The 60948-nt window shown below is 44.7% G+C and overlaps 1 protein-coding gene across 1 annotated transcript; it reads right to left on the reverse strand.

The window, feature by feature from the left end:
- Positions 1–16853: 16853 nt before the first annotated feature.
- On the reverse strand, positions 16854–60505 carry LOC147415074 (uncharacterized). Its single transcript, XM_086468518.1, is given in 34 exon segments — positions 16854–16927; positions 17519–17688; positions 19169–19214; positions 23417–23663; positions 24414–24649; positions 24857–25138; positions 26522–26657; positions 27077–27189; positions 27979–28113; positions 29221–29298; positions 30403–30496; positions 30779–30954; positions 31938–32090; positions 33647–34600; positions 35336–35519; positions 36195–36241; positions 37127–37333; positions 38201–38533; positions 38565–38801; positions 38803–38859; positions 40508–40593; positions 44208–44252; positions 44344–44410; positions 44509–44537; positions 46161–46272; positions 47425–47486; positions 48997–49122; positions 49848–50285; positions 54041–54189; positions 54957–55094; positions 55630–55736; positions 55848–56021; positions 56265–56379; positions 60303–60505. Coding segments are annotated over 33 exon segments (5715 nt in total). The 3' UTR covers positions 16854–16927; positions 17519–17539.
- Positions 60506–60948: the final 443 nt, after the last annotated feature.

Raw genomic sequence — 60948 nt, forward strand, 5'->3', positions numbered from 1 at the left:
CTGTGAGGGATGTGCCACCGCACTGACGGCTAATTACAGTGCATACTTTGACCAGATGTATTGCAGAGGTTGCAGCGTTGCTGCAAAATCTGACAGCTGTGAAGACTTCCTGAGGACTAGTTAACTTTACCTTTTCATGTAATAACACATAGCAGGAACGACAAAAACAAATGCCTCCTACGCATAGTATATGTCCTGCACTGAAGTCTAAAGTGAGAAGTTACGTGATCCTGTTCATATCGTCCCCTTTTTGAAGCATCCCTTTGTTGGTATTAATGTAGTAAAACAAGTTCCAGCAAAGAAGCTGCTAGAGGGAGGATCAGTGAAGAAGGAAAAGGTGTCTCGAACCAAAATGTCTGATGGGATTTTGCACTCATCATAAAGTCAAGCATTTTAAAGAAGTCCTAGATACGATACATTAAATTTTAATGAAGAGATTAGCTGGGAACTTCCTATGCCACAGTATTCTTGATCACAGTTTCTCTTGTAAAAGAGCGTAATTACACAGTTCATTATTTAGATGTCAGCATTTTTTGGTCTTTGAGCACTCCTGGAAATTTGTACAACCCTGAGGACCAAAAGTCTTCACCCCTACCACATGCAGTTGTGTACTCTTTCGGCATATTAGACTGCATGGTTTGGAACTATGCATGGATTTGAACTTCAGGCTAAAAAGCATAACCCTGCTTATGGATACTCTTTAGCAGTAGTTGTGAACAGTATTTCCAAATGGTCAACCTCAGCTCCGTCTTCCTCTTCCCCACCACAGAAACATAGCTTTTCTATACTTCTGAAAATAAAACATGATGCCCTGTCTTTTATTAAAAAAAAGATAGTGGCGGAAACTAGCGTAGTAAACACTTGAAAAGAGTCTCTAACAGAAAGTAGAGTACAATTATTTGAAACTGCCTAAATGTAATGCACTTCCCTGACATTTGAAATAACTGTGTAATAGAAACACAAAAACACTACCAACTTTTGGACTGAAAATGAGCTGCCGCAAAGGCAGTCGACCCATTCTGCAATACCTTCTAAAAACAAACGTAGCTCTGAAACGTGGCTGCTTTAGCAACAAATCCGAGTAACGAGCGGAGAAGCAGATAAAAGGTTACATGCTGCTAAAACAGCCAGAGCCCCCTCAAAAGCACTTCTGGGAAGTCTGCTGCTGGGTCCCCATGACAAGGGAAAGACAGGCTGTGACAGCTACTAGTGAGCAATAAATTGCAGATTTTTTTTCTGCATCACCTCAACGCATCGTGCCCTGGGAAGCAACGACACCGTTTGGAAAAGCGAAACCTGAACTGCCTCCTGGTGAACTCGTGCCTAAGACAGGGCTCAAGGGGGGCTCTTGGGCAGAGCCAACTTCCTCCAGTTGTTCGAGTTACGGTGGCGTTATTTCCCTCTCTTCCAGAGAAGGAACTCTTATGTCAGACGTCGAAGATGCTGCCACAGCCTCCAGCTGCAGCCAGGCCTGTGGCGGGCCTCAATGCTCTCAGCCCCGGCCCTCCCCCATGGGCGTGATGTCGTGGTAGGACTGCAGGCCTGCCCGGCCCCATGGACGGGCCTGGCGATCCGCACTCTTGGCGGACCCCGCTGACTGTCACCAGACCTGTTCTGCTCTTCTTGGTGAGGGCATGTGGGACTGCTCCCTGGCCCGCCAGGTTATGGACCCTGCCAGTCTTGCTGTGATGCTTGGCTCGCCCTTCCTCTACAGAACAGCTTACCCTTGATGTGCCCTTGCAGATACGGCTTTGCTCAAAACTTTTTCATCTTTACCCACGACGGTAACTACGTCACTGTTAGGTACAGTCATCTACTACTGTAACAGTAGAAGGAACGTCAAGTTTCAGTTCAAGTTCAGTTCATTGCTGATTCAGTTCAAGTATAATGAATGCAAGATGGCTCGGCACTTTTAGTGGCATTCTGTAAAAAAAAGAAGAAAAAAAAAAAGGACGTCTACTGATCTACAGAAAGTTGTTGCCCTTACAGAGTAGATGAAATTCTGAGTCTTACAATGGAAGCCAACATGGTGTCAAGGGCAAACTGTGACAAAACTGCAAAGGTAACATGGATCTCCCAAGTCCAGTCTCCTCTCTCGGCTTTCAATCACAGATCTCCCTGCTGCCCACAACATCCATCCTCTCCACCATCTGCCGTGGTTTAACCCTAGCAGGCAGCGGAGCACCACAGAGCCAGTTGCTCACTCCCCGCAGTGGGATGGGGGAGAGAATTCTTCTGACACATCGCGCTGATGAACACGAGTATCTTTCACACCACACCACAGATAAAAAACACAGCAGCAGGGGAAGGAGGAAATTTACAGCCTTTTTCCTTAAAGGTGGCCTTGCCCTAAAACCAGAAGGGCATGTGTCAGCTGAACTGTGCCTACACAGTCCACCTGAGCTTTTCATCAATTACCTGCACATGAAAAATTCAATGTCTAGGACAGTCATTCACAGAAGCCATTTGTATACCTGCTGCTGGTGGTGGTCCTCTGCAGCTGCCTGTCTTGTCCCTAAGCCAGTTATCAAGTCTTCCAGGCGGTTGTGAACCTACAGAAGCATAAAAAGAAGCAAGAAGACACTCTCTGATATTGGAGACTGAAGTTTACAACTCATTACCAAAAATAAATATTACATACACCTCGGATGAATATCTTTAATGATACACATTGCAACAAGTGTCTGAAGCAGCACCTGATGTCACAGCCGGTCTAAAGCAGACAATAGTTACACCAGCGTATTAGTGTCAAATCCTCACCTTCTAGAGCATTAAGTAGGACTTGCTAAAGTAGCATGGGAAAACTCTCAACACCAGAAAGCTGGGGAATGGACCAGGCTGCTTTCCGAGCAGCCTCTATTCAGCAGAACGTAGGAACTGAGCTCCCCCAGGCTCTCCAGGAAAACCTCATCTTAACATTTCCCCACAGATACTGGCAACTAGGCTCAGGAGCTCACAAAAAGGCAAGTTTATGAGCAGCTTACTGAGGCAGAGGCTTGCAGGTCTCTCTGAAGGGCTTCGATCCTACTGCTTTGTTGCTGGACTGTAGCTTCCAGTCTGGCGTTTTCATTTTCAAGGCTTAAAAAGAAATACAGCTCTTATTACCACCAGAGCACCAATTCTGAAAGAACAGCGTGAAATAACATAATCTAAACCAAAAGCATCTTTCAAAATCTTATATCAACTTCCTGTGATGCTGTTGTTTCCACACAATCCCAGAAAGCGACACAGAGACTTTGCTTCACTGTGTTACTCTCTTACTGTTGCACGTGTTCATTCAGTTGTTTAATAGGAGTATTAGTCCCGGAAGATGCCAAGAGGGGGTCCTGCAGTTTCTGGGAAGAAGCCCTTTCTTCTCTTTCCTTATTAGCCAAGGCAGTCTCCAAGTTCCGAACATAATGCTCAGACTGAAGACGCTGCTCTTCCAACTCCTGCAGCTGTAAAATCACAGTAAGAATCCACATCAGTCAGGTGAGCTTTTCTATAGAGGAGTTAACTGCTGCTGAAGCATTCTAGCACCGCAAATATCTGCACATACCCACTACCCAAAGAACTAATCATTTCAAGGACATTCCAACCCCACTTCTACTAGCAAATGAACCCCAACTGTGTTACTTCATCATCTTTTATACTGGCCTCTCCCATCCCTCTGCTGATTTCCTACAGGACAGTTCTAAGCACCGACACTGCCCCTCCGAGCCTTCTGGTGACTTGTGAAACTCTTTCCACCCACTTGTTTGCTCCTCCATGAAAACAGGCATGAAAAAACTTCATCCTTGGCTATTTCAGAATTCCGAGGCCCCTGACTTCAGTTTCTGTAAGGACACTGCAGTCCCCGCCTCAGAAAAGAGCTTACAGTGCACTTGCAAGATGGCCACTTAAGGATGCCAAACAAGAGCAGGGCCAAAGAAGGGGGAAAAGAAAGGGGTGTGGGGGGGTGTGCGTGTATATATATATATATATGTATATGCATAGACAGAGTACGTTACAGAAGCGCTCAGAATGGACAACTTGGTACCAACCTGGGGGAGTGGGAGAGACGTGGAGGCAGCATAAAAAAGCTAAAATGCAGCAATCCAGTATTTCTACTGTTCTTCAGAAATCAGAGAACCTACTTGGCCAAACCAAATCCCAGAAGCTACAGAAAGATCAGTTTTATTTACAAAGCACCTTCGGAAATACAAACCTTTGTCCAAGTAAGGACATAGTGTCCTCACATCAAGGACATGGACACCAAGTTTCTAAAACAGTGAGATTCACTCACCCATCATTAAATCTATCCTGGTGAGGTTTTTTCCGACGATTTTACGAAAACATTCACTCCTACTCTCAACAGCCATGATAGATTTCTTTCTACAGTTACAAACATTATGTACCTTAGTTTTAACCTTTTCCAATTCCTTTTGCAAGCGCAGCTTTTCTTCCTCCAGATCACTGCGGTAGCGCGTGGTAACTTTAAGCGAGGCTTCTGACACAGATTGCTTTTGAAGAGCATTGGCAAGCTCCTGCTGCAGCTGTCTGACCATGCCCTAATGAAACCGTTAAATGCACATGAAAAAAAGCTGCAAGAACAAGAACGATGCCTTTACTTTAACCTACTTGGTTATACAATTAGCCTTGTCATTGGATTGAACTCAAAGGTATGAAATTTTGCCTGCCACCAGCAGGCATCTGCACAGACAATGACTTCCACTTTCTCAGCTGAGCAGCTCCAAACTATCAACAGCTCTTCATGAAGACTTCTGTTTCCTAATAAATCAAAAAGGCTCGAGTATTATTCTTTTCAGAACAATACACAAGCACACACCGCAGTCATGTATTTTCTACCCAAACCCAAAGCAATCTGTTGCGATGTAAGAGCCATAGTTTGACTGCAGCTATTGGCAAGTGAAGAATAAGGTGCTTATCTGACACATGCGGGTATTTACCTCACTCAAAGAGTCTGGATTTGCTATGAAGGAGGAAATGTAATTTTATATCACTATTCAATTCCAGTCATCAAGGGAGACAAACGTTCTACCCATGTCTAAATACTTATTTGCCAGAAAGTAAAGGAAGAGCAGAGAAAATGCATAAGGCAACTCTTAAATCATTGCTTTACCTGGAACTGGTAGAGAACTTGATCATTAGAAGAAGAGAAAGCTTAGGTCAGTGTCAGAAATGATCTTCACAAGGAACAGGCAGGCCCCTTAGACCCCCAAAACACATACATAAATTAACACCTGCACACTGCTAATACCCTTCGGTTTTGATAGCAACTTATGGAGAAGTGATGGTTTTTTTCTCCGTAGGAGCTTAGAAACCATCCCCCGTCACTTCACTTGCCTGCATCTTCATTTCTCAGCCCTTGCATATTGGATGGTTCTTCCTTTTATACCACTCTTATTTGTGTCATCAGTGCAATACATACGTAAACCCCATGAAATACAAAAACCATTCTAAAGGGCATAAAATGGACTAAGGAAAAGAGATGAAAGAAGCTCTACAGAAGAATCACCTTTTTCGATCAAAGCTTAGACTTGGATATCTTTTCTCTGTTCTTTGCTCAGGTCTGAGCAGTAGCACCCTTTTTGCCAAAACCTTCCACAAAGCCAAGAGAAACACGACAAGCCAGAACAAATCAGCATCACTTGGTCCCATGCATATAACCTATACCCAGTACGTTTTAGATACACAAAATGATTTCCAGAATTGAAAAACTTTAAATTGCTCTTTCTGAGTGGATACGTTACTTTTCTTTCTACTTTGTCCATCTCAGATTTAAAGACTTGTTCCCTCAAAGCAGTACACTTGGCATTTAATTCCTTGTTTCTCTCTTCCCCTACGCAAAATTTCTTTTCAGTATCAGTTCTGAGTTTGTTGAACATATCATTAAACCGGTCCTGCACATCGCTCACCGCTTTCTCTTTGATGATCCCCTGGTTCTGCACATCTTCCAGTTGCTGACGAAGCAAAAGGTTTTCGCTCTGGAGCTGGGCCAATCACTCCTGCGTGGATTCCTGCTTTATTACAAATTTGCTTACTTGATCTTTCTCAAGTTGTCGAGCGTGATCTCGTTGCTTTGCCTGAGCCTGGGCTTGACTGAATTCCTTTTGTGTCATTTCTAAGAGCAATGTTTTTTCCCTGAGTGTTTGTTTCAACCGGTGAAGCTCATTTTCTAGACTGTTAGCTTTGCTTTCAGCGTTACTCAGCTCTTTGTTGGTTTCTTGCACATCAGAGAGGTCGTGATGGAGCTTGTCTTGCAAGCGAAGCCGTTCATCACGTTCTCTCTAAAACGTTCGTTCAACGTCAGTTTTCGATGACTGGTGACGTTCAAGTTCTTGCACAGCAACGTTCAGGCGGGAATGAAATGATTCCATTTCTGTCTCTAGTCTGTCTTTGCTTTCTTTCATCTCCTGAAGTTTGGAAGCCAGCACTGGAGATTCCGTCATTAGTAAGTTCAGCTGTCCGTTGTACTGAAAAACTGTTTGTGTTAAGGCTTCCTCTTTCAGTTTAAGTTCCTTTTTGAGATTTCCAATTTTTTCTTTCAAGGCTTCATTTTCCTCTAAATATTCTCCTTCTTCCTCCTGGTGCCTAAGTCTTACTTGATCAAGTTCTAGCCTTAGCGCATAGCAATCTCATCTTGTAGTAACTGGGTTTTGTGCAACAGGTCCTTTTCTCTCTCAGTGTTGGATTCCTGAATGACAGGGGACAGGAATAAATAGCCAGTTGGGAAATGAATCTACAAAACCACTTCAGCATCAAACGGCGTTTTAACATTTCACATACTGAAGCGTGGCTTCAAAGAGGAGAGTGAAATTTCAGGTAATACATAAGCTACTGTATGAACCCGTGCACGTGTACAATGTACACACACAGCGCAAGTGTAACATACCCTTAGAGAGCAAACGAACATCCCACAGACACAACGCCTTTTTATTTTTTTTAAGCCAGCAACCAAATAACGAAACTATTTAAAATATCTCTGTAACGGGTCTGCATGGCAAGGTTTTGGTAGCAGGAGGCTTACGGGGTGGCTTCTGTACGAAGCTGCTAGAAGTTTCCCCTATGTCAGGTATAGCCAATGCCAGCCGGCCTTAAGACGGACCCGCTGCTGGCCAAGGCCGAGCCCATCAGCGACAGCGTTTTTCGCCTCTGTGATAACGTATTTAACAGAGTGAAAAAGTTGTTGCGCAGCAGTAATTGCAGCGAGTGAGAGGAGTGTGGATATGTGAGAGAAACATCCTGCAGATACCAAGGTCAGTGAAGAAGGAGGGGGAGGAGATGCTCCAGGCGCCGGAGCAGCGATTCCCCTGCGGCCTGTGGTGAAGACCATGGTGAAGCTGGCTGTGCCCCTGCAGCCCATGGGCAGTGGAGCAGATGACTGCCTACACCCTGTGGAGGGCCCCCACGTCGGAGTAGGTGGATACCTGAAGGAAGCTGTGACCTTGTGGGAAGCCTGCACCGGAGCAGGCTCCTGGCCGGACCTGTGGCCCATGGAGAAAGAGAAGCCCACGCTGGAGCAGGTTTGCTGCCAGAGACCCCGTGAGGGGGGCTCACGTTGGAGCAGTCGGTTCCTGAAGAGCTGCATCCATGAAGGAGACCCACGTTGGAGCAGTTCATGAAGGACTGAACCCGTGGGAAGACTCACGTTGGAGAAGTCATGGAGGACTTTCTCCCGTGAGGAGGATCCTACATTGGAGCAGAGGAAACGTGTGAGGAATCCTCCCGCTGAGGAGGAAGAAGCGGCAGAAAACAACAGTGATGAACTGACCCCAACCCCCATTTCCTGTTTTCCCCCTGTGCCGCAGGGGGGAGGAGGGAGGAGTGAGGGAGGGGGGTGGGGGGAAGGTGTTTTAAGATTTGGTTTTATTTCTCATTACTCCTCTGTGAGTTAATTGGCAATAAATTACATTTTTTCTTGAATGGAGTCTGGTTTGCTCGTGACGGTAAATGCTGAGTGATCTCCCTGTCCTTATCTCAACCCCACAAGCCTGTTGTTATTTTTTTTCCTCTCCTCTCTCCTGTCCAGTTAAGGAGGGGGAGTGATAGAATGGCTTTGGTGGGCACCTGGCATTTTGGCCAGGGTCAACCCACCACAATCTCAAGTATAAAGCTTTGAAAATAACAGTGTTTTATCATATGTGGATGCTTTAAAACATTCCCTTGGAGGTTAATTTAGCCCTGTTACAACTCTGGTAAGAAACAGGGCTAAAAAAGGGTATTTTCCTTCTTGTGCCATCTTTCATCTTCTATCAGTTGTCAAGTATCTTCTTAACACGGATCCTTTCTCTAAGCTGTACAACTTCATCACCCCTGGAATGCAGTAGCCTTGTCCTGAACTGGCAAAGAAAAAAACCCACCCGACCACCAAAAACCCCAGACCACTGGTGAACCAACTGTTCTCAACTATCCTCAAAATTTGGCAATAGTTATCCAATGCTTCTTCCATGAACAAAGTACCTCCTTCTTTAGGCATACTGGAATACGATGCCATTGAAAAGAATCAGCCAATAAGAATACAAGTCTTTAACTCACTATTTAATATACCTGGTTTTTGAGCTTTCTCAGTGTTAACAACTCCATCTCAGAAACCCTTGAGGGTAACTCAAGTTGCTGTTTCTCCTCTATCTCTTTACAATACGCATCTTCTTTCCTTCTTAGTTTTTCTCTTGCTTTCTCATACAGCATTTCCACTCTGAGACTCTTTTCCTCTTCTCGTTTCACAGTAGATCTAGGATTTAACAGAATATTTGACAAAATAAAGCACTGCTATAAAAATTAGATATTCCACATTATGAACTTGCAAGGACAAACCACAGAAATGTTCATAAATGTTTTCAGAGTTCATATTTTTACTGTAATTTTTACCCTTTATAGAATTCTAACTTCATTCCATTAACCATGGTATCAGTCGCACAAGACAGGGAAATAAGCCGCTGAGTGATTGATGATTTATTTGTAGGTACGTTTATACAGGTAAATGCACAGTAGTCTGCACATTTCTATAATTCTTAGCATTCAGCACTGTCCCGCATGACATCCTTGACTCTCAACTGGAGAGACATGGATTTGATGGATTGAGCACTCGGTGGATCAGGAATTGCCTAGAGCTCAGTTCCCTCAGTCTTCCCTCACAGGGCTGGTGATTCTGCTCCCTGACCATCTTGGTAGCTCTCTGCTGAACTCACATGTTATCCATTAAAATCTCTTTTGTACTGGGCGACCAAAAACTGGACCCAGTGCTCTAGACACAGTTCAGCAAGTGCTGAGTAGGGGTGGACAATCCCTCCCCTCGGTCTCCTGGCTCTGCCGCTCTTATTGCAGCCCAGAATGCTGTTGGTCTTCTCAGCAGGCAGCTCACGTTGAGCTTGCTCTCTGCCCAGACTGCCAGGGCCTTCTCAGCAAGCCCCCCAGCCAGGCCATCCCAGGGTACATCATCACAAGAGGACTTCCCTTCCCAAGTGCAGGGCTTTGCATTTATTCTTGCTGAATTTCATATGGTGCCTGCTGGCCACTCTTGTCTGAGGTGATGCCAACAGTGACTAAAAACCTCACATCATCCAGGTCTAGCTCAGGAGTATGGGCAAAGAGGCAATCCTGAATTTTACTTTCAGATAGACAAACTAACAAATGCTCTAAGCTCTGTTTTGAGTTGCATTCTGTGGACTTACCAGAATTCATTGTATTATACAGCAACAGAAGCTTCAAAGACAAAAATCCACAAAATACAAATCTTATAAACCCTTGTAAGTCTCATTTTCCCACACCTACTCTTTGTTCTCTTCTCTTGCTACTAAAGAGAAAAAGACAAGCTAAAACAATATCTAGAAGATTTTACATGGAGCTAATACCCAGGCATTCCCCCCCCGCCCCACCCTTTGACAGCAGTCCTTTATAGCACAGCTTGCCAATGGTATTCCAATAACCCAACCCAAAAGTCTAGAAACTTCCCGTCCTGTCACCGCTACCATCAGCATCTTCTGCAGCATGAACACTCACAGGGTAACTAACGTACATTATCAGAATGCAAGGTTACATACTTAAGGCTTTGGATATCACTTTTCCATTCCACTTCTTGGTGAGACAAGATGGATTTCAGATCTCGAGTCTCTTCCACTATTAATTGTGACTCCTCCTTTTCACTTTCCAATTTCCTTACTTCTCTCCAGAGAGCTGCATACCAATTTTTTTCACGTGCTATTATTTGTTCATATTCAAGAAGCATGTTTTGAATTTTCAACAAAATAGCAGAACCTGTTTTGAGATAGAAAAGACACAAAGCTGCAGATACGCACAAACTCTCTGCAGCGTATTAATTATTCAACACTTTGCTGTATTGAGTATAGGTGGCAAGGTTTTGGTAGAGTGTGAGAAACAGCCTTGTGAACACCGTGGTTAGTGAAGAAGGAGGGGGCAGAGGTCCTCCAGGGGCTAGAGCAGAGATTCCCCTGCAGCCCCTGGAGAGAGCCATGCCGGAACAAATATCCACAACGCAGTGCTGTGGAGGACTCCATGCCAGAGCAGGTGGCTATTTCCTGAAGCACCTGTGGCCCATGGAGAGCCCAGGCTGGAGCAGATTTTTGCTGAAGGACTGCAGTCCTCAGAAGGACTCACGCTGGAGCAGGGAAAGGTGTGAGGAAAAAGGAGCGGCAAGAGGGAAACCGGTATGTCCTGACTGCAGACCCCCTCATGCCTGCACTGCTTGGGAAGGGGTAGAGGAGTCGTGAGTGAAGCTGAGCCCCAGATGGGGGCAGCGGGGAGGTGTTCTTTTGATTTTGTCTTTGTTTCTCGCTATCTAAATCTGTATTAATCGGTAACAAATTAAGTTTCCCCCAGTGGAGTCTGGTTTGCCTGTGACAGTAACTGGTAAGCGACAGCCCTGTCTTTATATTGATCCTTGAGCTTTTTCATCCTTCCTTGTCGTGTTGAGGAGGGGAAGTGAGAGAACAGCTGGGTGGGAGTTTGGCCTTTAGCCCAGGTTAAACTACATGTGCCTAAGGCAATTTTAGCATAGTTTAATAGGGAGAGTAAGCGATGCTTATGCTTATGTAATGCTTTGTGCCTAGATGTAAGCATCTGATGACAGTTGATTATAGGTATTTTAAGCAAAGCTGTTGTTTTGCCACACTCTTTGTCATTACCTATTGGGGGGATACAAAGAAGAAAAAGAAGATCTTAACTAGCTTTTGATGACCGGCTTTGAAGGAGCGGAACTGTACTTTGCGAGAAGCTGCTTCTCCAGCTCTGACTAGACAGAGAACCAATGACAAAGCAAGGCATGTTTGCTGACAATACAGACAGACATCTAAGGTTAGGCGAGATGAATTTCACATCCTGAGGGGGCTCTCTGATCAGAAAGGAACGCTAGATCAAAATAGAAACCTACAATACCTAGGAGTGCATACAAAGAAATCGTGTTCTAAAAGAGGTACTCGTAACAGCTGAAGACAAAGTGACTTGGTAACTTACCTGTATGATCCCCACTAAGCTGTTCTAATAGCAACATAGCCTCTTTGTAGGTCGAAGTTGGTAATTCAGCATCCTCTGAAGTTGTGTCAGATGACTGAGTTGAGTCAAGGTCATCAGTGACATCCATCTGTATACTGACCTACAAACAATACAGTACTTTCTGTATATGACCATATAGTATTACAGATCGTTACAAAGGCATGAATGAATCATTCTGTCATTCACAGCCCACAGACTGGGCTCAAATATGATAAAGCTGCATACTAGCAGCAATTTGTGCAGCTGGTTGATCACTACATAAACGCTGTTCCCATCTAAGTGATTAAAAGCTGATACAAACTATTTATCAAGAAACTAATTTTACAGTATCTTGTTCTTTTCACTCCATGTTTTTGCTGCAGGTCTGGAAAACAGAAATACATTTCAGTACCGGAATGCAAGTACTGCATTACGAAGAATATCTAAAGTTGCTCTGAAAACTTAATTTCAGAATTGATTTCCACTAAAATTTGTTATAAGAATTTTGTTAGATGTATACTAACGTCTCTACTGAAAAAAAGTATCCTATTATGTCTGTTGCCGAACAGTGCTTGTACAGTGTCAATTCCTTCTGTTTCTCACTTGCCCTTTTGGACGTCCTTCCTCTCCTTTTTCAAAAATATAAAATACATATATATCTATGTGTGCACACACACAATCAGGCAATTCAGAATTTGTGCACATCTGACCTTACAATTAAGTTTGCCAGTATGTTCGAAACACTCCAAGCAAAAAGGAAGTGTGGTTGAACACAAAGGGCATCAGGTAGTACTGTCACATGAAAGAAGAAGAATCGTTGTACACAACTGGTTTACAAAACTTATCTTTAGCTTTCAGGTCCATCTTTGTCATGAGACAAGTTTTATTTATAACATTCCTTCTAGCCAGTACCTTCCTTCATCTTGAGATGTTTCACTGAAAGTGCTGTCATCCAGTACTTGAAAATTATTCCCACTGGAAGAGCTCATCTGCTGATTAGCCTTCTGCTCTGAAGTCTGTCTTTTAGTTTTCTTTGCAACTTTGGCATTCAGGGCAAATTTACTACATTGAACAGAAAGAAAAGAAAAAACACCACAAAAAACCCCACCAATTGAGTAGCTTTACATAAATATTTCTGTGAAACAGACATGCTTTATATATGTGACGTCCAAAACCGACTGAGATTAAAAATATGTATTACAAAACACAGACTTGACTCGAAAGATCCTGGAAGATGGCCAAGTATTTAAAAAAGCTTTCCCCTAGGAATCAGGGGGGAATGTGGAATCGGAGCTGGATTCTGGTAAGCTGGAACACATCTAATACCCCCATTAGAGGAATTCTTTAGAGCAGAGACTCTCCTGAAGGACAGACAGGAAAAAATCTCCTGCTTCGAGGGACAGGAAAATATCTGTGGCTTCCTCAAGCTTTTGAGATTGGTTTTGAGATTTCCCCTTTTCCTGACAAAGAGGATCTGAACTTAATGGAAACACCAACTGCATGGTGATCACTAAAATCACCTAGAAAAGGGAGGAAGCAAAGTGAACTGCAAGTTCTTTTCTGGATGGCCATTTCCTACAAAAATACCTGGTTTTCTCCGGTCTTCAAGTCTGTTTTTGAAGAAGTGTATTTTCTGGGTATGGACAAGGAAATCCACAGGGATTTGGTTTCCCTCTTCTTTCCCCCCCCCCTCCCCCCCTTCTTTTTTAAAGCAGGCAATAAATTTGAACCTCCATTATAAGCTTAGTTTTTTCTAAAAAAACCTATTTCTCTTAAATGTTTGAGAAGCAGTGGACTACTCAGGATGGTTTTCAGCACTGGGGAAACTACTCCAACTACTACAATATTAGAAAACCTAAAAGAGATTTACATAGTACTACAAACAAGAATTTGAGATTATTTCCTTAGCTTACCCTTTCATCGGCAATTGAATCAATTTTGATCTCTCCTCAGACGAAAAGCTCTTTTTGTCTTTTTCTGCTAGAGAGTTTTCGGTCTCCATTTTCAAGCAGTCATCCTCCCTCCCAGTAGGCTTTTGTTTCACTTGCTGATTAGTAACGTTGCCTGACGGTCTATTTAGTTTATCAAGATCTTCCTGTTTTGCTACCGCCTGCGTTTTGAAACATCTTTGTTCACTTTTTTCCTTCTCGACCTACAAAAAGAAAGTTAAGCGCCACACATTTCTCAGTATTCCTAGAAAAGAGAAACATCATATCGAAGATCAAATCATTCAGAGTTGACCTCTGAAATCACGTCATGAAAAAAATGAGGGAATTCATATAGAGAAGCATTTCCACCAAATCGCACTACCACATGTGAAGTCATTGGAAGAACTTTGAAACCCCTCGTGATTAAAAAAGATAACAAAAACATAGCCTTTAGAAAGAAAACAACAGTGCATCTTAAAACATCAACAACAAAAAACCCAAAGAGTTCCAGATTGTCCGGACAGAGTTAGAAGGACTGTCCAATGTCAGCTGTAAAAGCACAGGAAGAAGCAAGTGGAACTGTGCTGCGCTACTGCTTCCTTAAGGGGAGGGGAGGGGAGGGGAGGGGAGGGGGGCGGGGGGAAGATCCCAAACCCACAAGCAGGGATGGTTTCACAGCAAGCGGGAATTCTAGTGAAGGGCAATGAAGACACACCATGCAGAAATCACAGCAAATGAACAGATTAGTCAAGACCCTGTGCAGAAGCCATTCTCATTCTTTGATTCAGAATCAGAATTGAAACCCCACTTTGTTAATTTGGTCGTCTCTCCTTTCGCATCACCCCATGCCCTTTGCTTAGTGATCCTGTCCATCAGTGCCCCACAGCACTGCTGTTTACTCTCTTCCTCTGTATGCAGTCTTCATTTAAAGCCTTGCTTGAGGTCTGCCCTCCTGTTGGCAAAAATAGCTTTGCCCTGCTTAGTGGCTGGTACCTCATCTCTCTCGAGGAGACGCTGGTCTGCAAACAGGGTGCTATGGCCACAGGACCCAAAACCCTGTTGCCAGCAGCAGTTCTGCAGCCAGTTCTTGACTTGTCCTCAACAGCAGAATTGAGGAGAACACCACGTGGGTCCTCGTGCCCTTGACTACTGCTCCCAGAGCCGGAGCAGCTCTTGCCTCACCTGCTCCTGGTGTTTCCCTCAGCGCATGGTGACTACAGGGTAACGGCCCGCTCTGCCGCCGCATGGGGAGCGGGGGAGGGCCCTGTTACAGTCCAGAAGAGGTAAACTCTTACCGGGGCTGCTGATTTGAATACCCGCCGAGAGATTAAGGCACAAACGAGGCGATATATTGTCAACAAAACTACAAAGGTTTATTTAGAGAGACAGAGAGAGAGAGAGAGAGAGAGAGAGAGAGAGAGAGAGAGAGAGAGAAAGAGAAAGGAAGAGCATGCCGCAATAGTCCAGTCCAGTCCAGGCAGGCAGGCAGGTAGGTAGTAAGACAGTAAGCCAGTCAGTAAGCAAGTAAGCTAGTAAGTTCCTGAGAGGCTACCAAGGGTCCCTTTGGTACCATAGTCCCAGGCCAATCCGATGGTGATGTGCTGCAGTCAAGCGGCGAGATGTGATCCACCAGCGGCATGGCATGCTGCTTTCATGCGCCGATCACGAGCTGGCAGTCTGTGCAACCCTCATTACACAGCTTGCAAGCTGTAGTGCATAAGCCGAAGAAATTCATGCCTTTAGCTGTTAGCGCATAGTGACAAACAAATATTTCCAAGAAGCCGTGTTGTCTAGCCCAAAGTCCTAACAACGTCCGTCCCAGAGGCAGCGGACAAAACAGGTCTTCTTCTACGAGGCTGCTTCTGGCCTTCAGAGAGTGCGCTGTCGCTATGGCGACTTGAGTCTCTACTTCCTCTCCAAAACCACCAAGGTACAGAGTTTGAGACAAACATAAAGTTCAGTGGTCCCAATTCTTACAGGCCCGCGGAGGCAAGGGGCATTAGCGGGGTGGTGGGTACCAAGGGGTGGCGGCGGACGCGCCCTTAAGGCCAGTTCCCGGCCTGCCCCCGCAGCGCTTGTCAGTGGCGTCGAAGGGTGAGCGATGTCGCCTTCCCGCCTCAGGCGCCAGGCTGCGGCGACGGGTCCGGGCAGGAGGCGCCCGGATGCGCGGCGGGGCGGCGACAGGCCTGGCGTGCCCCGGGGGGGGGTCAGCGGGGCCGTGCGGCCGCCGAGCGCCCACTCCTGGTTTTTCCCTCGGCGCATGGCCAGGGTGCCAGGACGAGGCGCAGGTGGGGTCAGAGCCCAGCTGGGGCAGGCAGGGCCCGCGGGAGCTCTCAGTCGATGCCCACGGAGCGCTCCAAGCCTGCTGTGCTGGCACTCCATGAGGCTTCCCCAGCTCCTCTGTCTTGCCCTTCTTGGAGACGGGATGGATGTTTCCTGTTTTCCAGGCCGCAGGAGCCCCCTCCGACTGCCATGGCCTCTCTGAGATCATCAAGAGTGTCCCCACAGTGACACTGCAGATGGACTTTCAAGTGAAGGAATGGAATGGACTTCACTTTGCCCCTCACCCCATTGTAACTGCTGTCAACTCCTGATATGCCAGAGGCCAACGCTGAAGTTCCGTTCTGCTGCTCCACCAGCCAGGAACTGTTCCCTCTCACTGACAACTGGCAGCACAGAGCAGGTTAGGAACCAACTGGAAAACAGGTCACGTCCGAGTCTGCCAGCACAAAGTAAGGGCCAAGACGTTCTGCGCCTGCTTTCTCTGTGGAGAGACGCTACAAAGTACCAGAAGCTGAACTTCTTCTTGACCGCGCTCTGGTGCAGGCCAGAGAAATTTCTTGCCCCCTTTTGCCTTTGCTGGCTAGAGATTGGTCAGCTTCCCATGGGATCAAAACCTGTGGGATCTGCCAGCATTTCAGGGCTACCAGAAGCTCACCCACTACCTTCCGCCTAGACCACAGGAAGGGTCTGGGACGTGATGAGTAGCAATACCTCAACTCTAGTCCTCAGTCTTAACATCATTGTGCTTCACGCCTCCCCAGAGGACAAGGCCACAGAGGCTTGCTGGCCATTTGCCCAGCCTCCAGGGCAGACTGAAGCTGCAGCCGGGAAGAGAGCTGAAGTGAGCAGAGAAGAGCTCTGGAGAGTTATATGGGCAGGGAAGGGGGTGGAAAGCAAAGTCAAGAAGGGGAACAATACAACGAAGAGATGTACTAGATTACGAAGTTTATTAAAAATCAAGTCGAAACGGAGTATCTGGAATTCAATGGTGTATTAGCTTCACAAAAATATATTCATAGAAAAAGGAACAGTGTCACAGCCGCATTCATTGCTTTCCTCACCGCCTGTTAACTCAAGTGCCTGAGCGAGGGGGTAAAACCCCTACATTCTGTCCAGTCTTCCTTCATCTCAGTACAACCATTCTTACTTTTCCAGAATTGGGACTTTGTTCTGTATCTTCTGATCGCTAGTGACTTTTGCAGACAGGGGACGACAAGTGTGGATCTTCAATAACAACAGGTAACTCTCTGAAATAAGTAAAACCACTTGTTTTATTGACGCAATGTCCCACAACACTGGCTACCATCTGGGCTACAGCCACCATATCATCAGCTGCTAGCTGCAACAAAAAGATTGGCTATCCGATCACACCAGTTTTGGAAAGTACTGAGGAGACTGAGACGTGATCTGTTGACATTCCTTTTTTCCCCATAGGAAGTGCTTGATGTGCACCACACGTGTTGATGTAGGAAGTGCGAATGTCTAAAGCTGCAGCAACTTTTAATGCAGAAATCAACACGAATACCATGAGAGGCAATGGGCACAAACTGAAACACAGGAGTTCCACCTGAACATCAGGAAACACTTTTTTGTTGTGAGGGTGACGGAGCACGAGCACAGGTTGCCCATGGAGGCTGTGGAGTCTCCAACCTTGGAGATACTCAAAAGCCAACATGATCCGGGGCAACTGGCTCTAGCTGGTCCTCCTTGAGCAGGGGGGCTGGACGAGAGGACCTCCAGCGGTCCCTCCCAACCTCACCCATTCCGTGGTTCTGCCATACAAAACAAACATACCAACCCCCCACGTAACAACTGTCTTGGCACTACTATGCACTCACCGTAATTTTAAAGCATTTTGTTCAAATCATGTAATTTTTATTGAGAACATCACGGTACTCCTGTCTTGCCCTGAGAAGGGGATCCTGGTCAACATGGAAATTTTTTGAAGAACCATCAGCAGATACCATGGGAGAAGCTCCAGCAGATCCAGTTTCAAGTTCAGCAGTGGCTAGGGAGAAGAGAGACAAGATTCCTGATGTGACTTTTATGGTAGACAGGGTCAAATAAGTCACTGTAAAAACATGGGTAACTGGAGAGAAAGAGATTTAAAATCTTCCAAGGGAACGTATCGATGGAAGGGCCTGGCACAAAGGAAGAAACACATTTTCCCCACGTTTGCTTCTCAGTCAACAGTATTGCTAAAGCTAGTGACAGAAATTCCAGAGGCTACGCACTGAACATCTTCAGGGAAGCCACAAATGGCTCCTGCTTACACCAGAGCTAAATTTATCCCCCTGCAGACCTCGTCATCCTCAAGTATCTGTTTTCCTTAAATGTTCAAACCCGTGGTTTATTGGAACCAGTGATGACTGGAACACTACTCCTCAAAACCAGCTTCTGCATTCGCTGTGACAAACGTTACAAGAATCTGCCTGCGAAACCCCTTTGCACTGCAGTCAGGCCAGGACAAGTCTCCCAGCCTGGCCCTTTCTCCGAGGGGCGTCTTTGTAACTCGCCCTGGCAAAACCCGCTTCCCCCGCAAGAGAACACCTACCCAGCGAAAGCAAACCCACCTTCGCCACCTTTCTCCAGCCACCTTTTTCAGACAAGGTCCCCAAACCAAACATACTCTATGACTCCCAGCAGATGGGCAATTACGTTTCAGAATGCCCACGGGCACAACGCAATGGCTTTGTGTCCATTCAGACACACGGAAAGAGCTACGCAGCTGCAGCTGAACACTCCCGATACGATTAAAAGCGTACGGGAACAGAAAGGAAATGCTCTCAGGGGCTACCTGCTTTGAAATAGCAGCAGCCACGGCAAAGCGGTGACTCTGGAGGAACGGTTATCATGAAATAGGTGGAATTCCTCTTTGGACACCTGGCCTCCTATCAGAGAGCATATTTGATAGGCATATTCACCTCATGTTTGCCTAAGCACTGCTGATTGATCTTTTCCTGAAGAAAGCATATCTTTTGTCACTGATTATATTCGCCTTGCTTATTCAAAAAAGGCTGCAAGGTGTAAGCTACAAATACAAGCAACGAATAGGAGACATAGCAAAAATCAAGAACTAACAGCAGAGAGTGTGTGTATGGTATGGTTCAGTGCTGAATGCAATCGATGTACGTGGAAGGAGAAGTGATGGCTGAAGGCTACAGAAATCTTATCTCACGGCTTCTTTTATGTTTGATGTTTGTGCTTGAGGAGTAATTCTAGTGAAAGGTGACTTCACCTGAAGCCAGGTGTATTTGTGGGGGGGAAATGGGTTAATTTTCTTTGCACTTGGGTGTTTTTTCAGGCAACTGCGTAACGTTCTACACAATACTTTGGTAAGCAGGAAGTTTTCACATTCAAGTCTAAACTGGAAAGCCAGCAGAAACCCCCCTGTGCTTAGCACAGAAAGAAATTCAAGCCATTATTTTCAAGAGCTAGGAACAGTCATCTTTTTCCTTAAGCACACTCCTCACATAGTGGCACGTTACCCTGTTCAAGTTCTTTCGTGATTTTTTCATCCAGTTCCCTCCGAACCTAGAATTATACAGAAAATACACAGTTAAGATATTAAGTTACATTTTTGTAATATTAAACTTCTAAAACGGTCTTAAAACCCACACGTAACGTAATAAAAACTAAAAAAGTCATCCCAAATGAAGACATCTTGGTTTGGGGTTTGATCTTTGATGAAGAGAAACTCTTGGTCAGCCAGGCTGTAATGTTCTCATTGCTGAGCAGCATCAGCTATAGCAGAAAATGATCTGTAACTCACCAGCTGGATTATAAGTGGGCATTTAAAAAATACTCAGGAAGAAAGCCCAGGGGAGTTATTACAGTGAAGGTATGGCTAAAGTCTACCATCAAGTACACGAGCAGAACGTCAGCTCAAGGCTGAGATACGCATAAATGCCATGCACAGGGACAAATTCAGTTGAGGCTGGCTTCTGCAACTTCCTAAAAGAAGAGGTGCAACAGCAGCTGCCGCAGGACTGACACACACCATTGTAGAGAAAAAAAGCATGTGCCAATATTCTTCTTTTCTCCACCTTGAGATGGAAAATCGAAAGAGCTCCTACAGATCATGCCAAGATTTTTCTTTTTTGTTATCGCAAATACCATGACACACACACATAAAAATATAAAAATCACACACCATTTTTTCTCACAAACTTTGTACTGAGACAGGTTAGCCACAGCTACAGCTTCTACACAGCCAGTGCTGCGGGTTTTATTATGTAACCGAAATCAGCTTGGATCCCTAGAAAAGAGCACTTACTCCTTTCTTCCCTAGGGGGTGGTTATTGCCACCAATTAAGAAATTCTCACTCATGAGTCTGACTTGAAAGTCTTCGTAAGAAGACATCAGATCTTTTGAAGAGGCATAGTCCAAGCACTATATGCTGCTGTTTACATTTGACGACATTTGTGACTCCTACATTTTTTCCATCAAGTCTGTGACACAGAGAAGTGAATTTCAAAATAGATGCCACACAGCTTCCAGGCCTATGATGGCCATGAAGATGCTGAAGGCCTTGGACCACGCGAGCTAGGTGGAGAGGCTGAGAGCGCTGCAACTGTTTCTTTACTGGAGTAGAAAAAGCTCGGGGGGACCTTATCTATGTGAATAAATACTTGGTGGGGGCTGTAAAGAAGACGGAGCCAGACTCTTCTCAGTGGCGCCAAGTAAAAGCACAAGAGGAATGGGCACAAACCAAAATAAAGGAAATTTCATTTTAACATTAGGATTTTTTTAACTTTTTTTTTTTTTTTTTTTTTTTAAATTGTAGACATGGTCAAGCACTGGAACAAGTTGCCCAGAAAAGGTTGTGGAGTGTCCATCCCTGAAGATATACAAAAACTGGCTGGACATAACCCTGAGCAACCGGCTATGACTGACCCTGCTTTGAGCAGGGGTGGTGTTGGACTAGATGATCTTCACAGGCCCCTTCCACTCTCACCCATTCTGTGATTCTCTGGTTTTAGTACTGAATCCCTGGGGGAATAAGTGTTTATCCTATGAAATGAGCAGGCTCACCAAGCAACACAGCAACAAACAAGGGAACTGAAACACTGTGCAATGTACTCAACAGGCCATAGAGAGCAAGAGCCTCAGGAAGGGAAGCCCTCTGCGTGCCCTCACAAGACGAGCAGTAACAGGCAGTAACTCCAAGGGCCAAAGAAGTCGGGCCGTAAAGCAGCAAGTGGAGAGAAAGGCCCTTTCCCCAGGACTACAGGGACAGCTGCAACCAAATTCACCAGCTCCTCCAGGAGAACCACCACCCAATCGTGGCGGTATTTCGTTGGAATAGTCTGTGCCTTCTGCTTGGATGGAGGGAAAGCAGGCATGCTGAGATTGCCAGCTTTTTCTTAAGAGAACCTCGTAGAAATGGTTCAAAATGGGTAAGTTCCCTGAGGATTTAGCAACAGTTTCACTCACCCTCATTCAAGAAAGAAACCTTTGAATTTAATACTCTACTAGAATTAGAAGCTAATCCTGAGAAGACAAACTGTGTGTAGCAAGAGGGAATTATCCTCAGCTCCTCTGTTAACAACAAACTAAGAGTCTCTGTAGGTTGTAAACAAAATGAGAGAGAACTTTAGGGGACTAAGTTCTACAGATAGAACTGCACTAGGAAGGAGAAATACGGGTATATAAGAAAGCCCTCAAACTAAAAAAGAAAACCCAATATCTGACATCAATACTTGGAGACTGGGGAAGTGTCATACATAATGGTTCTTCAGTTTCCTTGAGAGTCTGTGCAAGGCTGATGGGTATTTTTTGGTTCTGTTTCTTTGAACCCTCAAAGTGAAGCCTCACAAAACAGTACCCAAACCTAAAAGCATTCCCCAGCATCACAATCCATCACGAAATGTAAGACACATGCTCTGAAAAGAAACTTTGAGTGCGGCTGAAGTCAGGACGCTGAGTGAGAACAGTATCACTGTTCTTGGATCTCATGCACACTTTTCTTGGAATCAGCGCCGATGTTTTTCACACGCAGATTTGGGAACCATTTTTCACAAAACGTGGAAGCAGCCTCTATAATGACTTGAACTAGATATACCTCTGCATATATTAGCAACTGGATAAAAACAACGGGCTATGAAATAGCCTTTTAAAATATTTCCTTTCTGTAACATACGTAAGGGAAGCCAGTAAACCAGGAAAGGTATCTTGATATTGACAAAACTTTGAGATGCCCAGAGGGTTCCAATTCTGGAAAATTAAAATGGAAAGGACTACCTGAAGAATGTTGCTGTAAATCAGCTAAGAAGCACCGAGTACTCCCGCTTTCTTTCCCTTCACTGTGGTTCTTTTTCACGTTTCTTCTTCAAAATGGCACAACTGTTAACCCTTTTGTTTTAAACTCGGGCAGCTTTTTTCCTAGAAGTGGGTTGGTTTCCTCCTTTGCCTTTTTCTTCTTTTAACACCTTACTCCCATCTCTCTGTTCTTTCTTTTCCTCTCTTGTTGCCTGCTCCCTGCCCTTTCTGTGCCCTTGTCCCGGCCCTCTCCTTATTTCACTTTTGCAGTGGGTCCCTGAATTTTGCCTCTTTTCTACTGCTTGCCTGCAGAAGAGCCCCTGCAGATGGTACAGTACTAATTGCCTCCCGAGTTCTTTCTGTAAGGTCCACCCCTCTGACCTGAAAAAGCACATTCACAGGGACACAGAAAAGTTCATCTCTGTCACTGCTGCTGCTACGCGTCACCTACACTGCTTTGTCCCTTTTGGTTTTGTTGGTTTGGTTTTCTCTTAAACCAGGTGCAGTACGTAGACACGTGGTTTACATGGGATCTTTCCAATGTGGGGGGGACCACTGAACTGAGACGGACTTGCGAGTAAGCAAATACATCTCACCTTCTCGCATTCAACAACAGAATACACGAGGGATGAGAATGCTGACTGAACAGAGAAGCGTGTCCACGCCGCAGTCCTATGCTAGGTGGGAATTTGATTACAGCTATTGACATCTGGTTTCCAAATCTTATGATATAATGTTAAAACGTTCACCATTCTGTGAGGGATGTGCCACCACACTGACGGCTAATTACAGTGCATACTTTGACCAGATGTATTGCAGAGGTTGCAGCATTGCTGCAAAATTAGACAGCTGTGAAGACTTCCTGAGGACTAGTTAACTTTACCTTTTCATGTAATAACACACAGCAGGAACGACAAAAACAAATGCCTCCTACGCATAGTATATGGCCTGCACTGAAGTCTAAAGTGAGAAGTTACGTGATCCTGTTCATATCGTCCCGTTTTTGAAGCATCCCTTTGTTGGTATTAATGTAGTAAAACAAGTTCCAGCAAAGAAGCTGCTAGAGGGAGGATCAGTGAAGAAGGAAAAGGTGTCTCGAACCAAAATGTCTGATGGCATTTTGCACTCATCATAAAGTCAAGCATTTTAAAGAAGTCCTAGATATGATACATTAAATTTTAATGAAGAGATTAGCTGGGAACTTCCTATGCCACAGTATTCTTGATCACAGTTTCTCTTGTAAAAGAGCGTAATTACACAGTTCATTATTTAGATGTCAGCATTTTTTGGTCTTTGAGCACTCCTGGAAATTTGTACAACCCTGAGGACCAAAAGTCTTCACCCCTACCACATGCAGTTGTGTACTCTTTCGGCATATTAGACTGTATGGTTTGGAACTATGCATGGATTTGAACTTCAGGCTAAAAAGCATAACCCTGCTTATGGATACTCTAGAGTATTTCCAAATGCTTACCTTAGCCACGTAGGCTTCAACGCTGTTTCTTGATGACAATGCATTCCCGGTAGAGCTTAGGAAGCTTCCTCCTAGATTGAGATTTCTGTTCAGCGCCAAATTGTTGCCCAGATGTCCCAGTTCAGCTGAATACAGAACTGGACTTGCAGCCGCACCTCCACTGACGACGCTGCTTGCAATTACGGATTTGCTTCTGTGGTGCTCCTGAAGGAGCTGAGCGTGCACTTCTGCTAGTCTCTCATTAGCTCTGAAACATTCAGAAGCAGAGAAAGAATTATCTTCAGTAGTAACGCTGTCACAACGTGAATCTCCAGGTCTTTGACTATTATTCAACTTCTGAAAGTGGAAGGGATGATGAGCATCCAAAAGAAGAACATCGCTTGACCTGAGGTTTTTTGGAGAGCCTGTTTCTAAGAAGTCACAGTACCTGCAAGGAGCAGCAAGAGTTACCCACACTTAGGACTTCTCAGCATTAGGGCTGTTGTGGATGCAATGTGTTTACATAGCTTCTTCTGAAGGCTGTGTCACCTGCGTAAGAACTCTGGGCCACCCTCCCTTTCCCACAGAAAGCTCAAACCTCAGACACACTGCTAAAATGGAAGCCAAAAGAGATTTGTTTTTTTATGTCACAGAATCAAAGACTGTTCTCTGAAGGACCTATCCTTATTCCAGCAGAACAGAACGTGAAATTTATCGTTTCTGCCACAGACAGAATAAGAGAAGGAGATTATTAGAGATGGGCAAAAAGGCTGTCTGTTAAAACACCATCAACTTAAACAACACCCTGTTAATGCCATGATCAGTGGTATTACTGCTGGAGCAGTAAAGAGAAACAAATGAAGCAGAAGGGTCTTGAGGTACTTTCCTCACAACTATGCCATTTTATGCTGACATACGTCATGCTGACCAGATGTAGAAAAGGGAGTTTAGGAGGAAAATGCATGAGTAAAAAGTAATATATTATTACAGCTGCAAAAAAGAAAAAGCATGGACTTACCTTTCCAGTTTATTTGCTAGGCAGCTCCTCGTTTTTACTTCCTCCAGGTACAGCTCTTTGTACTTTTCCACTTCTGCCTGTGCCGATTCTCTTTTAAAAATACCGTCTTGTTGCGTATTTTTTATCCTGTCCAGTTCACATTCGAGGTCTCTAATTCTCTCTTTCAGCTGGTTTCCCAGCGATTCGTGATGACTGGCTCTGATTTGTTCTAACCTGTCCTGGGAGGCTGCCTGCACCTGCAGCAGATAATGCACTTCCAGTCACCGCAAAGTAAAAGAGAACTCCTCCAGCCAGTCAACTGCACGTACCTAATTTCAAGGACCTGCCTTTACTTAGCGAGGCAACTGTGCCTCCTCACCATCATCAGCAATGAAAAATAAAATACTAAAAAAATAACCAAGTGTGTAATGGAGACTACAAACACAAGTGAGAAATCCACTTACCTGCAAAAATAGATTGACTTCTTGTAGTTTTTGTCTTATTTCTTGGCCAGCTCGTTCTTCCATCTCTCTTTTATATTGTTCTATCTGGCTGCGATCCACCATGTTAGTCTCCAGATGATGTTTGAGGTTAGCCACCTCTTCTTTCAGCTGGCATTTGCTCTTCTCCAGTTTTTCCTGTTTCCCATGCATGGTGGACAACTGTTCTCGCAAATCCTGATTTTGTGCTTCTACCTGCTTGCGCTTTTTACACTCTGTCTCCAGTTGCTGGGAAAGTTCACCAACCTGTAGACAGCAAAAAAAAAGAAAAAGGAACTCAGAGGGATTTAATATTAGTAAATTCTGTGAAAATCCGTAAAGGGGTTGGCCATTGAGACTGTATTTGTTGTCTGCTGACTCAGAATTAAAACCAATAGATCCCAATGGTCAACCTCAGCTCCATCTTCCTCTTCCTCACTCCAGAAACATAGCTTTTCTATACTTACTGAACATAAAACATGATGTCCTGTCTTTTATTAAAAGAAAAAAAAATAGTGGAGGAACTAGCGTAGTAAAGACTTGAAAAGAGTCTCTAACAGAAAGTAGAAACTTTGCACTTATTTGAAACTGCCTAAATGTAATGCACTTCCCTGAGATTCGAAATAACTGTTCCAACAGAAACACAAAAACACTACCAACTTTTGGACTGAAAATGAGCTGCCGCAAAGGCAGTCGACCCATTCTGCAATACCTTCTAAAAACAAACGTAGCTCTGAAACGTGGCTGCTTTAGCAACAAATCCGAGTAACGAGCGGAGAAGCAGATAAAAGGTTACATGCTGCTAAAACAGCCAGAGCCTCCTCAAAAGCACTTCTGGGAAGTCTGCTGCTGGGTCCCAATGACAAGGGAAAGACGGGCTGTGAGCAATAAATTGCAGATTTTTTTTCTGCATCACCTCAACGCATCGTGCCCTGGGAAGCAACAACACTGTTTGGAAAAGCAAAACCTGAACTGCCTCCTGGTGAACTCGTGCCTAAGACAGGGCTCAAGGGGGGCTCTTGGGCAGAGCCAACTTCCTCCAGTTGTTCGAGTTACGGTCGCGTTACTTCCCTCTCTTCCAGAGAAGGAACTCATCTGTCAGACGTCGAAGATGCTGCCACAGCCTCCAGCTGCAGCCAGGCCTGTGGCGGGCCTCAGTGCTCTCAGCCCCAGCCCTCCCCCATGGGCGTGATGTCGTGGTAGGACTGCAGGCCTGCCCGGCCCCATGGACGGGCCTGGCGATCCGCATTCTTGGCTGACCCCGCTGACTGTCACCAGACCTGTTCTGCTCTTCTTGGTGAGGGCATGTGGGACTGCTCCCTGGCCCGCCAGGTCACGGACCCTGCCAGCCTTGCTGTGATGCTTGGCTCGCCCTTCCTCTACAGAACAGCTTACCCTTGATGTGCCCTTGCAGATACGGCTTTGCTCAAAACGTTTTCATCTTTACCCATGATGGTAACTACGTCGCTATTAGGTACAGTCATCTACTACCGTAACAGTAGAAGGAGCATCAAGAAAAGTCAATGAATTCCAAAATACAGCCATGAAAAAAAAAAAAATCTACATGAAAAGCAGTATAGGGAAAGAATAACACAGGTTTCAAAAGAAGAAACACCACCACCAAAAAACCCCAAACAAACCAGTGCTCACCTTTGTTCTCAATCTATCAACTTCATTGACCGTTTCAGAATACCCGTTCTTCACTTCTCCCTGCAAATTAAGCTGGGACTCTCTCTCCTCATACACTCTTAGTTTCTTCATAGCTCTGTTCAGAAGCCTCTTCATCCTGCACAGTAAATTAGTCAAGAAAACCATGAGGCAAAGGAACAACGGGCCTTTTTCACAGACTCTCATGGAAAGAGCACAGACATGGCTGGCTTTGTCTTTAATGTGCTTGATAGACCAGGATTTACTGAGAAAAACCAGCACTCCCGTGCCACAAATCCCTCGGGGGGTGCAACTTTCACCTCAAAAGAGGAATAAGAGGCAGACTTCCCTTCCAGGAAAACCGGAGGGCAATTTGCATTTGCAGTTCTTTTGGCAGCTCTTGGAAACTACAGGCACGTGTACAGAAGCATCTTGCAAGAGCTAACAGGGGGCTTGAATTCACTCACAAACAGTTACGTACACCTATTTTTACACCAAAGTTCAGGCAAGCTTGACTTCTACTTAGGGATACCTGTGCACCATGCTAAACAGCCCTACCTCTTACAGTCGTTCTGCAGTTCGATGTTTCTTTTCATTTCTTGGTCCAGATGCAGTTCCACTGTGCATTTCAACTCTTCCAGCTTCTTCACTTTCTTTCTTTCACTCTCACACTTTCAAAATAGAAAAGACACATGACACCCCCCATAGGAACAGTTTCTACGTGCAGTATGTGCATCTGGTGTTCTCCACAGAGCAGCTGCAGCACATCTCTGTCTGTTTGCCAAGTTCCACAGAACAGCAAGGGACAGAATTCCTGGCAGATTTCCCATCAAACAGGCCAGTACCTAACAACAGATGCCCCCACTAAAGCAAAGGCCACCCTCTTCTAATGCTTCAAGGCAAAAAGGTGGAAAAGAGGCTGGACAACACTTTCAGCAGTTCCTCAGCTCATAGCAGAGGTTACGTAGGTACACACAGCATGGGAAAGCCCAAGTCCATCTAAAGCTTTCGTGGGATCTTCAACGACCAGCAGGCAGGGGCTTGTGGGGGAATTTGATCTTTTGGAATTCTTTAATGGTTTACTCCCCTCTGCCATTACCTCCATCTCTTCTTTGTGGGTACGTACTTATTCACATGTTGTTACTCCTCTGGGTGTTTTCTCGGCCAAACCAGAGCAGAGCTGGCAGCAAGGAAAGAACTGGTGAACTGCAGCATTGCTCCATGTGCTCAACTGATAGCAAACCACACTGGGAGCCCCGCCCAACAGAACCACTCCAGAACTTACACAAAGAGACCCAGCTAGCTTTTACTCGCTTCCTGGATGACCCCCAAAGGACAAGGTACTCAGCGCCTGAACGGCAGGGGTAACAGAAAAAGCCAAGGACGCAAGAACCCCACAAAAAGGTGGACACGGTTCTCCTGGGTATTGGTTCGGTGTCTGGAGAATGTTGTGGGCTCACCCGTTCCAAGAGTTCAGCCATTTCCTTGTCAAGCTGAGCAACACGCTCTTGCAGGTAAGATCTTGACTTCAACTGCTCTTCCCACGTGCTGTGCGAGTCCTTTGGTGTCAGAGCCAGCACATTCTGCTTTTGCATCTGTGAAAGCAACAGTGGCAAAAGAAAAAATTGAGGTGACCAGAAAGACAACGCTGCAAGTGACAGCAGTAACTGAAATGGAAACAGGCCTAAGCTCTCCTCACCCATGCAAGATCTAGGGTTAAGGTTAAGGCGGAGTGTAAAACACACCTTGGGAAACACAACCAAGAAGAGCAATTGAAGCTGCTGGAAAGAAAGAACACTCTACAGTGCCAAGGTGAGGTTACAGCTTTGGGGGCTAAGACGACATGCACACGCACACACAAAATCACCCTGCAACTTTCTTCCAAAGGTGCTCCGGTGTTCCTAATGATATGTACTGCATAATAAAAATCACTCCTCTAGCACCCACCGCAGAAACTCCCCTCCCCTCACTGCTTCTGTACCAGCTCTACATCTCCTGAGAGCAAGAAAATGTTTTCAAATTGGCAATGCTATTTATGTTTCTATCCAAAGGGACAAAGGTTTGCCTAATAGATGCACTTGAGTGGAACAGAACTTGCTGATTCAGTTCAAGTATAAAGAATGCAAGATGACTCGCCGCTTTTAGTGGCATTCTGTAAAAAAAAGAAGAAAAAAAAAAGGACGTCTACTGATCTACAGAAAGTTGTCGCCCTTACAGAGTAGATGAAACGCTGGGTCTTACAATGGAAGCCAACATGGTGTCAAGGACAAACTGTGACAAAACTGCAAAGGTAACATGGATCTCCCAAGTCCAGTCTCCTCTCTCAGCTTTCAATCACAGATCTCCCTGCTGCCCTCAACATCCATCCTCTCCACCATCTGCCGTGGGTTAACCCTAGTAGGCAGCGGAGCACCACAGAGCCAGTTGCTCACTCCCCGCAGTGGGATGGGTGAGAGAATTCTTCTGACACATCGCGCTGATGAACACAAGTATCTTTCACACCACACCACAGATAAAAAACACAGCAGCGGGGGAAGGAGGAAATTTACAGCCTTTTTCCTTGAAGGGGGCCTTGCCCTAAAATCAGAAGGGTATGTGTCAGCTGAACTGTGCCTACACAGTCCACCTGAGCTTTTCATCAATTACCTGCACACGAAAAATTCAATGTCTAGGACAGTCATTCACAGAAGCCATTTGTATACCTGCTGCTGGTGGTGGTCCTCTGCAGCTGCCCGTCTTGTCCCTAAGCCAGTTATCAAGTCTTCCAGGCGGTTATGAACCTACAGAAGCATAAAAAGAAGCAAGAAGACACTCTCTGACTTTCCAGACTGAAGTTTACACCTCATTACCAAAAATAAATATTACATACACCTCGTCACCTCTATTCCTATAGTATTTACACCCAGCACCAATGATCAAAACGGCCTCAGTTTGATACCACTGTGAAATTGTTAGCAATCACCACCTCTGCTGTTTACTTCAGGGAGAGAGAACACCACAGGGGATACAAAGAATCTTCAATGAAAACAGGCAGGAGTAGCTTTTCCCATCCGCAGTACATTTGAAAACCATGCCTTTTTAAGCACAGGAAAAGGACCAGCATCATGACTGCCTTCCCTCTTCTCTTGTCAAGATCAGCACATCAAAAAGTTCAACTTTCACATGTAGTTATTTTCACAATCTCTTTAGCACTAATTAAAAAACTACAGTGGTACAAGAACCCTAGTTCACCGGTTTCAATACAAAAATACTTTGCTTCATACAGGCCACAGATGAAAGCACCTTATCTGAGCTAAAATTAACCACTGGGTAGGGGCAGTGTGAAATTCCAAGGCTCGCACTGAGTTCTGCAAGTGCTATCACAGGCGCTTCTCTTCACTGGTTCATAAAAGCACACACACACCAAGTGGCCAAAGGAAAAGCAATCCTGCACAGCAGCAGCTCTGGGGACTATCACTTTTGTTCCAAGTCTGATGATGCCAGCCAGGGCTCCACCACACAGTGCTTGGCATCAATAACCCCTGTGCAATTTCCATGAGTTAACTCGGATGAATATCTTTAATGATACACATTGCAACAAGTGTCTGAAGCAGCACCTGATGTCACAACCGGTCTAAAGCAGACAATAGTTACACCAGTGTATCAGTGTCAAATCCTCACCTTCTAGAGCATTACGTAGGACTTGCTAAAGTAGCATGGGAAAACTCTCAACACCAGAAAGCTGGGGAATGGACCAGGCTGCTTTCCGAGCAGCCTCTATTCAGCAGAACGAAGGAACTGAGCTCCCCTAGGCTCTCCAGGAACACCTCCTCTTAACATTTCCCCATAGGTACAGGCAACTAGGCTCAGGAGCTCACAAAAAGGCAAGTTTATGAGCAGCTTACTGAGGCAGAGGCTTGCAGGTCTCTCTGAAGGGCTTCGATCCTACTGCTTTGTTGCTGGACTGTAGCTTCCAGTCTGGCGTTTTCAATGTCAAGGCTTAAAAAGAAATACAGCTCTTATTACCACCAGAGCATCAATTCTGAAAGAACAGCGTGAAATAACACGATCTAAATTTAGGAGGTATGGTGGTATTAGGTCAACGGTTGGACTTGATGACCTCAGAGGTCTATTCCAACCTCATGATTCTATCATTCTAAACCAAAAGCATCTTTCAAAACCGTGTATCAACCTGCTGCGATGCAACAAGGCTATCCTGTTGTTTCCACACAATCCCAGAAAATGACATAGAGACTTTGCTTCACTGTGTTACTCTCTTACCGTTGCACATGTTCTTCCAGCTGTTTAATAGTAGTATTATTCGCAGAAGACACCGACAGGAGGTCCTGCAGTTTCTGGGAAGAAGCTCTTTCTTCTCTTTCCTTATTAGCCAAGGCAGTCTCCAAGTCCCGAACATAATGCTCAGACTGAAGACGCTGCTCTTCCAACTCCTGCAGCTGTAAAATCACAGTAAGAATCCACATCAGTCAGGTGAGCTTTTCTATAGAGGAGTCAACTGCTGCTGAAGCATTCTAGCACTGCAAATATCTGCACATACCCACTACCCAAAGAACTAATCATTTCAAGGACATTCCAACCCCACTTCTACTAGCAAACGAACCCAAACTATGTACTTCATCATCTTTTATACTGGCCTCTCCCATCCCTCTGCTGATTTCCTACAGGACACTTCTAAGCAGTGACACTGCCCCTCCTAGTCTTCTGGTGACTCGTCACATGCTTTTCTACCCACTTATTTTCTCCTCCATGAAAACATGAACGAAAAAAGTTCATCCTTGTCCTAAAATCACTTCACAGCTCCCTCATAATGGGATTAAAGATGATGCTATTTCAGATCGCAGAGGCCCCTGACCTCAGTATTTGTAAGGACGCTGCAAAAGGCGGTTCCCGCCTCAGAAAAGAGCTTACAGTGCACTTGCAAGATGGCTGCTTAAGGATGCCAGACAATAGCAGGGCCAAAGAAGAGGGGGAAAAAAAGGGGTGGGGTGGGTGTGTATATATATATATATATATATGCATACACAGAGTACGTTACAGAAGCACTCAGAATGGACAACGTGGTACTTGGGGGAGTGGGAGGGACGTGGAGGCAGCATAAAAAAGCTCAAATGCAGCAGTCCAGTATTTCTACTGTTCTTCAGAAATCAGAGAACCTACTTGGCCAAACCAAATGACATAAACTACAGAAACATCCATTTAATTTGCAAAGCACCTTCGGAAATACAAACCTTTGTCCAAGTAAGGACATAGTGTCCTCACATCAAGGACATGGACACCAAGTTTCTAAAACAGTGAGATTCACTCACCCATCATTAAATCTATCCTGGTGAGGTTTTTTCCGACGATTTTACGAAAACATTCACTCCCACTTTCAACAGCCACGCTTAGATTTCTTTCTACAGTTACAAACATTATGTACCTTAGTTTTAACCTTTTCCAATTCCTTTTGCAAGCGCAGCTTTTCTTCCTCCAGGTCACTGCGGTAGCGTGTGGTAACTTCAAGCGAGGCTTCTGACACAGATTGCTTTTGAAGAGCATTGGCAAGCTCCTGCTGCAGCTGTCTGACCATGCCCTAATGAAACCGTTAAATGCACATGAAAAAAAGCTGTAAGAACAAGAACGATGCCTTTACTTTAACCTACTTGGTTATACAATTAGCCTTGTCATTGGATTGAACTCAAAGGTATGAAATTTTGCCTGCCACCAGCAGACATCTGCACAGACAATGACTTCCACTTTCTCAGCTGAGCAGCTCCAAACTATCAACAGCTCTTCATGAAGACTTTTGTTTCCTAATAAATCAAAAAGGCTCAAGTATTATTCTTTTCAGAACAATACACAAGCACACACCGCAGTCATGTATTTTTTTCTACCCAAACCCAAAGCAATCTGTTGCGATGTAAGAGCCATAGTTTGACTGCAGCTATTGGCAAGTGAAGAATAAGGTGCTTATCTGACACATGCAGGTATTTACCGCACTCAAAGAGTCTGGATTTGCTACGAAGGAGGAAATGTAATTTTATATCACTATTCAAATCCAATCATCAAGGGAGACAAACCTTCTACCCGTGTCTAAATACTTATTTGCCAGAAAGTAAAGGAAGAGCAGAGAAAACGCATAAGGCAACTTTTAAATCATTGCTCTACCTGGAACTGGTAGAGAACTTCATCATTAGAGAAGACCCTACCTAATCCTAGGAACTTACATAATAATGCATTCTCCCATTACCTATAGCTTTTTCAATTGCTACCTATTCCTCACTACCCCCGCCTTTATTCTCTTCCTCCCTTTTTCTTGACAGAAGCCATCTACCTACAGAAATGGGAGCAACATTGGTTCATGCATGTTTGAGCAACAAAAAATTTTGCCAGTGTTCTGCATAAGAGCATGGTTCATACTGATGTGTGGTGTGAATCTGCAGAAAGAGAGTTTAACTGATTTCCTCATTAGCCTTCAGTCCTGCTAATTAGTCTTCCACAGAGCTACAAAGAAAGAACACATTTAAATATGGCTACACATGATAAAATAGAGAACAGAAAGCTTAGGTCAGTGTCTGAAATGATCTTCACGAGGAACAGGCAGGCCCCGTAGACCCCCAAAACACATACATAAATTAACACCTGCACACTACTAATACCCTTCGGTTTTGATAGTAACTTATGGAGAAGCGATGTTTTTTTCTCCGTAGGAGCTTAAAAAGCATCCCCCAACACTTCACTTGCCTGCATCTTCGTTTCTCAGCCCTTGCATATTGGATGGTTCTTCCTTTTATACCACTCTTATTTGTGTCATCAGTGCAATACATACGTAAAACCCATGAAATACAAAAACTATTCTAAAGGGCATAAAATGGACTAAGGAAAAGAGATGAAAGAAGCTCTGCAGAAGAATCACCTTTCTTGATCAAAGCTTAGACTTGGATATCTTTTCTCTGTTCTTTGCTCAGGTCTGAGCAGTAGCACCCTTTTTGTCAAAACCTTCCACAAAGCCAAGAGAAACACAACAAACCAGAACAAATCAGCATTCCTTGGTTCCACGCATATAACCTATACCTACTATGTTTCGAACACAAAATAATTTCCAGAACAGAAAGAACAATTTAAAGGCTTTCAAAGTGGATATGCTACCTCGCTTTCTACTTTGTCCATCTCAGATTTAAAGACTTGTTCTCTCAAATCAGTACACTTGGCATTTAATTCCTTGTTTCTCTCTTCCACTAGGCAAACTTGCTTTTCAGTATCAGCTCTGAGTTTGTTGAACATATCATTAAACCGGTCCTGCACATCGCGCACTGCTTTCTCTTTGATGATCCCCTGGTTCTGCACATCTTCCAGTTGCTGACGAAGCAAAAGGTTTTCGCTCTGGAGCTGGGCCAATCGCTCCTGCATGGATTCCTGCTTTAGTACAAATTTGCTCACTTGATCTTTCTCAAGTTGTCGAGCGTGATCTCGTTGCTTTGCCTGAGCCTGGGCTTGACTGAATTCCTTTTGTGTCATTTCTAAGAGCAATGTTTTTTCCCTGAGTGTTTGTTTTAACTGGAGAAGCTCGTTTTCTAGACTATTAGCTTTGCTTTCAGCTTTACTCAGCTGCTGAGACAAGCTCTTGTTGGTTTCTTGCATATCAGAGAGGTCGTGATGGAGCTTGTCTTGCAAGCGAAGCTGTTCATCACGTTCTCTCTGAAATGTTCGTTCAAAGTCAGTTTTCGATGACTGGTGACGTTCAAGTTCTTGCACAGCAATGTTCAGGCGGGAACGAAAGGATTCCATTTCTGTCTCTAGTCTGTCTTTGCTTTCTTTCGTCTCCTCAAGTTTGGAAGCCAGCACCGTAGATTCCGTCTTTAGTAAGTTCAGCTGTCCGTCGTACTGAAAAACTGTTTGTGTTAAGGCTTCCTCTTTCAGTTTAAGTTCCTTTTTGAGATCTTCATTTTTTTCCTTCAAGGCCTCATTTTCCTCTAAATATTCTCCTTCTTCCTCCTGGTGCCTAAGTCTTACTTGATCAAGTTCTAGCCTTAGCATAGCAATCTCATCTTGTAGTAACTGGTTTTTGTGCAACAGGTCCTTTTCTCTCTCAGTGTCGGATTCCTGAATGACAGGGAACAGGAATAAATAGCCAGTTGGGAAATGAATCTACAAAACCACTTCAGCATCAAACGGCGTTTTAACATTTCTCACACTGAAGCGTGGCTTCAAAGAGGAGAGTGAAATTTCAGGTAATACATAAGGTACTGTATGAACCCGTGCACGTGTACAATGTACACACACAGCGCAAGTGTAACATACCCTTACAGAGCAAACGAACATCCCACAGACACAACGCCTTTTTTTTTTTTTTTTAAGCCAGCAACCATATAATGAAACTACTTAAAATATCTCAAGTATAAAGCTTTGAAAATAACAGTGTTTTATCGTATGTGGATGCTTTAAAACATTCCCTTGGAGGTTAATTTAGCCCTGTTACAACTCTGGTAAGAAACAGGGCTAAAAAAGGGTATTTTCCTTCTCATGCCATCTTTCATCTTCTATCAGTTGTCAAGTATCTTCTTAACACGGATCCTTTCTCTAAGCTGTACAACTTCATCACCCCTGGAATGCAGTAGCCTTGTCATGATCTGGCAAAGGAAAAAACCCACCTGACCACCAAAAACCCCAGACCACTGGTGAACCAACTGTTCTCAACTATCCTCAAAATTTGGCAATAGTTATCCAATGCATCTTCCATGAACAAAGTACCTCCTTCTTTAGGCATACTGGAATACGATGCCATTGAAAAGAATCAGCCAATAAGAATACAAGCCTTTAACTCATTATTTAATATACCGGGTTTTTGAGCTTTCTCGGTGTTAACAACTCCATCTCGGAAACCCTTGAGGGTAACTCAAGTTGCTGTTTCTCCTCTATCTCTTTACAATACGCATCTTCTTTCCTTCTTAGTTTTTCTCTTGCTTTCTCATACAGCATTTCCACTCTGAGACTCTTTTCCTCTTCTCGTTTCACAGTAGATCTAGGATTTAACAGAATATTTGAGAAAATAAAGCACTGCTATAAAAATTAGATATTCCACATTATGAACTTGCAAGGACAAACCACAGAAATGTTCATAAATGTTTTCAGAGTTCATATTTTTACTGTAATTTTTACCCTTTATAGAATTCTAATTTCATTCCATTAACCATGGTATCAGTCGCACAAGACAGGGAAATAAGCCGCTGAGTGATTGATGATTTATTTGTAGGTACGTTTACACAGGTAAATGCACAGTAGTCTGCACATTTCTATAATTCTTAGCATTCAGCACTGTCCTGCATGACATCCTTGACTCTCAACTGGAGAGACATGGATTTGATGGATTGAGCACTCGGTGGATCAGGAATTGCCTAGATGGTCACACTGGGAGAGTCACGGTCAGTGGCCCAGTGTCCGAGTGGAGACCAGTGACAAGTGGCATGCCTCAGGGGTGGGTATTGGGACCGGTTCTGTTTAACATCTTTGTCGGCAACACCGACAGTGGGATTGAGTGCGCCCTCAGCAACTTTGCCAACGACACCAAGCTGTGTGGTGCGGTTGACACGCTGGAGAGAAGGGGTGCCATCCACAGGGACTGGGACAGGCTGGAGAGGTGGGCCCGATCTTTATTGTGAGAGTGGTGAGACACTGGAACAGGTTGCCCAGAGAAGTCTGTCTTTTAGTTTTCTTTGCAACTTTGGCATTCAGGGCAAATTTACTACATTGAACAGAAAGAAAAGAAAAAACACCACAAAAAACCCCACCAACTGAGTAGCTTTACATAAATATTTCTGTGAAACAGACATGCTTTATATATGTGATGTCCAAAACTGACTGAGATTAAAAATATGTATTACAAAACACAGACTTGACTCAAAAGATCCTGGAAGATGGCCAAGTATTTAAAAAAACTTTCCCCTAGGAATCAGGGGGGAATGTGGAATCGGAGGTGGATTCTGGTAAGCTGGAACACATCTAATACCCCCATTAGAGGAATTCTTTAGAGCAGAGACTCTCCTGAAGGACAGACAGGAAAAAATCTCCTGCTTCGAGGGACAGGAAAATATCTGTGGCTTCCTCAAGCTTTTGAGATTGGTTTTGAGATTTTCCCTTTTCCTGACAAAGAGGATCTGAACTTAATGGAAACACCAACTGCATGGTGATCACTAAAATCACCTAGAAAAGGGAGGAAGCAAAGTGAACTGCAAGTTCTTTTCTGGATGGCCATTTCCTACAAAAATACCTGGTTTTCTCCGGTCTTCAAGTCTGATTTTGAAGAAGTGTATTTCCTGGGTATGGACAAGGAAATCCACAGGGATTTGGTTTCCCTCTTCTTCCCCCCTCCCCCCCCCTCCCCCCTTCTTTTTTAAAGCAGGCAATAAATTTGAACCTCCATTATAAGCTTAGTTTTTTCTAAAAAACCCTAATTCTCTTAAATGTTTGAGAAGCAGTGGACTACTCAGGATGGTTTTCAGCACTGGGGAAACTACTCCAACTACTACAATATTAGAAAACCTAAAAGAGATTTACATAGTACTACAAACAAGAATTTGAGATTATTTCCTTAGCTTACCCTTTCATCGGCAATTGAATCAATTTTGATCTCTCCTCAGACGAAAAGCTCTTTTTGTCTTTTTCTGCTAGAGAGTTTTCGGTCTCCATTTTCAAGCAGACATCCTCCCTCCCAGTAGGCTTTTGTTTCACTTGCTGATTAGTAACGTTGCCTGACGGTCTATTTAATTTATCAAGATCTTCCTGTTTTGCTACCGCCTGCGTTTTGAAACATCTTTGTTCACTTTTTTCCTTCTCGACCTACAAAAAGAAAGTTAAGCGCCACACATTTCTCAGTATTCCTAGAAAAGAGAAACATCATATCGAAGATCAAATCATTCAGAGTTGACCTCTGAAATCACGTCATGAAAAAAATGAGGGAATTCATATAGAGAAGCATTTCCACCAAATCGCACTACCACATGTGAAGTCATTGGAAGAACTTTGAAACCCCTCGTGATTAAAAAAGATAACAAAAACATAGCCTTTAGAAAGAAAACAACAGTGCATCTTAAAACATCAACAACAAAAAACCCAAAGAGTTCCAGATTGTCCGGACAGAGTTAGAAGGACTGTCCAATGCCAGCTGTAAAAGCACAGGAAGAAGCAAGTGGAACTGTGCTGCGCTACTGCTTCCTTAAGGGGAGGGGTGGGGAGGGGGGCGGGGGGAAGATCCCAAACCCACAAGCAGGGATGGTTTCACAGCAAGCGGGAATTCTGGTGAAGGGCAATGAAGACACACCATGCAGAAATCACAGCAAATGAACAGATTAGTCAAGACCCTGTGCAGAAGCCATTCTCATTCTTTGATTCAGAATCACAACAGATGTAATTGTGTGCATTTCTTTTTATGGCAATGAAGTGGTAACTACTTACACCGGAACAGAGTGCCACTTATTGTTAAACTGGAACTATAATGCATTCTGTGTTTTCCAAAAACCTTCGAATTACATAATGGGGAAAAGGATAAAGTCTCCACTGCTCTCTTTATTCCTAATTAATATATTTCCATTAGAAGAAAACACAAGCTGCACAAAGCATCTTCCCTTAATGAGGAATAGCTAAAGTGAACAGGACCTTTCATATGGAGAAAGACTACAGAATAAGGAGTAGCAGGTGAACTTCTACCTCTTTTTGCAGCTGTACCTTCTCTTGCTCCAAAGCCAGGAATACTACTTGCAGCATTCCTACCTTACTCTTAAATTTTTCCATACCTCGTTTCAGTTCTTCATCAAGGTTCCTTTTCAGCATGCCACACGATTGCTGAGCATTTGCAAAAAGACTGACAATTTCTCTTTCTCTTATTTTGTTACTGTCAATAAGGCACTCCTTGGGAACATCATCATTAAATGCAGAGGCTCTCCCAAGCTTACTTTCTGTTATAACAAGTGCATTTTCAGCACTTGTAGAAACACGTCTTATTTTAGGAAGAATATTAATGTCATCCAAAATACTTGTTTTTAAGCTACGTCAATTCTTCACTCAAGCCATCTTCTGACACTTCTTCCACAGCGGAAGTAGTTCTCCCAGTTTCATTAATTTCACCAAACAGCTGCTTCAGCTCTGCTGTAATGTTTTGAACAATTGTTTTCAATTCCCTTTTCTCTTTTTCAACCCACATTCTTTCATAGCTTTCTTCCCAAGGTTTTGGGCTTAACCGCTTGTCAGCACTGTGTGAGTCCTCATTTTCTGCTAGGGCTTCCTGATGTGAAATTTCTGCTTTGTCAGTCTTGGTTTTCACGTGCTGTTTTTTCTATCAAGTGGGTAGTTTCTAAAATGTGTTTATCCTTAAGTAAACCGGTACAGACAGAGAGATCACCAAGAAAAAGGAAGTTATAGTCAACCTAGGCAGTTTCTGTTGCAAACTCATCCTATCGTGTAACCGAAATAAGAGAAAGAAGACGTTTTGAAAGCAATTTTTATCATAAAAATCAAGGAATACTAAGTTAAAGGTTCACTGGATCATCATTTTCTTAAAAACAGAAGGACTTACTTGAGACACAACAGTTCTGCTCGGATCAGATTCATCTGGACACTAGGGTTGCTTTTACCTTTTAGCCTGCCTGCTTTCTGCAAGTGGTGGCATTTGTCACAAAGCAATTTATTTCTTCACCTTTTTTTGCTTTAATACCATTCTTCATTACAACTGCCTACATTTTCCCAGGCTCCTTCCTCCATCATCCGCCTGGCATTTTACACTCCCCTCACGGTCATTCACGTTGTATTAGCCAGCTCTGCTAACACAATGCGAATGAACATGACAAGTTTTTACTGTCCACCACAAGGAGAACTGGCTAAGCTAGGACTGTTTCTTCACCCAAGACTCAGAGATACCAAGTTCCATTCCAAGCTCCAAACAACAGCATTTATTAGGGAAACCTGCCCATTCCTTCCCTTATCCCAAAAATCGGCAACCCAAGCTTGCAACCCAGTCTCCTCACATCGCTGACCCCGTGCTCTGTTCCTCAACAGTTCTGACTGCTCCTCTTACGTGTCACACTCCTCCCAACATGTTCCCTCTCCACAGGCCTCCTTAACTTGTGGCCCCTTCTAAATAGGGCCTGCAGCCTTGGTGTCCCAATGGGCTACGACCATCCAACTCCTTGCTCTCTTTTCCCGTTACTCGGGCCCTTTTCTCTTTCGGCAAAATTTCGTCCTTTCTCAACGGGGAAGGAGCACCTCAGCCAACCACCATCTGTCTCAGCCTCTCCATTCCCACCTGCATCGCCCAACTACTCCTGCCTTCCAACAGGCTCAAGTTCTGTGCTCTGCCTGCTCAAATTAAGCACGCCCCTCTTTCACGATGCCGACGCGTGGGGTGGAAATAATCTGCTCCACTGTCCCTCGAGCTGTTACAGAAGACTCTAGACCCCTCTATCCAGCCCTGTCCTGTATGCCCAACACAAACAGGATGCCTGCCTTATTCCCTTTTAGAGTGGCCCCTGAAAAAACGCCTTTTCAAATACTTAGTAACACGGACAAACCAGCACGTATTTTACAGACGCAGGGAAAGCATCAGAAAGGTCACCAAATGTCAAGGTTTTTTCTTCAATCTTTCTCTTACAAAGAGGAAGACCAGGCACGTTTAATCACACAGATCAGCATAGTTTAGACAAATCTCCCACGTCACTTGAACGTGCGTTTTGCATAGGGGAAAAAAAATGCATTTGACTGCCCTGTTTCTCAGCCCTACACAAAAGGAAAAACACAGGTCAAAATTTAAGCAAACAAACTGGAAACAAATCAGTATAACAGCAAGTATCCAACACAGTGACAAGGGTTTTACCCCACCGTAAGAAGATGGTATCCAGCTTTACTTTGGACTATAATACAAACTGCCTCTACAGGACTCTCCCTTTAGATAAGTTTTCTTTACCTTACCGTATAACACAATTTACCAATTCAGACTAATTCAAAATACTTGGTTTTACCTACCTGCACCTCACAGTTTTCAATGGCATCCTCGATGTCATCTTTTTCAGCTGATGATGACGTAGGAAAGGTAGATCCTGAGTACTCATCTACGGTGAAAAACACATATTTTTATAACCAGCATGACTCGATACTACTAATTCACACCTAGAGCGCATCTGTAATCATCATATTTGTGAGAAAAAACTTGACACAAAATAACACATCTCCTCAAATCTGTGAGATCCTAAAGAGAGACTGATCATGGTACAGACCTAAGATGCATCTGTGTGAATTCCTTTCTTCCTGGGCATTCTACTTTTTCACGTATAAAGAAATTTTGCTGCAAATCACTATCAGTGGTCACAAATAAACCATTCCTGTTTCTTAAAGGTGCATGCCCTCTCTCTGACAAACTGTCTGCCGTGCAGTAACTAGCTACATTCCTCCAGCAAGTTTAGTTTCCCTATGTCTTGCACACAGAAGATCACAAACAAAATCACAGGCTTGAAATCTTTAATGCCCCAGCTTTAATCCATGCATGAAACCAATCTGTTTCTAGACAGGGGTCTGGACTGAGCATTTCAGTCAAAGTGCTGCTGCCTCACGTCTTGCAGAAGACACGGATGGGACACTGAAGGAGAGACGGGCTTGTGAAATGTTGAGAAACAACCCACGATCTGGACGTTTCACTTGTACTGTTGAAAACCGGATTCCACCCTTTCCTCTCTCATAATTTCTAAGTAGTATCGCACAGGTTGCAAACTCCTCAGAAGCAGTCAGTCAGTCTGGGCTCCCCATTACAGGATGCTTACCTTGAACCTCTGTTACATCTGAGAAGTGGACTTTAAATAGTCCCAGATGCCACTTAAAAGCAGCAACTCATTGTCATTTTTTGCGTGGAAGCTACACTGAACACTGAAATACAAAGCATTCAGAAAGAAACAAGCCTCAGCAGCTCAAGGGTGGCATCTGTAATCAGAGACGGAGGCTCTTCAAGGTAATCACTCTCCATCTCCCGGAAGCACTGGAGCCTGATGGAATCCAAGAGAAGTATCTGCATAGATGTCACACCGATTTGCAACATCCCTTCAGAAAACAGAAGGAAAAGAACTCAAGAGAGCAGAACTCGGCACAGACAGTCACCCAGCGCGTTGGCAATTTGCACATAAGCCTCTTGCGTGGTAACAGTATCTGCCAGAATGAGAAGAGTCTAGACACACCAGCCCGCTCGGAGTTTCTATTGCTCCTAGAAGTCTCTCCACCCCAAGCGCAGCAGGGGGTGGTCAATCTCTCAGATAGATGAGACTGCTTCTACACCGTTTCTAGAAAGGTGTGCTAACCAGATTTCTTCTGTCACTTCCTCAATGTTCATTCAGGTCACAAACTGCAACAGGCACGCAACTTCATACACCTGATCACTCCCACCATGTAACATGGACATCACAATCTTGGCTAAGAGACAGACCGAGTATTTTGTGGAGGGAGGAGAGCTGGGACACCTTTCTTGAAGAATGCTGCAAGACACACAACGAATAAACGTTTCCAGTCGAATGCATCTGCCTGAAAGCTGGATAAAAGCAGACCTGCCAGCACCCAGAGTTCCGTCCTGGCCCTCTAAACATGCAATTCACATTCTCTGTTCAGAGTACGTAGGTGCCTTAATGGTTTGGACTCTGTTTCACACTCCAGAGACTTTAACATTTGGTGCCATACTGCTAGAATCAACAGCAACACAAACTCCTATCAGTCTTGCCCATGGTCAAGAGTAAAGTTTTCAGTAGCACCTATGTGAGTCTGAAGTTTCAGTCTTTAGACAAGATTCTAGGATCTTTGAAGCCATAAGATTTCTTTGCCACAGAGTTTAATCAACCCTGAAATTTCTGTATGATCTGCACGGAACGAGGAAAAAGGCAGGAAAGATGGAAGGCAACAACATTCCTCCATCTGCAAAATTCCAGCTCTCGTGGTGTCAGTAACTCCAGTCAGTAATTATTTTTCCAGGCACTCTTCTTGGATCAGTCATTCACGGTCTATTTTTTGTATTACTGGCTTCTGTCAACATTGTGAGAGAGGGAGGACTCCTCGCTCTCAAGACTTTTTCACTTTTAGCACACAAACAAACAGAAATCCCCGTGCATACAAAAGATGCAAACCCCCCACCTTTTACTCTGCCTGTTTGCCACCCAGCATAAAAAGAAGACTTTGTGTTCTTTCCAATTAGCCTTTACCTCTCCTCTCTCTTCTAAGATTTCCCTCCTCATAAATTGCCTGACGGAATGACTTTTTGCAGATTACAGTGCAAAGCAGCTACTCTTCTATACAGGAAACATGAGAACACCATTACTTAATTTGGACCCCAAACCAGATTTTAAGAAGTTTTTACTATGAGTCAGTAACAAAGTAAATAGAATGGGAAATGTCACCTCTCGTTCAACATTTCATTGGGCAAGATACTGTACCTATTTTCCAGATTTACAAAATAAACTTGTGAAGGACGGCATTCAACCCTTTTACAGTTAGAAATATTTGTGCCACAGGAATCACCACACTTTCCTGAAGCAACCTAATTTGCCTAAACCCAAGTCCAAACATAAAGTTTGAAAGAAATTTTGGCATGTATTTCCCAACACCTGATCTTCAAGATAACCCACAGGTAAAATACTACAGGACACAAATGAATAAAGGCACACGGGAGAAATAGCTGACATGAACGGAGCTATGAAAAGGCACTCTTTCCTTTCTGTGTTTGTAATATTACAACGTGCTGGTCCACTACAGGGCTACGCTTCTCACTACTGTGCAATACAGACAAACCCAAAACTCGTGTTTTAACTGAGCAACTTTTAACAAGCCTCTGTGCATCTCACAAAAATACTATCACTGCAACATAAACGGCTGTTGTTGCTTGCCCATTGCCAATCCGTGAGAGAGAAGAGAAGAGCAGAGCAAGAGGAGGAGAGCGATATTTTTCCTAGAGAGAAGTTTACTCTCTATTATTGTCAAAAGAACAATGATTTTCCCCAACACAAGGATGCCAAAGCACTTGGAACTATTTGTATTCTATACTTAGAAGTTTCAAGTTCACTTACTTGCCTATGTCTCTGTTTACCTCTCTCCGGTCTCTATTTCAAATAGCTGATTGTAGAAACTCCAAAACCTGAACGGGGAACTGTTTCTCATCTCATTAACAAATATGCAAATCAATAAACCTTGGAACAAAGAAACTAAAAAAACCATTAAGGCCATATATCCTCACTTTTAGCCTTGTTTCCACAGAGAAGAGACTTCCTGACAACATGCTGACACTGTCATTTCCTTCCACCTTGTCTCTCTTCCCCACTTCCTTCCCCTACCTCTGAACCTGCTGGTCAGTCTCCATGAAAGAAGAAGAGAAGCCTCAGAGGAATGTGTTTGCTACATGGTTCAAAACAACTGCCAGACAGGTAGAGAAAAGGCAGGCAAGTAATCAGAAACTGGAAAGCAAGCCAACTTCAGGACTGCCTGAAAAGGTATGGTGGAGGAAGCCTACGTCATGGAAGGGTATTTACAGTGTTGAATGGCAGACTAGAGGAGGGAGCACACACATGCAGACAGGCGTATTTCAGAAGATCTTCTGCTCCCAGAACACCTTGCTAGAACCATTAATTTAATATTAGGAAAAAATGGGCAAGTACAATGGTCGGTCCACAAAAGAACACTACAAAGAGACTGTTACGAATACCTTCGATATCGTCTGCATCTCCTAAACCAAATTCCTCCAACAGATCTGCAAATCAAGGCCATCAGATGCGTTATTAAATACTCCCATCCAGACAGAGTATGAAACTAAACCCAGAACCACATGAAGCGAACATTACCTGATTTCTGCTGCCCTTTTTTAGGGGAGGTTTCGTCCATTTCCAAAACAGAGTTGGGAGACTTCGGCTATGAAAGACACAATCCAACGACAAAAAAACAAATGCAAAGTAACTACATACTGTTTATTTCATGAGCAGAACAAGTGGTCAGTCTGACAGGCTTACCTGGGAACTGGTGGGTTTCTCCAAAAAGCCTGGAGGCGAAAAATGGTTTGGGAGGCGTTACTTTATTTAATTGAAGGTACCTTTTACTCCATTCAACATGACTAGTTTCTACAACTAAGCATTAGCTGCAAGCATTATTTCACCGAGACTATGATACCTAACGTTCAGTTCCCTCATCATACAGCATTTGTATCAGTATACAAGAAACGGACAATGCAGACTTCCCATCCTTCCCCCTGGATTTAAAAAATAATAATCACAGAACTAAGACAATTCACGTGAGGCAACTAGGTCATGCTTGTAACAGAACAAGATCAAAATAGTTAGTCCTTTTCAGGAGCCAAATCCTGCTTTCCAAAAGGATTCCTTCAAAAGGCAAAGCTGGTCTGCTGAATGAATGATCACAAAGCAGTCCGACAGCACGACGACTGTGATTACCCTACAAGGGTGCAATGCATTTTGTATTTTCCTTTCTGTCGACGGGACAGAGAAAGCATGGGTGCAGGCACAGAAACTCCATACGCGTGTCATTCAACGAGGTAAAATCAAGCTAGTTCTCATCAGATTGTTCTGGTTTAGCTTGCAAGGAAACAAAAGAAACAAATGCTCTTTGGTTGTCATCTGCATTTACAGCATAGTTCCAAATACGTGTTCTTTTTTTTAAAAAATTTTTGTCCAACATTAAATCATTTCCAGACCCACACAATCTACTGGCCCACCTGTATTTCTCAAATCCTCTGCTGTAGTCATCTTACAGTTTGAGTCCTCTCATGAAAGAGGTATACGAAATGTTATGAGGAGTGGCTCCGGAGCAAAGCTTTTATATTTTTTAAAAAAAGAATCATTAAAAACCAAACAATATTTGATTTCCATAGACTTGGTTGTCTAGCAGTACGGAATTGCCTTAGAAAGATTACCATAAACACCTTTTACCCTCTTTTCACACTGATTTTAAAATCAGAATCATACAAAGCAGAGTTCCATGACAACTACTCAACGAGTAGATTTACAAGCTCCCAGGAGCTTGTAAAGTTTTGCTTTCAGCTTGCTAAACTGAAACTGGAGCTTCCTCAGCTATTCTGTTGCACCTATACTACAAGCAGGACTGACAAACCATTTGTTAAAGGAGAAATCCCTCAGAAAAGAGTTCTACTCCAGTATCAAGACTTCCCTGCCATCCTATGCTGAAGAGTGTCACAACCTACACGCAGAAGAATCAATAGCAACACAACCTGCACTTTTAGTCACATTTTAGCTCCTCGGCTAAGCACAACAGAAAGCTATAGAAAATTCACCTAGGGGAAAAAAAAAAGCTTAGCCAGATCACAGCTTTCTTCTGCTGCATTATCATGCAGGACTGGTCAAATGTTTGGACAGGTCCGTCTCAAACCACATACGCTTTCATCACTATGCAACAAGGACCTGAATCCAAAACGACACAAACGCATCCGAAGAACACACGTAACGCAAACAAGACAACTTCCTTGACAAACTGGCCAGCAAGCACTGTGGTAACTGGTGTTAATTAACAAAGACTAAGCGCTTCATTGCTACAGCACGCACCCACATGATAACAGCATTCTTACACTGATCAAAGTTCACTTTAGCCTATAAATGCTTAGAGACAAACTCTGAGTCCACCAGGAAGTTACCATTGTCACCTTTCCCTGAAACAATCTGTGAGCACGCTCCATGTCTGTCTGCAGCTGGGAGCACCACACCAGACGATGCTTTTCTCAGACTTTCAGTGTCCATCTCTATAACCTAAAACACACGCATGAGAATTGGTACAAATGCATTTGCAACTCATTTCTATGCAAAAAGCTCCTGCTAAGCCAATTGCATAGCGTGCTATCGAGTACATTAGAGCTACAATAACCTTTGATAAGACTCTTTGAAAGGACACATCAAGACACAGGATACTGGAAAATCACAGCAGTCGTATGTGTTTTCAGATCTTAGGCAGAAACCTCACATCTCAACTATTCTGTCATGTTGCTAAACCTTGACAAACTGGACAGCCACAAAAGAGAATTAACATGGTAACTCAAGATGTGGCTTGTGAACCAATAACTGCAGGTCTGTGATGATCCATTTTTTGCACTGAACCTGAACCGGACGTTCAAGTTTGTGCTCAGCTTCCCTAGGCATGTATCCTGCAGCGGTGAGCGAACACATCGCTACCCTCAATCACAAGGGCCATTTGGGTGGAACAAAGACTAGCAAGGCAAAGCTTACAGAAACTAAGGTGACTGGAAAAAAAAAAAAAAAATTTAGTCTTCTATTTTTAAGAACGGGTGAGGAAGGATTAATTGTTCCTCACAAGAGAAGCCAGAGGGGGTTAGCTACAGATCCTGCTCCTTTTAGTCTAGCCCATTACCACAGACAGAAAGAACTGAAAGGGCAAACGCAGTCAGCACGTGTGCTATCTCTGTCCAACAGGACTTTCAAAAAGGGCTGAAGTACACCTACAAAATTTAGAGAGGATCGATTCAGAAGCAGCTCACCGTCTAGTTTGTAGACCCTAAGGGCAACCACTGACCAGGTCAGCGGAATAGAGCTGTAGGGTGGAAAAGCCACAAACAGTCCTGCCAGCCCCTGTGAAAAGCTCAGAGTATTTTAAGCAGCAAGGAACTTCACCGCTTCTGTACTATACTAGAAACCAAACCCAAAGGCCAGTTGCTGGGAGACCCAGGTCGTTAGCTTCGTCCCAATCCTAACTGAACAGCTGGCCTAGAGCACAGGTATTTCCAGGGGTCCCAGTGACAAACCTGGCAGAAGCAGGCAAAGAGGAAACAAACCTCATCCACGCTAGGGCCCAATTCAAAGGCAAGCTCTCAAGTGCTTCTGGATCTTCATCCTGCCCTCCCCCCGCCCCCCTCGGGTGGGAATCCCAGTGTCCTTCACAGAAAGTACCTCAGAATCCCAGGGAGATCCAGCATCTTCCTCTTCCTCTGGTCCCACTTCTGGCAGCGCACCTACAAAGCAGGGAGGAAGTGAGACATTGGATATTTACATGTCACTCTACTTTTCCCCATCAGTCAAGCCCTGCACCCAAAAGATGCACAGTGCTTCTGTTGCTGAGGACAAACTAAGAAGCGAGTGTTACTCAAGGGCTTCTTCACACCCAGTCACGTCATGGTATTGCCTGTACATCGCCCTCTCCTCTTGCCTCCTTTCCAGCACAAGACGGCGATACACAACAGCTGACACACCTGCAAGCAACACCCAACACATGTCTGGGTAACATTCAGGAAGAGACTCCAGCATGCTGCCGTCCTGTGCTATACAGAGTTTTGGTCACCTGCTCTCCGGCCTACAGCTTCAGAATTTGGCATTTACTACCACTTCCCACTGCACAGGAGCTACCGTAGAAATGCTATCCAAAACGTCTTCACTCAAACATCACTAAAATCACCCCAAAACAATGCTCTTTTTGTAGTGCTACCAGGAAAGATCTTTCTTGACAGACAGCTGTTACTCTGCACCTTCCCAGAAGCCAGACACCTGAGTGTTGCCATTTAAACACAGAGTAGAGGCTCACGGCTCACTCACCCACCCCAAACGCTAAAAAGCCCTTTCTATCTCGGCGGCTTAACACCCAAATCTCCTCTCTACCACACGGCCATAAGGCTCGGTCTCACTGGGTTCCTGGCCGGACTAGACTATCTTCATTTCTCCGAGACCGGTGAGGGCACCCACCCCAGAAGAGGGCAACTACTGGTCCCAGCCTGGGCTCTGACTACTTACACTATGCCAAACATGCACTTAGGGTGAAATGCATAGACACAGAAGAGCATGTATAGGCACAACACTTAAATACAGCAGGTGCTGCCAGGCCCCCTGTGTAGCATTCCATCAGCAGCTACACATGCTCTGGTGACATCTACCGCACCAAGCTACTCTTTGGAGACAGGCAATAGAAACGGGGCCTTCTCCTCCTGCTCTGACACCTGAGGTGAGTAACAAAGTGCCCAACTCTGACCGAGCTGGTAGAGCACGCACAAGCGTGGCACTGCAAAGACCTGCACTTTAAAACTGGACAAGGTGAGGAGGCACTGGAACAGAACAGCTTTCTCTCAGCTTGACTCAAACCTTTCCCAGGCCTCAGCCAAGAGCAACCACAGCTTTTCAATCCCACAGCAGGGCCAGAAAGGGGAATACTACTGTCATACACAAGACACTCCAGTCCTCTTTTCCATCTGCACATTTTGTTCAGATCGCTTCAGGGCAAACACAGCAACAAAAGCAAGAATGGCACTTGCTTCATAAAGCACTGTCTGGAATCCAACACCACAATTTCAGGTTCTTCAAGAACGAATGAAAAGGAACAAAAGCTGCTTTTCTTCTCTGCCAAGACCGGCTAGGATTCACAGGCAAAGGAAATCTTCGCTATCTCAGAAGTCAATCACCATTTCAGTTCACTTACTGTGCATTCATATTCAGAGGAAGAACTGGGATCAGTATTTGCTAACCCATTTCTCTTACCGGCAGTGTCTTTGGAAGCATTGTAGACTTGGCGGCTGTCATTACAAACAGATTTTTTCACACCCTCAACAACTGCAGTTTGTAGCTCTTCACCAGCATCCTTCTTCTCCTGCTTCTCCTCCTCTTCTTCCAATTCAAGTGATTCTTCCTGTAAGAGATTGACCAAAACAGATGCAAAGAGCAGAAACCAGCTCTTTGCCATCCATTGACAACTTGAAAAATACTTTTCTTGTGAAAGACAAAAGGGAAACCTTCCTGAGCTTTGTTTTACAAGGCCTTCAGTTTTTCCATGGAAATCTGTACGAGAAGACAGCAATGCCTAATACCCTAAGTCTCACCCCTGGTTCTGCAAAGCCCCTCAGAAGCACTTCCTCATGTCCGTCTAACTCTAGCTTCATTTGAATTACATCATTCTGGAACATATTCCTTCTTTTCCCCTACTTTGCTCCAAGGAAAATCACTAGCTTCCTGCTCTCAATCTTATTCAAATCTCTTTTTCTTTGCTCACTTTCAGCCATCGCACCATGACTTTTACTAAATGGCAGTAAATCTTCACAGACAAGACCTGTACCTACAACTGAGAAAAATTTAACTGATTCCAGAAAAAGTCTACTGCCTATTCTTTTTCCTGTAACCAACAGAAAAAAATTACGGAAAATACTGCCCGATATTATTCCTACACCTAAGAAACTGCTTTGGCTAGGGGGAAGACATTTTCTAGTGTCAAAAGAGGATGATGAAAAGATGGATATATGTGAAGAATAAGTACTAACAGAAATCCAGTTTACCATTCATTTCTTACCTATATTACTCTTAGAAAATACCCGTGTGATTGAATCGTCCCTCTATACTTACTTCAGCACTCGAGTGAACCGCTGCTCTTAAGTTTCCTTCATGCCTATTTAAGCACAAGTTTCCACTTCCTTGTTTCAGTACTTCGCCGACTTTATCATCTACTTCTTCATTTTGCTCTTCTTCGGGATCTTCATCCGCACACTCAAGAACGACAGAGTTCGGTCTTCGACTTTCAAGTCTTGGGTTTTTTGCTGCTGACCAAGGCTTATTACTACTTTCAAAGCTATCATCGAAGCTTGGGTTTTTCTCCTTCAGACCACAACTATCGGAGAGAGGCTGAGGTATCTCTTTTTTCCACTCGGTCATTTCCGAGTCTGCAAAACAGAAGTCAGCATTTCTGTGAAACATCTCCCGAATCACGCTTTTCCTGTTCCAGCTTTCTTGTGTATCTTGTGGTGACTTAGGACTTTCCATTCTAGAATCACCACCACCATCTTAAAACACAAGAACAGGAAAAACGCACGTGAACAAAAGGAGTTACGTAAACAGCAACAGGCATGCTACCAGATTAACGTGCGGGAGAGGAGTCATCTGGGAATGTCTGGAAGAAGCCAGATAAGGGACAGGCAGGATGGAGGAAGGACTTGACCAGGGACAAAGGCTTAGGAGGGGATTCAGATCTTCATTTCAATGAGAGGACTTATTTTTTTCTGAAATGACTAAGCACTGTGTTTTCAGAATGATACTTTTCTCATTCACTCTAGCTAAAAGAAATTACAAAAGAAACTACTTAGCAAGTCTACTTTTACATATAAATCAGTATATCATGCAATCTTTTCCAAATAGCTTACTGTTTTTCCTGAACTGCTGGGAAGCATTCATTAACAGTACCAAGTTCGGCTTCTGCAGCTTCTGTAAGTAAAGATTTCTTTAAGCCAAAAATTGTTTGTTTTAAAAAACAGTTAACGACAACATATCCTGTGCTCACATCAAATCTGGAACGGTTAATATGCCCAGGCTGTCCGTTTGATAGCGTTCAGGTGCTGGCTCCATCCTATGCTTCTAACTACACACACACTCCTCACTTCAGTGAGTATTGCACCCCAAAACACTGTGCAGGCACCCTCCTGCAAACTGTTTCCAAAACTACCTTTACATGCGTAACAGTTCTAAAAATCGGCTTTTAATACTTATTAAATTTTCTAAAACAGTTCTAAAAATCAGCTTTTAATATTTATTGCTTAATTAAAATTCAGCTATATTTAAGACCACAGTTTCAGGATGCTTACTTGCAAATGTGCACAATGCAAGTAGCTGTTAAGATCCCTAGACTTAATGCATAAACTCATCCCTGCAAGTACACTTACCACAATAACCCTAAATTTCCAAATCATGCCAGAAAAATGCATCATTTCTATTTAAATCTGGGCAAGAAAATGAAATCATGTTAAAACTAGACATGCTTGCATCTCCAGCATTAGAGAGCGGCTTGAACTACCACCCTCGCGTTCCTCATCAGTGCAGAATGCCAGTGCAACAGAATAGATGCTCCAGACATCACTGCAGAAGTTGATCCTCTTTCAGAGCATTAGTAAAAACAGCAGGCGTGAGCGCTTGCAGCTGACAAAAAGAATACTACCCGAGCATTCAAAAGAGAAGGAAAACGTGCAGCGTGAGATTACATGCAAGCACGGAATGCCATCTCACGGAAGAAAAAAAAAGACAACCCATTTGAGTAACTCCTTCATCGAACACTCTTGAGGCACCTGAGGAGGGGGAAAGGAGAACTAGGTGATGAAAGACCTCAGTAGATCTTGATAAATAAATGCCCTTTATCAGTTAGGATTCTGTCACCAAATTTACAGGAAACAATAACGACGTTTGGAGAAGAACAGAATAGGTTATAATGGTAACTGATAAACTTCTAGGGTCTGCAAATCTGACTCAAATGAACAAGAACAAATGAAACAACGTGGTCCAACTCGTCACCTATTGCTCTTTTGCCCCAAACCACACATCTACTGCATGCTCTGCCACAGCTACAGGCGTTTTAGGAAAAACTCACAGCCCAAGAAAGGTTGGCAGGCCAGAGACGGCTTCTAAGGAGAAAACAATATTGGCTGGAACTGCAGTTTCTTCCAATCCCAGAGAAAAAAAAACTTACCTTCAAACCACTTATTTCTACTGTAAATGCACCATACCTTGGGGGTAAAATCAAGTTCTTCTTCCTCACAAGTAGGCCAACTGTCACCACTCCCCGCTTTTTCAGAGCTTCTTAAAAAGCAAAGCAAAGTGAGTACTGTGTCTCTCAAATCACTCCTCAGGCAAGTCTCAGGTATTTTGGAAGTCTTACCTTACGGAGTCTCCTTCGGAAAAGTCATCTATTGCTGTTCAAACATTAATTGACATGTTGAAATTAGATTTAGCATGCTAAAATTCAACCAGCACATATAAACATTGAACATGGACAACTCAACGTGTCATGACGGAACGAAACTTTGGGTAGTCAATTCAACACAAGACAGCATGAACGAACACATTTCGAAAACAACCATCTTTTAAGAGACTGAGCACAAGGAGAACAGGATTCACACTACTCAGAAGAAAAACAAGTCCTACTAGAAACAGACTGAGAACAGAGCATACTCTTTCTCCTCCCACAGTCCTTAACCCACAGACCATTCTCCTCACACTTACTATGCCTCTTCAAATGAGGAGAAGTAGTAAAAAGTTCCCATAATACTGGGGACTTATATTAGTAGTATTACGATTTTCAAGGAATGGGGCAAACTATTTGGTTCAAAACCCCATTTTTCCCGGGGGGTCTGTCAGTTTTGGAATCGCACGACAATATTATTCTTCAAGCCACGTATTTTAAAATAACCCAGGCCTGTCCGCCATTACAATGTGGTACCACAGCAATTATCTACACAGGCAGGAGGCATTAACAGAGAGTGCTGTTTGGGTGAAAGCAACGTTTTACTTATTAAACTACCTGTACCAAGCCCTTTGCCAAAAAAAAACCCAAACAACAAAAAAACCCCACAAACCAAACCACTTCCTTCAGTCTATCAAGAAACTTTGCAAATCCCTGACTAGATGAAAGCAACTGTTCCTGAGTTGGCTCTAAATTAAATTCCCGTATCTGGGAAAAGTCAATGAGGACAAATATCCTAGGTTTTGCTCGTATTTCTCGACATATTTAAAAAAGGAGTAATGAACTCTGTTTGAACACTGTCTGCTGCCTATTTGCCACATAGTTCTGATCGAACACCCTTAAGAAAGCAGAAAGAACAAAACCTTCCACTGTAGGGCCCCAGACGTAAAGACAAACAATGTCATTTATATTAAAATATTAATTTACTAAGATTCCTCTAGGGCTATGTGAGCTCCTAAGCACAGACGGCATTTTAAAAGCTCACTGAAGGAGTTAATTTTTTGATCACAAGGCCATTGAATTGTTTTTCTGGATCACAAGGTAACACTGATTTTTTGAAGTTTATTTCATAAAACTACTAAAAGTGGAAGAAAAGCATTCTTGTTGTTGTAAATCCAGATCTGTCAAAGAGGACACAGTAGACACAGACACTGCATTGTTGATGCTAACAAAGTTGCTTTTCCCAGACGATTTTTCCTAACTATGCCTCTACAGCCCCTGCATGGAAACAGTTGTAACTGATGCTGAGAAATAAGGTGACTCACTAAAAGGAGCTTAGTGCAGGCGAAACCGTTACTGTTAAAAACAAAGACACACAAACTCAGTGGAAATCAACAAGACACGTATCTTCCTGCTAACTCATCTGTTGCTTCCCAACTACAGAAAGATGAACAGCTACTCAGGATGAACCTACTGCTTTTACAATTGGACTTTCACAATCTGAATGGCCATCCATAGGTAAAAGCACACACCCGAAAAAAAAAAAAACCACCGCTCTTGCCTCGTTCCTTCCCTGTCCCCCTTCTCTCTCTCTCTAGGAAAACCTATATAGATGGGCAATCTGGTGGGCAGAAGGCAACAACCCTGTCAGTGGACATGTAGGACACAAACCACAACTCTGCTTTCACAGCTTGACAAGAAGCACCTCCAACTAGCAACAAATAAGCACATTCACAAAACTTCTTGTGCTGCTCCGTCTGATGCCTCCGCTAGAGTTAACAGCGAACACAAGAAGCGTTAACAATACAAACCACCTAAAGAAAAGGCCACTGTGATTTTGCTCATGAGCCCCTCCACGGTTAAGGATCTTACCTCCTCTGTCCACAGCAGGTGCACCCCACACAAAGCCAGCAGCTCCTGCCCCGTGAGGAGTGCTCAGTACCACAACGTCTTGTGCACCACCTGCAGAAGCTTCTCCTGTGTCTTCGCATTCTGCGTATTCTGCCAGTTCTTTACTAAGACTACACAGAGAAAGAGAGGAAATAGAGTTGGTAAAAATAACCACGTAGTGGCATATACCCTTTAACAGAATCGTTAACAGCCACTTATTATCCACCCAACGCATACTCAGAGCCATATGGATTCATATTCGCTAAGAGTAATACACACAGAACTTACCACGTGACTATTACATACTTCAATATTCACTACAGTCACGTTCATTCTATAGATGCATACTCACACCTACAAAGTTATTAACACCTCCTTGGTACATGTTTTTCAGCCTAGCTTGTCAGCACACACACCTACCTTACAGAAGGAACACCCACAGGTACAAAGCTATGCCTAAGAAGAGTAAAACTGCTTTAAGATGGTAACAAAGGGAATATCAGTTAGAACTCCTCCGAACCAAAAGGCTGGTAGCTCCCAGTCTCTGTCTTTATTGACCTCCACTACAATGGTGCTGGTCCGGGGAGAGGGTTTACATGCGTTTCAGTTTGTCAAGTTCCACCTCTGGATAACTGCAGGATAGAGGCATTCTTTAGCGTTCACGTTGGGCAGACGTGAGCTTAGCAACAAAACTTGAAATCTAACAGAGAATTCTGGGTGGAAATTTTCCTCAGCTTCCACATTAACACTAGACACAGGAATGACCCGTATCAGAACACATCACTGAGCACAGCTTCAGGTCTCAAAACACCATTAAACCTGGGTGCTACCACCAAAAACGTTCAAAAGGCACACTGATAACTGACAACTTTTTCTAACGATAAAGCTAAAAATTCACCTAGAATATCCATGAACAACAGCAAGATCCTCAGCTGTCCATCCGTTAGTGTCTCTACGGGAAACATCAGCCCCATACCGAAGAAGAACTTTTATCAAATTAAGCTCGCCATCAGAAGCAGCAGTCATAAGTGGGGTTCTGAAACATCCAAAATACGATATGAAATAGATTGTTTTACACAGACACAGTAAATATTTTTATTCCTATTTGCTCTCAAAAAAGTACGTTCCCCATTACTTTAGAATGATCAAAAGAAAAAGCGGTTTTCATGAAGTATTAAAACCAACAATAAAATGGGAGAGAGAGACCAAACAATTAAATGTTCACTCTTCGGACAAAGGTTCCGCATAGACAACGCTCACGTGCAAGTGACGCTGCTCTTACGCAGGAGACGGGTTTTCGAATTGAGGCGATGCTGCCGAGGTAACGGCACGTTTCCTGCCAGAAGGGCCATCACAGACAGCGCCTTCTTGCAATCCTCAGTGTGGAAAGCACCCACTGAGGCATGACAGCAGGCAAGTGCAGACCTGCTTTCACAAGTCATACAGAAATACCGCCTTCTGTGTGGCTCCCTGGGTTGTTGGTTTTTTTCAGAGCTCATTCCCATGCCTCTCATCAATCCGACCGAAAGGATACTAAAGACACCCATGCAGACTTTCGACGGAGCCCTCACCTTTCACACTGATCGCGAGCATTCACGTCAGCTCCGTTTTTAAGGAGAAACTCTACTATCTCTTCATGATGTTTGGAGACAGCAAGAATAAGCGGGGTATGGCCCTCCTGAAAGGACAGATAAGTAAATCAAGTTAAAAATCAAAGTATAAAAACCCTTTGAGAGAAACAGTAATGCAACTTCTTGAAAGAACTTCCTTAACAAATATAAACATTTACCTTATTCTGGGCATCAATATTGGCATTATGCTCAAGTAACAGCCCTGCTACAGATGTATTAGGAGATAGGACAGCAAGGTGGAGGGCAGTGTTGCCGTCAGCATCTGCCAGATTTGGGTCAGCGCCATGCTTTAGCAGAACAGCCACACATTCTTCTTGCTGGCACTGTACTGCCTGGGAACAACACACAAGAAAGGAAAAACTTCCAGCATCGACATTGCACTCTGTAACAATTCCCCCAGCTTCCTGATGCTGGAAAATAAAAGCACCCACAAAGAGCAGATAACATATGCCTATCCCACCCCAATCACAATATGCATGTTTCCACGCAGGACAATGTAAAGAATCCTGCCACATACATCATTTAGCACACAGTCGATAAGCCCCAGTCACAAGAGCATAACATATTCCACATACCTTCATCAGTGGCGATCTGTGGTCATTGTCAAAAAGGTTTAGCTTACACTTGTTTTCCACTAGATATGTAACGACATCCACGTGGCCGTTTGCACAAGCCAGGTGCAGCGATGTCCTAAAAATTAAATAAAGTAGCACAGACAGACAACTAAATTAATCATTTCAGGCTGTAATAAACGGATATGACCACAAGTTTCTCTTTGAAGAAAGAAGCTTAAGGAAAGGTTTCTCATTCTGTTACCGGTAATGGCAGTTGCACACCAAATGCCTGAGGCTGGCTAGCAAAAATCCTCCTCAGCATCTGCTTCGTCAGGAGACCTTGCCTTCGCTGTAGAACTGAATCTGCACAAACAGGCATTGGTCGCTGCCTCCAGCAGGACTACGCACATGGCACAGCAACAGAGACTAAAGCTTGGGAACCTGAGGACTATGGCAAGTAAACCTTTAAGTTCTTCTACGATCGTTCATGTGCCAGTGTATCAGAGACAGAGCAGATGGGGTTTATAGCAAGAATACTAGTGTTTCCCTGCAGAATTTCTAATTTTTCTCCAGCTTGCTTACGACTGTAGCAAAAACAAGAACACGCTCGCACCAAAGTGCCTCTGACAACATGCAGCAAAGCAGACAGCTAGAACGGTCTAATCCTGACTACAGGAAAGTAATACTTGACCTTCCTGACATGTATAACTGTCGTAGCCATAAAAAGCTTACTACCGAGAAAGTCCTGCCCAAGGAGGGAATACTGTCTTTCCAGAATACATGAGCAGCACATGAAGCTTCCCCCCTCAAGTTAAAGCCTTGCCAGAAAGAAAAGGGCTCCTTCAAACCACTGAACATCTTGGGTCTCAAGTCAATTAACCAGCCTACTTGTACCCAAAGACACAATCACACAGAAAGTCCTTGCGTGTGCTTCCCTTAAATCAAAGCACAAAGCAGCACAAGCTTCACTCCTGCAGAAGGCAAAGGGCCTGCTGCTCTGCAGGACACCTGTTCCAACAGAGCAGAGACAAGCTAGAAAACAGCCGGGACCTTCCTCCCTTGAAAGTGATGCAATAAAAATCCTGCAGTTGCTCAAGAACTGAGGGGAAACACCAGCACTCCTTTGGAACCGCAGCACTGTAGGTAGGTCCTTCTCTGCATTTAGGAAAGCTCAACTAACCTTGCAATTGTTTTGGCACCTTGCTGATAGACAGGTGCACGACAGCTCACTGGCTAGGTGGGATCGGAAAGGGAGAGGTACACAAATGCAGTGGCACGTGATGCAGAAACACAGCAATTTGTAATGCAGATACTTCTTATTACAGGGCAGCTGATGAGCCTTCTCCATGGCAACAAGGATGAGGACAAGAAAAACACACAAAACTTCAAAGAACTTGTAATGTCTCGCTACAGGTGGGGAAAAGACTGAAGCATCCGTAGAAGAGTCCCTCAAGAGCAGCTACCACCACTTGCTGAGAAATTCTCATGTAAGTATGCAGGCTCCTTCACCTCTGAAGAACTGACTGACTGAGATCATCTGAAAGCTAACCGGGACTGGTTAGGAAGAAGTCTGCGATCATTTAAAAGCTGCTACTAAAAGCCGTAGGAAACCTGACCAACCTGAAGAAGTCACTATCAGCTTCGCAAACAGAAAAGCCTTCAGAAAACCTGCGGACTTGTTGCTGCCCTCCTCAACCAGTCCTCTCAGTTGGCCAACAGGAAAGGAGATGGCTCTGCTTGGAGCAAGGCCTGCTGAGCTCCACAGAAGATCCACTTCAAGGAACAGGCTGGCAGAGAACATCAGCATGTTCACCCAGTTGCCTGTCCCCACAAGAGGCCTCCAGTAACACCAAACCCAGACTCCGTTCCTCCTGCTGCTGCCATCCTACGCGGATCACCCATGCGGTAGAGCAGAACTGCTGATGCCTGAGCAGCTGCAAAACCACCCCACTGAGAGACCACAGGGAAACAGCAGGCTGGCAGCACGCACTTCCAACAGCACTTGAGCCAACAACCCAGCACCTACAAGCTAAGCAACGGAAAGCTCTAGAGTTCGCCCTGACAGGCAGCTGACAGGGGAAAGCTCCTAGCGATTAGCTTTGACCCAGCGTTCATGACTAGCCGGCATCATGCCTACAGCGCTTCCAACTCCGTGCTGACTTTTGCCCATCTTTTTCAGCAAGGCTGAAGGCTTTGCTAGACCACCTCTGAAAAGCTGCCTGCTCCTAACTGATGCTGTTCAAGTGCATTTTTGGGAGCTCCCATGGGCTACAGGACCCACTCTGTGGAAGGAGCCTGTAGGTGTGATACTTGCCACATCCTTGGGGCAGTACCAAGATATTCCTACAAACAATGCACGCATTGGAGCCACTACTTCCTCCTTTTCCTAGTCTTCACTTCTATTTCCAATGATGTTGACTCTTCCAGCCCCTGGAGGACACAACGAATCTCTGAAACACAACTGCATCTGGTGGTCACTCACGACACACAATCACACCCACAGGCACTAAGAGGGTGTACGTGGGCCTGCAACCCTCATGGCTGGTATAGTGCACAGCGGCCGCAGCAAGCAGGTGGACTCTGGCCACCGAATCCCTCTCAGGTAAGCTGTTCAGCACTGGGCACTGTCATGCCAAAACCATCACAGTGCTCCATCTGACATACGCTGCCTTGTTGCTTGTTTGTTGGTTTGGGTTTTTTACAGTGTGTTACTTTATTCACCCAGTTATAACACTGACAATAGTATCACACACACAAGGAAACCTTTCCAGAGGAAACAGATTTTCTAGACAGGATGAACTGAAAAAGCAAAAACTAGCCAAAGTTGATACCAGGGCCCGCTAAGACCTCATGACTGATTGAAGCAGCCACAGTGAAAGAGAAGGTTGTCAGAAGAAAAAAAGAGAAACATTTGGCAGCTATTTCCATACTTTCCATTGGTCACCTTCACTCAGGCAGCTGCACTGTGCACAAAAGGCACTCAATCCACCTTAAACTGCATCCCCCATCTCCAGCTGCGTAAATACTGACCGGCAACAAAATCAGCTGGTTTTAGGTGTTTTCAGAGTATTAAGCTAGCTGACTGGCAAAAGTCCGGTCTTCAGGATAGGCACCCTAGGAAGCTGAGCTACTCTGAACCTTTCTCTTCAGAATGTCATGAAGGTTTTGACTCAGAGTCTTTTCAGAAAAGGCATTAAAGGGTTAATACAGACAAGACCCAAAAACTTCCCTTACGCTTAGGATGGATCACCAGCAGCTATGCTGCAGCCCAGGGCTTCTCCTTAAGCCAAAATTGCCAAGTAATTGATGTGCTTGACTCAAAAACACACATGACAACACCTGCCAGAAGCAGCAGCTTCTCCTGCAAGTCGCTGCCCACATCTTTCAATCCAAGGTACTGATTAGCTGCACCAAAGCCCCAGAGCAAACAACTAAGTAGCTGCCACCTAAAATCAGACTGCTGCTTTGGTGGCCGCATCACAGTCACATAAGGCACATCAGGCAATTGTGCACGCAGCATCAATAAACAACACGTTTATCCCGCACCATAACTCCTTCCCAACCGCAGTGCTTACCTCTCCTTAAGTGACTCCCCGTTGAGGCAGTGCAGCTTCCTCAGCTCAACGACTAAACCTGCACGCTGAGCCCCCCGAGATGCCCAGAGATACACGCGATCGCACTCCGACTTCCAAGCGCGGCTGCAGAAGAACCGCGAGGCTCCTTCCGCAGCCCACCTTTGCCAGGCTGCTGCCCGCTCCCTTCCACTCCTGCGCCCCCAGGCAAGGAAATACGACCCGGGGAACGGGGGCACTAAGGAGGCCGGGGCGAAACGGGCAAGGCGACAGCGGGATGCGAGGCCGAATTCAAGCGCTTCTGGCAGCACAAGCCCGACTCCCACCCCCACCCCCACCCCCACCCCCACCCCGGGCTGCGGAGCCAGCCCTGCCGCTCCTCCCAGCGACGCCGCCGTTTGCCCCCAGCGCCGCTGAGCTGCCGGGGGCCGCAGCTGCACCGGGGCTGCCGCCACCTCCCACCCCGCCCGGCGCTGCCCCCCCTTACCGCTCGGCCTTGTCCCGCCCGTCGATGCCGTACTTCTGCAGCCCCTGCCGCACCTGGGCCAGGCCGCCGCCGGCTGCCGCACGGTGCAGCTTGCCCGGGTCCTTCTGCCGGAGCTCGCAGGCACCGGCGGGGCAGGGCAGGGAGGCGCCGCCGGACGGCGGCTGCCCCTTTTTCTTCCACCGGAACCCGAAGATCCTCTTCATCCCGCGGCGGGGACGCGGGCACGGTCTCGCGTCAGGGGAGCGGCGGCGGGAGGCCGCCGGCGGGCTCTGTCGGGCCCGAGCAGGCACAGGGGAGCGGAGCCCCCGGCAGCGCCCTCGGCCCGGTACCTACGGCTGCTGCGGAGAGAACCGCCGGTAGCCCGAGGGCCGCAGCTCGCTCGCCCGGTGGCCGCGGCAGCCCGCAGGACCGCCGCCTCCACACGACCGCGAGCCTCGCGCAGGCACCGTTGGACGGCGACGTCAGGGTAACGGCCCGCTCCGCGCGCCGCGCGGGAGGGCGCGGAGGGCCTGTGGAGGCGCGGGGGCGTTAGCGGGGTGGTGGGTACCAAGGGGTGGCGGCGGACGCGCCCTTAAGGCCAGTTCCCGGCCTGCCCCCGCAGCGCTTGTCAGCGGCGTCAAAGGGTGAGCGATGTCGCCTTCCCGCC

This window comes from Leptosomus discolor, chromosome 7 (genome assembly GCF_034619465.1).
Source record: "Leptosomus discolor isolate bLepDis1 chromosome 7, bLepDis1.hap2, whole genome shotgun sequence".
Classification (NCBI taxonomy): Eukaryota; Metazoa; Chordata; class Aves; order Leptosomiformes; family Leptosomidae; genus Leptosomus; species Leptosomus discolor.